At 33.3% G+C, this 72,089-nt stretch overlaps 1 pseudogene; it reads left to right on the forward strand.

Annotated features, from left to right (window-relative positions):
* The first annotated feature begins 36,322 nt into the window (after positions 1 to 36,322).
* Positions 36,323 to 36,463, forward strand: LOC145264906 (U2 spliceosomal RNA; annotated as a pseudogene).
* Positions 36,464 to 72,089: the final 35,626 nt, after the last annotated feature.

A 72,089-nucleotide genomic window follows, 5' to 3' on the forward strand; every position in this document is an offset into this window, starting at 1 on the left:
GTCCTGCATTCGTATATTTTATTCTAGAGTCATGATTTCAAAAGTGAAAAAAAGTATTTGAGTGCCAGCAGCTAAAAATAAAAACCGAAAATGTAGCACTGAAAGCTGGTAACGTTACCACTGTAAACATGGCGCGCATATGAATTGATAACAAATTAAAAATTAAAAACAAATATTAATGCACAAAATGTATAAATGTTTATCCAATGTTCACTCGTTTCTGACCCCTTACACACTATTTTTACCGACTAAAGACTCATAAAAGAACGGTTCGTAAAAAATCCAATCATTAGAGACTCTGAGACTTATAGTTTTAGAGGAAATGGAGGTTGAAAACATGGAGACAAACAGAAATACAGATACATAGCCTTTAATATATGATATTTACAATATATGTAGCATCTTAATATATAAAAGGCTATATGTATGTCTGTTCGTCCGTCTTTTTATTTGTTTATCTGTCTATCTCCCTATTTTTTTTAACTCTATCTCTCTGAAACTAAAAGTTGAAACACGGCGCTTGGGACTTCAACTAATTGGATTTTTATGGCATGATTTCATGGGCATTTACCCGGTTAAATAGTTTTCGAGGGACCAAAAATGAAAAAAACAAAATTGAAAAAAATCGTTATACATTTTGAACAATCATTTTAATTTATTTAAAATTTTTAATCAGTTCATACGCATGTCATGTTGGTACAGTGATATCCTCACAAGCTTCAAGTGGTACCGTTTTCTGTTTAGTATCGATTCCAGCTGATGGCACCCAAATACTTTGCTTTTTTATTTTTGAAACCACGACTCTATTGGAATATATACCGTATCTGGTCAAATTAAAATATTATATTTAAGCGTGTTTTACGACCTGGAAAATGTTCCCCTCACACACACACACACACACACACACACACACACACACACACACATATATATATATATATATATATATATATATACATACGAGGTGCTTTCAATAAGTTTCAAAACTAATCGTATGGAACTTTTAATGATAGTACATAAATGAAACTCTAGTCTCGTTCGAGAAAATCTTCTCCGACTGCAATGCACGCTGTATCGTTCCAACAATTTCTTAAATGCCTCATGGAAGTCTTCTTGTTTTCGCGTCTTAATAACCTTCGTCACAGCCTCCTTCCTAAACTGTTTCATAACGACAAATTCTAATGTTTTCCTTGAGTCAGGGACTAAACAAAAGTTACAGGGAACAAAATTTTAACTACACGAAAGTTGAGGAACTGTCTTGATGCCAATATTGGTCAATTTGTCCTATGCCGAAGATGGAGTTGTGGACTGGTGCATTGTCCAGGTCGAAATGCCACTGACTCGTTTTGAAGAGTGCTGGCCTTTTACGACTGAATCTTTTCCTGAACTAATTTAAAGCCTCAACATAGTATTCTTTGTTGACTGTCTGTCCAGTGAGAACTCACTGCATGTACATCATTTTTTTTATACACAGTGATCACCACTTATCAAGGCCCGGAAGCCACTCAGCGATAAGGGTTATTGCAAGTACATTACGTTAGTGTGGAGATTTGATGAAGTGTTTAATTAAGGGGGCGGTTCCTTAGGAATTTGTTACCATTGGACTTGAAGACATCCAAGTTGTAGTCCGGAGGGAAGCAGGCAGACGGAACAGAGTTCCACAGGCGTGCAGTTCTAAGAAAGAAGCTTTGTTCATGGAATCCGCGTTTTTATTTAGGCACAGATATAGAGTGAGGGAAAATTTTAACAGTGTATTCAGTTAGACGGGTGTTTTTCGTGAAAGATTGGCGAGGGGGGACCAGAGATTGAAGTTCAGACGAGCACTTGCCATGAAAATAACGATAAAACAAGGATAGGCTCGCAACGTCTCTTCTGTGGGAGAGAGGTTGCAGGGTAGAGAAAAGGGCATTCCCCACTAAGCCACGACGTCTATTTTGTACTCTGTCAAGGCATGATAGGCTGTTTTTGGCCGCTCCATGGAAACACTATTCCATCCTTGGACGTAGTTGGCTTTTATATAGATAGAGAATTGCATCAGTAGTGAGATATCTTCTGGAGCAGTAGAAGGATCCTACCATCTTTCCAGCGACCTTGGCAACAGACTTGATGTACGTGTTCCATTTCAGATCAGGAGTAAAGGTCAAACCCAGAAGCTTGTAAAAACACGAGGCCTCACCCAGACGAGAGCCATCCATCACAATTGATGCCAGATGGGGATCAGAGCGTTGATGATGTAAAGATAGGAGTTTGGTTTTGGATGCATTAAAGGTAACCAGACACGTCTTCCCCCACTGAACCACGCGCTCGAGACCAGAGGAGAGAGAATTAATCAGAGAGAACTTTGTCATTTACAGCCTTTGATGTGTTGCCGTAGATGGTCGTGTCATCAGCATAGATGTCAACGAATGATTTAAGTATGTGTTTAGGGAGGTCATTGATGTAGATCAGGAAGAGAGTTGGGCCCAGGATTGACCCCTGAGGGACTCCAGCATTTATATTGCAGGCCTCCGATTTTTGTCCATCTACCACTACTCTTATGAGCCTATCGGAGAGAAATGATTTAATGATTGAGAAAACATTTCCAGTTATACCGCAGCTGGAAATCTTGTTAAGTAGGCCCTTATGCCAGACCTTGTCGAAGGCCTTTGATATGTAAAGAGCAATTGCCCTAGAAAGGAAGCCTTTGTCAAGAGATTCACTAATCCTGTGGGATATACCCGTCAGCACATCAGCAGTATATCTTGCAGAGCGGAAACCATATTGTGTGTCACTAAGAAGGTTATTCCTGCTGAGGTGGTTGACTATTTCTCTATTTTATATGGATTCCAGGAACTTACTCATAACACACAGGAGACTTATTGGTCTGTACTGAGAGGGAGATGACTTATCAGCTGAATTCTTAAATACAGGGCAAACTGATGAGGTCTTCCAGGGAGTCGGAAAGCACTTCTCCTTAAGGCAGCGCTTAAATAGTTTCGTAAGTATGGGAGCAAGTTCTGGTTGAAGCTTTTTTAACACTATAATTGGGATTCCATCAGGGCCAGTTGCTTTACTGGAATCTCGGTTCTTGATTAGCTTGGCGACCTCATGCACGGATATTTGTATGTTACCTAGCGTGTTCTGTGTTATAGGAGGAAATGTGGGGAGTTGATGGCCTTCGTCGCATAGGGTAGAATTAGCTGCAAAGTTCTTTGCAAATAGTTTGGCCTTGTCTGACGCTGACGAGATGACCTCTGGTCCATTGATAATGGTTGGGATAGAACGCACACTTCTGTTCAGGATCCTATTTGTTATTTGCCAAAACTGGTGGGATCCAAGCCGCTGATCAGCTACCTTGGATTTAACAGACTGGGCATATAGCTCTCTTGCATTTTTTATTACTCTTTTACAGTGGTTGCTGGCAGACCTGAAAGCAGCTGAAGTCTCAGTGCATCTATTACGTTGGTAGCCATGGAAAAATGATTTCTGTGCGCGATAGCAGCAGCACATTCTGGGGAGAACCATGGCTGGCTGTTAAGTATTTGTTGGAATTTTTTAGATGGTATGAATTGGTCTATGCCTACAATTTTCCATTCGGTCAGATCTCATACTATAGAAGACACTTCCTTTTTAAACATGGAGAGCAGAGGTAAATCAGATATGAATGTACGGAAGCTATCCCAGTCAGCCATAGAGTATCGGTATACAGTACGGTGGAGGGGTACGTCTGGGGGCTTATTACATTTCGTTTTTAGCTTAACTGATACGACGGAGTGGTCGGAGGATCCTAGAGGAGAATGAACGGAACATGAACATAGCTCAGGGGAAGTTGAGAGAAAAAGGTCTAGGAGGCTTGCATATTGACCGGGTGTATCGGGCACACGGGTGGGTTCGCGAACAATCTGAGTGAGGTCATAAGCAATGGCAAAATCATGACAAAACCTTCCCTCATCATCTGTCTTATTTGAATGGGTCAACCATTCCACGTTATGGACGTTGAAGTCACCACAGATATGGATGTTAGCCGAGGGATGTGAAGACAGCATGTTGTCTATTTTCTCAGATATGCTCTTAAAGATAGTAACTCCGCTGTTGTGGGGCCTATAGAGGGCAAATATAAATGCAGTAGTGTTAGCAAATGCAACCCTGAATCACATATAGGGTAAATTAGGAGCTTCTCTAGGGATATCCCTGCCACATGGGAAGCCATCCTTAATGTAGGCACATATTCCATGCCCATGGCGATCTTGGGTGTCAGATTTAGCTGTTAAATTGGCGTATCCATTAATCATGAACTCATCTAGGGAAGTCGTCTGCCCTATTCCAGTTTCACTTAGAAATAATATGTCCGGTTTAGTCTCCTGTAATTGGGTTTCAACCTCTGGAAGATTGGAATGTAGACCCCTGATATTGGAGAAGGAGACCTGGTAGTAGGGGTCTACGTTGGAAGATGGGGTTCTAGGTTTAATCGAGTTTTTATTCTGGAGATATTTCATGTTGAGGTTTTGGGATTTGTGGAATAAGTCGGCATACTTGGTAAGAGCAATACAGAGAGGGAAAGTAAGAGAGAAAAAGACAGGAATTTTTTTTTTGTAGCACACGAAAAGGTAAAGCCGTAACAATTACCCACTAGTATGGCATCGAGAGGCCCCACCAGAGACTACTTCATGGTCCAGATCCACTCACCAAATGGCAATACAGCAGTCCCAGTACTTTGCGCCTGCTGATAGGACAGCCTCCTTAGGGGTTAATCCAAGGTTCGGGTCCCTGACTATCAGGCGGATAGCGTCAGGCAGACAAAACGTTTACCTCCAGCACCCTTACTAGTGACATGGCCACAAGGACAGACAGAGACAGAAAAATTTCCGACATCTCAGACTACTTGTCACTAAGTACTACCCACCTTTAAGCAGCTTTTCTTCACCCTTTGTCAGAAAAATCACTCATTGAATGAGAACTGAATGACAAAATAGGAGAAGCGAGAGTTACTGGAGCTGCCGATAACACATCCACTGTATTATCTTGTCTCCCTTAAAAAAAGATGGGGAGGAATGGAATGGGGACAAGTGACTTATTTATATCTAAGTAGTAAGTCCGGTGCAAAGTTAACAATTCAGGACACTTTTGATGATAATCTCCGCTCCCATATTAATGGGTGGAATTTGTCGTTATCTATCGAGTTTGAATCATTAGAGTTTCATCTTATAATTAATTAAAATCCAATAATTAACTATTATCAATTTGTAAAGTCCGCTTAATATTAATTCACATTCGAGTTTAAATAATTATTCAAGGTTTTACTTTAGGAGGTTCGTTTTCATGAGTAACTGTTTCTTTACACTGTATTATATTTCGAATGTACTTGAACATAAGGCTAACTATATTAGATTGTTTGATTTGGCAGCAAGAAGCAAGTATTTTCAATACAGGAAAGCTTGCAGTAATAGTATATATTAAGTATACTACTTAAATAAAGTCCTAAGTTTATCTACTCTATTAGAGAACTTTGGTTGTCAAATAAAGAGATTATCATTTTGGAGTGGAGTTGCTCTGTCTGGTGTTCTTGGGTCTGGGAGAGCCAACATGCTTCCACTTGAAACCAGCTTTCGGTCTTTATAGCAGTAAATCCAGCTTTCATCGCAGATCACCAGAGCATCAACAACTGTGGGATCCGAACTGATAAGCTCGATGCATCTCTCTGCTGTCAGAACAACGTCTTTCTGATCTCATGAACAAATCTTCGCGCAAATCTTCCTGATCTGCATCCTTGCGAATAATTAATAATTGTGTGTACAGTTTATGGCACTGACATTAAACTGTGCACTTATTATCTCCATACACTCACGAACACCCTTAATCAAAAACTTCTTTATTGGACCAATCAACTCAAGTGAACCGACTTTCTTACTCTTCCCACATCTCTCATGATCCCTAACAGATTCCTTGCTTTCCTTATATTTCCTATGCTAACCAAAAAAACTAATGCTCAATTCATGTAAAATCGTCCAAAAGCAGTCTGAAGCATTTCATACGTTTCTGTTGCATTTTGCTAAGTTGAAAACATTTTTATTGCATATCTTTCTTCTAAAGTTAGCTCACATCTAAATTGCGTATTTGAAATTCACTAGCTGTAACAACCAGGCTTTAGTCGGGTGCATTCCATTTCTTGCTAAAGTTGTTCATTTGAGATTTAAATTATAAAAATTGGTCAATCGTTTTATAAGATGTACAACAATAAGCTGCTAAATTTTTAAGTGTCTACTACAATTTTAAACGCTTTTACAAAAATATCTAGAAATTTATTTAAGGCACGTCTTTGTTTATATATATATATATATATATATATATATATATATATATATAATGCGTTTATCATTGTTATTGTTTATAAATGAATCAAGTTCATTCAGACTATATATATATATATATATATATATATATATATATTTGTATACATATATATGCCTTACACATGTTTCCTTAAACAGCAGGGGTCATTTCTGCTTGCTTTTCTTGCAATCCATTTTTTCCTTTTGGCGAGCCAATGTTCTAATGTTCTGTGTGAGTGTAAAAAATAATTTACCATTTCGACATTCATGAATCGTCTGCAGGCGAGTGATTAATTATTAATTGCGTTTAATGAATTTATTAAAAAGTCGATTAAAATTATTTAAAGAAATACCTTGCATACCATGATACCCCTAAAACGAATATAGGATCACATTAATTAAACACAGCGCCATTTTAGCCGCAAAATAATGATCTGCACCTTTAATTCATTCATTGAATCCGAACTCGTGCGCATGAACAAACTGCCTCTCAATTAGGATCAATATGAGGGGGGAAGGTACGCTTAAGTGCTATTAATGAATTAAACGATCCTAATCGACTTTTTAATAAATTTAATGAACGCAATGTTTAATGCAATACACACCTGAAGACGACTCAAAAAAGTCAAAAACGTTAGCGACTATGGCGAATTTATGTTACACTCGAACAGAACGGTCGAACATTCCCCGCCAAAAGAAAAAAATGGATTGCAAAACAAACAGAAATTATTCCTGCTGTTCAATGAAGCACCCATAAAAGAAAAATGCTGCTCAAATATACTAATATATATATATATAATGTTGACTTTTTGTCGCATTTATGTATATATATTTATTCATATAAAATAAAAATGTTCATATTTCCTTCTTTAATTGATTGTTGAATATAGGTTGCAGAGTCAAATGGTTGTTTTCAACTGAGTTTGAATCCTAGCACTAGCAATAAGTACTATTGTCCTGCGCTGAAGATGCGTAAGCATGAAGCACTCCTGTCTGTAAGTAAAACAATATTTAAAATAAAAGTATATTACAACAGCACCATTGCCAGGACCTTTAAAAATGCAAATCCACGCAGTTTAATGTTTGAGGTCACAGTTCAACGAAGTTTCCGACCAGGGTTTTGATCTTTGGTGGGATTTCAAGCAAGGTCCACATCATACCATCTTCACTTTCGAAGTCAGCTTTAAAATCAACACGAAGTGACTCTGATGTGATGAAGAAAGTGGTGATCCTCTTGTTCAATCAGGTGGCTTTTGTAGACCATAAGAATGGAAGCAGGACTCGGCGCCGGCCGCCAGTCCGAACAGACCCAAGCTGGGATTCAGAAGGAGTGCTTCAACTTAGTACTATTCTCTCAGTGGAGTCCCTGCTCCCCCAACCATGAAACTGCTGGAGTATATCATTTGATCATGCGTCGAGTACATCACATGTCCCACAACACCAAAGCCAACCTGATTGCCGCCATCCGCTCAATATTCGCCGAGCTCCTGTAGGCGCTTGTGAAAAGACATGCAACCAGTTCCGGACACGTATCAGTCCGTAGTTATGGTTAAAGGTGGCTCTACTACATTATCATATTACTTGAATTGATTTCGTCAATAAAAGTTTTAAAATAAAGCTGTAATGTAGGTTTCTTAGGGCGACAAATTTATAGTTTGTGATTTTTATACAAAGGAGTCACCACTTATCAAGGCTAGGATGCCACTCAAGGATAAGAGTTAATGAATGTACGGCAACCAATGAGACAATATTGTAGTAACTGTTAGTAGTGGAAATTTTAGTACAATGGCTTGTTTAAGGAGACGGTTTATCAAGGACTTTTCACGTTGGACTTGACGACGATCATATTGTAGTCAGCTGGAAAGCAGGGAAACGGACTAGGGATTTACTGACGTACAGTTCTAAGAAAGAATCTGTAATCATGGTATCTACGTTTAGGTTTAGGCACAGATAAATGGTGTGGGAAAATGTCGATAGTGATTTCAGCTAGATGAGTGTTTTTCCAGAAAGTTTGGCAATGGAAGGACTAAAACTTGTAGCTCAGACAAGCAACTGATAACGCAGAGACAGGCTCACAACGTCTTGTCTGTGGGAAAGGGGTTACAATGAAAGGAAAATTGCATCCCCTACTAGGCTACGGATTCTATTTTGAAATCTGTCAAGACAGGATATGTGCTTCTATAAGCTGTTATGCAGGTGTGAAGACAGTAGTCCACCCTTGGACGTACTTAACTTTTATACAGGAAGAGAATTGCATTAGCATTGAGATATCTACTGGAGTGGTAGAACGATACCACCATTTATCCAGCGACCTTGGCAACAGATTTGATGTACGTGTTCCATTTCAGACCAGGAGCTTGTCAAAGCTTGTCAAAGCTTGTCAAAACATTGTGCCTCCACAAAACGAGGGCCATTCACTTCAATTGATGCTAGACGGAGATCAGAGCATTGATGACGTAAAGATAGAAGCTTAATTTTGGATGCATGAATTTAACTAGTAACCTATGAATTATTTTAGGATACAGTTTGGGAGATCATTGATGTAGATCAGGAAGAGAATTTGGTCCAGGGTGCACCCCGAGGGTCTCCAGCATTAATACTGTGAGCTTTTGCTTTCTTCACATAAACCACTAGAAGACATTTCCAGATATACCGTAGCTGGAGATTTTGTAGAGCAGACCTTTATGCCATACCCTATCAAAGGCATTTGATATATCAGGAGAAATTGCCCTAGAAAGAAAACCTCACTGGAGACATTTACTTATCCTATGATATTTAACTGTTAGCACATCTGCTGTAGATCTAGCATATTGCATGCCACTTAGAAGATTTTTTTTATGCTGAGGTGGTAGATTACTTCTCTATTGAACACAGATTCCAGCAACTTCCTCAGGATTAACAGAAGACTTATTTGTCTGTATTGAGAGGGAAATGACCGACCAACTGATTTTTTTTTAATATGGAGAATGCTGAACAGCTTTTCCAGGGTGTTGGGAAACATTTCTCCTTAAGACCGCGCTTAAAAAGCTTTGTAACCGAAACAACTGAGTGGTAGAAAGATCCCAGTGGAAACAGAACGGATGGTGAACATAGCACAGGGTTAGTTGTAAGAAATACGTTTAGGAGACTTGCATACTGATCGTCAATGCCGGGCTCCCGGTAAGGTTTGTGAACAATCTGATTAAGGTAAAAAGTAGTGTGAAATCGTGACAGAACCTCCTCTCATCATCTACTACGTTTGCGCGGGTTAACCATTCCATATTGTGAACATTGAAGTGTCCACTATGTGAATGTTAGCCGGAGAATTTGAAGACAGGAAGTGCGTAATTCTATCAGATATCTCTTAAAATAGTAAATCCTCTATTGTGAAAGCGATAGAGGGCAAATATAAAAGCCGTGGTGTGAACAAACGCAACCTGGAAGCACATATAGGTTAAATTACGGCCTCACCTGAGGATGTTCATACCACATGGAAAGTCATCTCAAATATAGGCACATATTCCATGGCCATAGCGATTTTGGGGGGTCAAATGTTGATACTAAGTTAGAGTATACTTTAATCAGGAAGTCATCTAAACCCTTACCACTCGTTATACCATTAGGTTCTGATTTCGAATCTCGCTAGATTCAGCCGCTCAGATGAGTCGTAGATGACGAACACGTGTCAGTGGATAATTGTATTTAAAAAATAATATATACGTCGCTCCCCATGTGGGGTACCAAATTGGTTAAAGGGAAAATTATTCCCAACTCGCATTTAGGTAAATATGCACTTTCGTAAATAATTGAATTCATTCAAGACGTAACGCGAAAACAAATAACACACACACACACACAGAAAGAGAAAGAGACTAGGAGAGAAGGACTTCAAGATCATTTGCCGAAACGTTTGTATGATAACATCCAAGATAAGAACAGCAGTGTGAATAATACACATAATACTTATCTGAAAGTTGTCAAGCGATGCGAATGTACAATGCAAATAATAAGGTCTAATTAGTATAATAATGTCCAAACATATTGGGATAAGATGGTAAGAAACTCTCACCATTGTTTGGCCTTTACATTAATAAAGACTTACATTGTTTTCACGAATAACTGATCGTATTCTTGTTTTGATAGCAAAAATAGAAAAATATTTACAGACAACACATGTGATATAGAATACAAACGTGAGAGTAACAATATATAACAAGATTAAAATCACATCGAATAACCTAATTTGATTATGAACCCAAGCCGATACACGAATATCCATCAGAATTCTCACAGTAAAATTTTTACAGGAAGAATATAGCGAATCTGGTAGAATCTTGTAGAAGAGAAAATAAAATTATTTCTTTGTCGTTGTATTGATTTATCTGCGGAGGAATTATATCTAAAAGTCAGTAAGTAACTTTGGTTTCAACATCAAACGGCCGCCAGCTTTTTGAAACGAGAGAGAAACGTTTTACCTCGGGAACTGTCGGGAAAGATTATCGGGTAAAATTAAAGAAAAAAGACAAGAATATTTTCTTTAGATGCGCCAAGTCCTTCTGCGTTCATAGATTAGAATACTATTTCAAACTTGAGCGTGAAAGGCAAACGAAGTGCTATTTCAGATTTAAGGGACAGACATAAAATGCACTATAAGACATTTAAGTGTAGCTGATCGATGTTTTACAAGTGACAACTGTAGTAAATTATATGATTTTAAAAAGCTCTAATAAACACAAGAGAAATATCAATTTGTACGATTCGCAAAAAAAAAAATCTAAACAAACCTAAGTGATTTACTGTTTCTTTACTCTCTTATCTTTCAGATATAATGTATAGGCACGTCACTCTTTGATGGGTGCAACGCCTCATTGCAATGAGCAGGCAACATACCGTGAAAGTTTCATAGATAGGCATCTAAACACAGGGCTAGGCGACACACAAGCACCGCTCATTTAACTCACATGTACACAGATACATAAGCACGTTCATTCTCTTACTGAAACTGATATATTAACATGTGCACATTCATTGATATGTATGTTTAATTCACACACGCTGCACAAACAGAAATGAACATGTCTAATCTATCTCTTTTTAACGCACAGGACACTAACTGAAACCAGTGAATTTATTTCCTACTTACACAAAAATTAACTTAAACTTTTTGATAAGAACATTCTTGGATTATCTAAACTCCGATTTTTTTACCAACACTTTAGATTATATTGTATAAAATTTTCATTAAAATAAATTATTTTGTATGCATAGACTTGGCCATACTTTTTAATACTGTGTGTCAGTCTAAATCGCGAGACTATTAAACATGTAAACACGGTGAGATGATTGATGGTAATTGATCCGCTCAACATTTTTCAGTTGTTATTTCAAAGAGAGGTGTAAGAAGAGATAGTCCATACCACATTGTTCAATCTTAGTTACTTTTACTACAACCAATTGTATTGTAATAAAGTACAGAAAGTTTAACAACATACTTTGCATGAAGATAATACGATGGTGGTGCAATGTGAATCGCAAACAGAGGCTTTGTTCTGATGATCTAAAAGAAAATATTAAATCTAGACAATATAGGAAAATAAACACAGAAAAAGTTTCCCACAATAAGTTAAAAACTAGCACGTTAAGTTTACAGGGGAGACCAATGAAAACATGGAAGCACGTAATAAAATGGTTTTGCGAGAAAGAACTGGTTAGAAGTAGGTTACTTTGGAAATCAATATTTTAAACCTCTCAAATGCATACGGACTCTGACAGTCCATTAACTTTCCAGGCTATTGCAGAGTATCTTTGGCAAATATATCCCTGCGGCGCCCACCTCTTTCAAGGCTTCATAGCGCATACAGTACCTGGTCTTATCAATTGGCCACTGATGTTAGTACATCATTTAACTTCGAGGATCTAAAGTAGACCAACGCGTCAACGTTATTATGCCGTGCATTTATGTCAGCATGTAAAACGACTGTTAAAACGATGATGCTGATTCTGATGATGATGCCAGACAGAATAACTGGAAGATAATCTTATTGACTTTATTAGACCTATATTGTATTAAAAGCGTTAAAAAACTGAATTAAACGATGCCACTTGTGCTTCAAATTAAAACTGGTTTACAGACAGAGCCCCTCAAAAACGAATTCAAAACTTAAGTGATGCCAGAGCAAAGTTATTGCGGATAACTAAATTACGCACTGAGTTTTAGATATCATACCTCCGAGATTGGGGAATAGGGTGAAGATGAAAGAAGTTTATATTTCTGTCTATAAAAAAACATTAAATTGTTCCCAGGCATGCAAAATAATCGCATCTACTCAGAAATAGACGAAAATAGAGAAACAAATGTATATATAAACTTTAAAAATTGTTTTATATGATTTTCAAATTTATGTATACGTCATGAAGCGTGTAATTCCACTAGACACATACACTCAATTGAACCTTTTATAAAAATAATGTCTGTATTTGATATTATACTTACTTCGATACACACACATGCATAGATACACACAGACAAATATATAACCTCTATGCATAAATAATTGAGTTATTAACCGAATTAAAATAGTTATCATTGGAATGTTGATTTTTCTATATTATCGGTTTAACATCTTTCAGCTTTATTTACTAATTTCAAATAGAGGTGTATGAATATAAATCGTAACTACTCTTACCACAACCAAAGTGCGGAAGTAGTTCTAACAGTATAGCTCTTGCCATTTACACTGGTCGTTAAAACATTTCCTATTAATGGCTATGAGTAACCATACTGCGAAGAAATCCGGAAACAAATACGTTCTGCACACATAATATAAAATACGTTTTACGTACTTAATATAAAACAAAGCAAACCATATTCTCAGCGATCATATTTTCAGTATAGATATAATAAGTAATTCGATGTTGCTTTAATCTAAAACACTGCACTATTTTTCTCCGCACATATAAAGGACACGTATTGTGCGGTTTTGATTCCCTTATGAAAATGTTAAATTGTTATGTTGACTGGGTTTGAATCCCTTGACCAACAGTAATTTTCACTTCCTACATTCCCGATTGCGTAATCATGTCATACTGGTGTATGCAAGTATAAAACTAATAGTTAATATAAAAAAAAAATTATAGCCATGAAATCCAATTAAGAAATTAAAAGAGATGCCAGGTTCTGAAATTAAGAAGAAAGCAGCAAATTTTAGCACAAATGAAAAATTCCGAGGTGAGTATTGTTGAATACTCCTTCTAACTGCTGAGATTTGAAGGCCTGCTGACATAGCATTCATGGCTGTTTTATTTTTGTCCATTCATGTGTTAATTGCAGGCATAAAAGAATGCATATGTCTATTAAAGTACCCACCTTTTTATTACTACACTAAAATAGGTGAAAATCTTAGCATCCAAATCATTTCACTTGGAGACGATGCTCTGCTAGGAAGCCCCAATCCTGTGTCGCTTGAATAGACAAAGATAAGTACATCTATCTGTTCCGTATTATATGTAACCTGAGTAAATATAAACTAATTTCTTTTATTTCTTTGCTTTGTATATCTTCAATTTCAGATACTTATTAATTATTAATATTTTACTTAGTTTTTTTTACATAGGCATCACCATATTATCAAGGCCAAGAGGCTACTCAAGGATAAGGGTTAAAGAGTGTACAGTAGAAATTGGACAATATAGTAATCATTAGTAATGAAAATTTGGTTATTTTAAAACAAATTAATTACTAAAACAGACTAGTTTTCTCATCATTTTTCATACTTCATAACATACACGACTTCTCGTTAGTGTTAGAGGGGAAATTTTTCTCTAATTTTAATCATATATTTTTAGAATTAGAGTTAAACTTTATTTAAGTATGATACTTAATATCATTTATGATGGGCGTAGAAATACCTTGTGTAGAAACCAGGCGCATAGTTATCCCTTTCGGAGTGATGGCCTGTAAAACTTCTCAGATCATCCATATAAGAGAAAAAAACTTTGATATTAAAACTGTGGGAGGGAGGACTCCTCAATCATAGACGATACCATTCCTAAAGCTGATGACTCGAACAAATTCTCCGGTTTGCAAACCTAAATTTCTGAAGGAGTAGATAGGCTTGCTTATTGCCTTCGTTCACATTCCTTCTTTGTCTATTAGCCAGGCGAAGAGGTGCAAAAACAGGGACCCACCGGAACCAATCTGTACTTGGCTTTGTTTCCTAACCAGGACACTGAACGCCGTTTCCCTATGCCCAACTTCTTTCTCTTTCTCGCAAACTGAGCAAATTGGGTTTACTTGCCTGCTGGGTGTGTTTACTCGACTGGTCTTAGCTGGTCTTGTCTTGGAGGTTTAGGGTACCTAGTTGACAGTTTGTCTTGCTGCTGTTTCCGTTTGACAGTACTGGAGCCCTAACTCTTTGGTAGCGTTTACAGCGTCTGCTCTATCATCAACTGTATTATATCAGGATAATTGTAGTGCCATGTCGCAAATTGAAAGGAACTTTGCTGCCATCTTTGACAACTACTCAAACAAAACCAATTCACCTCCTTCCTTAAGGCTTGTCTTCACAAATGACCGTGGGCTTAGAAGTAATCTAGATGATCTAGAATCTTATCTCGCAGTAAATTCCTCGGATATCTTAGCATCAAGTGAAAAATAAAAACTACCCTTATCACTCCCCTCTAACTACCTTAACATGACAGGATATCTCCCTCTCTGCTATAAAGACTCGGATAGATATATGCACGGATTTGGAGTCCATATTCAAAGACCCTCCCCTTAACTAAAGAGAAACGTCTAGAAACAGATGATCAGGCCTTATTTGCTTTCGAATAGCCTCTCATCACTGTGTTAGTTACTTATTCTTTACCGTTTCCTATCAAGTCAGGACTGTTATCTAATCAATCATGTCTCCTTAGATAGTAATGCACAAATTCATGTGTTTGATGACTTTAATGCCCAGCATAAAATTTGCTTCATTTCTCAAGTTGCACAGATTCAGCTGGATGCTTTACTAACAGCTTCTCTATAGCCCATTCCCCCATACATACAGTCTTGTTCCCAATATGTTTCCTGGATAGTGACCACAAGCAATATTCACTCCTAGACATATTCCTTACAACAACTGAATGTTGCAAAGCGGGGATTGAAGCACATGCCCCCGCATAGAAGTATTATAGCAAGTCCCACTCACCCCATGGTTAACTAAAGATTGTGCAGCTGCCATTGCACAAAGACAGTATGCACGCCGCCGGTTCCTACGTCATAAGTCAAGTGCAAATAGTCAAAATTTATAGATGCTAAAAATCATTGTAAGAAAGTAATAACCTCGGCCAAAGGAAGACACACTGACACTAGCAGGGAAATTATAAAATCGCAGAACATAGGAACTCTCGATTTCTGGAAAATGTATAATACTGTAGTGAATAAAGACAATTAGTAATTCGTTCACTCTCCATCAACCAGAAGACCCTTCTAAGTGTCCCTATGTGGACAGAAGCCACAATTGATGATCTTAAAATTACCCGTTCTCATGTCCACGATATTATAAAAAAAAACTTAGACACCTCTAAGGCCTGTGGGTCTGATCTCATCCCTGATATACCGATTAAGAAATGCTCAGCTGAGCTAGCCCTCGTACTTTCCAAATTCTACCACAAATGACTTGCTGAATCCTGCTTCCCTAATAGCTTAAGATGGTATCTGTAGTACTAGTGTACAAGAATTCTAGTGGAAGGACAGACTCTCTCAATTATCGCCTGATCAATCTCCTTTTCCGCTTCGCTAAAATCTTTGAGACGCTAATCAATAACCACCTTGCAAAAGATACTCTTCTTTCCGACAAACAGTACGGATTTAGGCAATGTCGTTTTTACTGTAGATATATTAACAGTCATATCTGAACGCATATGCCATGCACTGGACAAGACGGGTGAAGCCCAGACTGTAGCTCTCTATATATCTGAGGCGATTGACAAAGTCCAGTATGAAGGGCTGCTAAAAGAAATCAAATCATAAGGTATAACTGGACGAATACTAAATATAATTAGATATTTCTTAGACAATAGGACCATCCAGGTTACCGTTAATGGACGTTCATCTAAGCAGCATAACATTAATGCAGAAATGCCTCAGGGGTCGATCCTTGGACCACTATTATTTCTGATATTCATCAATGACCTCCCCGATCATATTGTCCGAGATGGGTAAATTTGCTGATGGTACAACGCTCTATAACATGCATGAGGGAGGAACGGGTGTAAACAAATCCAAGGCTGAATGACCTCTAGACCATAGTGGAATGGGGATGAAAATGGAAGGTAACATTTAATGCTAGTAAGACTAAGCTGCTCTCCTTCAACAACAACAAGAACCCCCCAAACATCGATATCCGTGACAAACACTTCGCTACGTGAGAATTCTTCCTTCAATCTCCTAGGTTTAACATTCACGGGAATTATGAACTGGAACAAATATATTGAGGACATTGCAAGGAAGGTGTGCTCCATCATGCTAGAAAAACGCGCACACCTGAGAATATGCTGTTACTCTCCAAGGCAACCATTCACTCATGCATGGAGTAGTGTTGCCATATCTGAGCTGGTGCATCTACTACTAATCTCTCCCGCTTGGATAGGGTTTAAAAAAGGGTCTGCAATCTAATAGGTCCCACTTTGTCAACTAGACTCTAACCCCCGTCCCATCGCCGCTATGTTGCACCCCTATGCCTGTTTTACAAGTATTTAAATGGAATGTACTCTGATGAACTCATTCCACTTGTACCCCTCCCCTCGACGTACATATCCCCGACAACCCCGCTTAGTAAGAAAATCACACACCTTCACTGGTTAGGTCCCTACATGTCAGAAAGTTTTTACTCAAATAGCTTCTTCTCTAGCACGACTAGACTTTGGAATTATCTTTCTGCTATCTGTTTTCCAAACTGTACTGATATGCAGAAGTCAAAATGCAACGCAAACCAACATCTTAATCATTAACAGGCATGGTCCCAAATAGTATCCCATTACGTCCAAGTGATATAATGCTTGTCTGGGGTGAAGGTGAGTAAAAAAGAAGACATCTAGGAAGAAAGGCGCTTGCTTGTAAAGTCACACTAGACTTGGTTGAATGAGTCCGTATTACTTCCTACACTGATGCAAAAATACTAGCATTTAAGAACAAATGTTAATAATTATTGCAAAATTATATATATATATAATTTTGCAATACTTTATTATTTTGAACATTTTATCTTTAATATATGCTATTTATCAATGCACTTTTATGCATATGATATACACATATACATATATATATATATACATATATATCTGTATATCATATGCATAAAAGTACATTGATAAATAGCATATATTAAAGATAACTTGTTCAAAATACTAGATAGAGCATTAACAAAAAAAGAACAAAAATTATGTTGGAAATAAGAAGTGAATAAATTACAATATATATCCATCAAAAATTAAAATACGGAAACTACTTAACCTATAAATTTTCAAACTTTCCCTATTTTATCTGAAGATAAACATTAGTAAAACGTGCATTACTGGTTAACGTAAGTTTGAAAATTTATTAAAAAAGGTATATAGAAATTGTGAAACAAAAGGCATTTTCAATAGAATAGCAGATGAAATATCAATCAATCCACTAGTTAGCTAATAAGTTAAATAAATAATGAGATGAATAATTTGGAATACAACTTTTAAACATCGGAAAATGTGTAAAATAAAATACTTAAGGAAGTAATAGTTAGTAATATTCACTATAAAGAGTATACACTCCTACTTGTAAAAAGATCAATAAATAAGTAGATAGAAAAGTTGTCAAAAAGAAACAGACTATTTCGTTGTATCACAGTTTTTCAGTACGGGTATATAAGCTAGATTAAAACAATAACGTCGACAAAAAAGGGCGCATTTATAAATTCTCTCAAAACAAGTAAAAACACAATGAAAAACATTGACAAATGTCCGAAGCGCCATTTGTTTACACAATTTGGTACAATAGGATCCCGGTATTACGGGATTGAGATCGTAAGGCAAAATCGCCGTATGGCGGGCGTAAGCAAAATTTTATACAGTATATACTAAAGGTTAATAACAAAATACAATACAGTATAATATGCACATGCATATAATCAAATAACATAATACTGTAAGACGGGGCAAATACCGTAACCAGGGATCGGAAAAATATCGTATCCCACCTGATTAACCGTATCCCGGGGCCATCATATTCCAGTGTTCTACTATACTTTTTTTTTATCATTTAGCAGTATGATCAACCAAAGAAAAGAAGCATATTTTAGTTATTCGCGGATAGACTCTTTGCTGTATTATATCTCCTCAGAGCGGTTTTACACACGCGCACACACACACACATACACGGAAAGGTAAAAGAAGGCTATAGCAAAGGACAAACTGGGTATGAAGCGATTTGTGGTAGACACAAAAGTAGATGAACGAATGAAGGCTTTGTACTAGATTTTATTTCCCTATATCTATTTAATTTAAAAACACATAATTATGATAATAAGAATTATAATGATAATAAGTAAGAATATGTCATGCAATAATATATACAAAATAACACAATTTGAATACCAAACTAATTGGACTTAAAATAATACTTTTCTCTGCTTGCATGCGCAACTAATCTCATTTCCGGTTCCATCTTTACGATATTTTCCAGATTTTACGAAATTTGTTGGCTTCCTCGTAATTGAAAAAGAAATAATCCATATATCTATAAAAGTGAACGTGCCTGTGTGTCTGTGTGTCTGTATTTGTTTGTGTGTGTGTGTGTGTGTCTGTCTGTGTGTCGCTGTACATTTTCCTACGCAATAACTTTGTCAATTTTTAGTTTACAGACTCGAAATTTGATATACAGGGTAATGAGATTTGGGAAAATCGATGGGATTGGTTTTCGGCCAGAAACAATACATGGTAGGGGTCATAATATGGGTCAAAGTTAAAAAAATTGGCCGTTTTTTCTTTTATTGCTCAGCACACACCTCCAAACACCCGGGCAACGCCAGGCTAAAATGCTAGTATTCTCTAAAAATTAAAGACTGCCATCCTTGTTGTGTAAAATGCCGCCAAGACTAAACTGGTTTCATTCAATAATATATATATATATATATATATATATATATATTGTTATATGTATATATATTAAAAAGTTTGACTCATGTCCAGGTAAATTACTTCTAAAATTTCAAGTGCTTAGACCTAAAATTGGCGGATGAGTTTGGTAGAGTCTGCAAAGATAACTCATTTTATTTTAACCATTTAGCAGCCACATTTTCGCCCCAAAACTGATTAAAATGATTGTTGCATGTTTGGATACCCTTTATATAACATTTCAAATTTTTAGACCCAAAATACACTGAATAGTTTGCTAGACACGGCAAAGTCAAATCTTTTGAACTTGACCCCTTGCCCACAAAATTATCGGCCAAATAGCGATTAAAAAGCTTTCCCTATGCCTGAATACACTTTATATAAAATTTCAAATGTTTAGACCCAAGACTGGTTGAGTAATTTAGTAGAGATCGCAGATTTTTTTAATTCGACCCCATTTTTTTAAATTTAACCCACATTTTTACCCATTAACGTTTATTGTTTTGGGTTCATTCCAAATTATAAAGTTTGATCTATGTCCAAGTAACCTACATCAAAAATCGCAAGTGTTTAAACCCAAGACTGGCGGAGGAGTTTGGTAGAGTTTTCAAATGTCAAATCGTTGAATTTTGACTCCTTTGAAAGCAAAACGTCCGGCCAAAAATTGATTAAAAAGATTTTCCCAAATCTCAATACCCCTTATGTCAAATCTCGAGTATGTAAGCTGAAAATTGACAGAGCTATTTTGTAGAGAAATGTACACACACAGATATACAGACAGACAATTTCACTTTTATAGGTATATAGATAGATTACTACAACAAATAGATTAATGAACCTCAAATATAGACGGACGAATAAAAATTATCAGTCCTGAATGTCAACAGAAAAGATACTTGTCAGCAAATATGGCAAAAAATACATACCTTTCGACGGGAACAGAGATAAAAAATATCTATCCACTGAAATGGAGAAAATGTTATATGTTGATGGACACGGAATAAATAAAAAAACAGCAGTTTACGGACATAGTGGACGATAAGGTTGACTTTTCCTTCTCTCTGTCAATGATCATAGCTGAACGCAAATTCCCTGAACAAAGATGCTTTTCTAGAACTGCCTGTCTGTGGAACTCTATGCCACTTATCTGCTTCCCAGCTAACTGCAACATGATTGTCTTTAAGGCCAATATGAAAAAGTTATATCTATCGCGTCCCCTTTAATAGTTCGATTATACCAAATTTCTGTACGGCATAATCACGTTAACACATCGGGTCTCGTTAGATCATGAAGTTAAGCAACGTTGAGCCTGGTTAGTACCAGATGGGTGAGCATTTGGGAATTCTTGGAACTGCATGTGCTTTCCGCTCATTTCGGTTTTGTTTCCACTCGTCCTGAACCCCCACGTTCCACTGGTATTCCACAGTATCAGCTTAGGCGTGGTGTGGTTGTATATTGCACAACTCTTGCCACAAAAATTTCACGCGCATGCACCGTTACAGTGGAGAACCATAATCTGTGTAGACTGAAGGAAGCCTATTTTTATGCAAAATTCCACCAAATTCTATCATGAAGCTAACGTCTTACTGATCATCGTACACTCATAAAACCTTATCATCGAGTGGCCACTGGACCTGATGATTATACCTCAGTAAAAAAAAATAATGTCCTCTCGGTAATTTTAAATTCTATGCACAAAGATTGCGGTGCTGGTGGTCTTGTTAATTGATTATGTCTTAATGTTAAAAAATCAACATTTCTCGCCATAAGTATTTAGCATATCAATCTCATTTGAGTAAATCATGACATTAATTTATTTATTTTCCTGTCTGATTTTACATTTTATATCTTATTTCTGAATATAAGAAAAACATAACAAGACATGATGTCTATCAGAGATGATAAGGTATTGAATGTATGTCTTTTTTAATTTTTATTTCATCTCCAAACTGGCAGACTACACGATATTAAGTAAAGAATACACAAATGAAAAAGTTATGTAATTTTGTTTAAGATTAAGAATTTATTAAAAAGAATGGCAGCGGTCACTTCACAACGGAGAGACTTACATCAAAGTCGCAGGAGATTCAAAAACGTTTTGCCAGTATAAATGAAAAGTTACTTATCTAGTTTACGACCCAATCTCCGTCAACTTTGCGTCACCATTTTCCGAAGAGTTACGAAAGCAACCGGAAGATTCCGAAGTGATTAGTACATCAAGTGTCAGGAAGAAGTTTCATTGAAAGCGTGAAAAAAATATTTTAAGAAAAAAAATTAAAACTGAAAATGACTTTCAACATATTATGTCAACGTAAAATTCTCCCAGATTTTCCGATATGTTTTTATATTTAGAAGGCCATCTTTATATGGAAAAGGCGCAACGTGTTGAATTAATCGCTTAAGCCATGTTCTAGCTTATTATGTAACTTGCTAAAAGATGCTGACATTAATTTGCCAGAGATTGGATCGTAAACTAGATAAGCATCCCCCATATATATATATATATATATATATATATATATATATATATATATATATATATATATATATATATATATTAGTTATCTGGCAGTGCCACATGGGGGACAACCGAAGCAGCAAAATTTAAGCTGGTCTGCAGGACACTATATATACAAATGTAGGCAATTAGGGAATATTTTATTGGTTTGAACATTTTTTTTTTTTAAATATCTTTATATAATTTTACCCATAAAATCGTATCACACTCTTAAAACAACTTGTAAGTTTTCATGTGGTTTTGTCCTATAAAACCAAAGATATGATCATTTTAATATTCAATTTAGCTATATACCACCTTTTTTGTCAATTTTTTAAAGTTTAAATCTCAGCAACTATAGATCAGAATTAAAAAAATAAAGGCTCGTTGGAAAGGTAATTGCCTGAATTGTGTAGTGGGTTATGTAACATTTACTGTAAACATCGCACATTAAGAGGATCATTCTTGATCCAGAGCTTATTTTGGCACTTTTTTACAGCCATAAATTGTTTTAATCATAGTCCGTTGTTTACTCAGTTTTGCATATGAATTACAAAGTATCTGATATTTCCCTAAAACCTCTTGTCTTAATGGAGGGAATACTAAAACTTGCTGCTATGGGTTAGTTTGTTTTGAAATAATAAGAAGGGTAGATTTGATTTCAAGTATTTCTCACATGTTATATCTCCCCTCTTTGTTTTTCATACAAAGTACATTTTACAATGCATAAGGATTATTTGATACTGGAGATATTCATAATTATACTCTATGTCAAAAAATTGAAAGATATAAAATCTGAAAAATATCTGGAATCAAGTCTCCCCTTGCTGTTATTTCAGATCATTTGAAGCCATAGCAGCAGCTTTAATTTTCCCTTCATCAAGGCCAGAAGTTTTGCGTATATATATATATATATATATCTATATATATATATATATATATATGTATATGTATATATATATGTATATGTATATATATATATATATATATATATATATAGAGAGAGAGAGAGAGAGAGAGAGAGACATAGTTGTGTGTTTATACATATCCAAGAGTAAAGTATTTAAACTTAGGATTCGTCCAGGGATTTTCGATAATCTATTAAGATTTATGGACATGTCTGAGAGATTACTGGGATAATCATAGCCTGAGTATAACTGCATAGCTGTCTAAGCTTCTTATCCTGATGCCTTAACAGAAAATTGCAACTCTCCTCGTTTTCTCTTCATATAGAGATTTATTTATTGCAATTTGTTATTTTTTAAATCCTTGGAAAATTAGCATGCGTGCGCCACCTGTTTATTATCGGATTATTTTTTAAAGAGTCCTTGATACAATTCCTGTTAGGTAAGGATAAGCCGCTTAGCCTTCAACTATATTCTCTTCTGGTGAGGATTTTAAACATAATTCTAACTTATCATAGTAAGCAGCAGAGAAAGATGGTCGAAAATTATTTGAATAGATTTTCTCCTATATTTTGTATTGTAAAACCATCTCTTTAAATGTGTTGATATCAAATCATATCATACTCTTGGACCTTGGAAGTTCTGTAGTCTGTGCTTTATTTCTACTTTCATAGAGATTTTTCAGCAGTAAATCATTTTATGTTTTCATTCAATTATTACGTTTCTACTACAGTATATAGTGTCAGATACCGTTCAAAGTTCGGACAATTTTTCTTGTACCAGAGTACTGCTACATTTATTAGGTAAAATTCATTTTAGTAGGTCAGTGAAATAAAAAATGAACGGCATTTGCTTTTTTTAACTTGATTTTATCGACTAACGAGCTTAGAAAAGCATCACCTGTAAAATTCCTAAGGTTCTGATATGAAATATTAATCTAATCCATGTCTAATCTGCTTTCGGGATGTTAAACTAAGACCATCTGAATAATTTTTTAATCCTCGAATTAAGTGAAAATCAAAGAGAGCTAGACAAGGAGAACATGCAGAAATCTGCAAGATCGCACAACCAAATTCTCTTAGATCTCTGTGGGGAGAGGAATATTATCATGATGAAAGAGGATTTATTTTTGTTGATAAATAATGTCGTTTTCATGTCGACATTGGTGAAATTATTGGCGACAAACCTGATTGCTACTTTTATAATGTGTAAAATGATATACATTTACCATGGTTATATATTTAATTAATAACAATATGAATAAAATAAATTACAATTGTTTGAAATATCTCCTTTACAAATCGACAAAAGCCTTTAAATCGATCTGATATATTATGTATTCGAAACTGAAATTCCGATATTTCAGTTCTCTTTTTCCAGAATTTACAGATTGCACAAAGTTCAAGCCCAACGGCAATCGTGTTTTTGCGATTGTGCTATATTCTATCCGTCATCCCATGCAGTTTTATTTTGCGCCTCAGAAGAGTAGAAACATATATTTCCTTAGCCAACATCTAAAGCAAGACTTTTTCAAAACCATTGATTTTCGGACAGTTGTAGCAAAGAGATATTTTCAATTAGCACGATTCTGTCAAAGAGATGTTTCACTAAATTAGATATAGTTATTGAGCAGCACACATATTGCCATCCTAAAACATTCTCTTTTAGTAAAGTGCGTTCTGCTTATTCATTTTATCCATTAATGCATTTTGTAATTTCATAGGGTTAAATATTGATTGAAATAGACGTCGTTTTCGTTTGAAATATTACGGAGTGAAATGTTACATTCATAATAAAAATAATGAATAATAAAGTACACTCAAATGTTACATTCGTAATAAAAATAATGAATAATAAAGTACACACAAACATTTTAGATAACAATACTTTATTCACATTCAAACCGTTTAATTGTTCTAAAACGTTAGAATGTTCAAGAGCCATACGTTAAATGAATGAATGAATGAATTTTTCTTTTCGTAATTATCAATAAATTATCAATCAGTATATTTTTCTTAGCAGAAAATGTTTTTATTCATTTCTATTGACAACCGTTTTCCGGGTACTTTAACAATACAGTATTCTTATGAAAATATTGGTGCGTGTTTTATTATATTTTTTTTCACGAATTCGCAATTCTAACTTTTTATTATGAGTAAAGAAAACGTATTATTATGGTTCTGCATTTTATGCTAATCCCCCCAAATGCGATTATTTATTGTAAAACGATTATATATAAACCACCCCAAAAACTTAGTGGTAAAACAAGATAAAACAACTTAAATCAGTTTTCGATCTAACTTTAACGAAAACTTATCGTTTAATAAGGTCTAAACAGCGTTTTAAGAACATGTAACACATTTTATCTGTTTTAAATCCTGGCCATATTAATGTTCTTGATCAACTTAGAAGAAAATGTGCCTTTGTTAAATCATAAAAGATACGTCTACTTCTTACAACTACAACTAATCTTGGTGATAATAAGAACAATAAGGCGATTAATTATAATTATATAGGCTTACCATTCGGGCATACAATAATTAACTGCCCTAAAAGTTAGAATGACCCAAAATGAGGAATATTTTACATACAATTTTGATTATTTACAGCAAACTTCTACTCTAAATTCTAAAAAAAATATTGTATTCACACATATTCTCTTAAAATGTAGAATCTTATTTTTAGGAGTAGCGTTTACTTTTAAATGGCATATATCCTTTTTAATATGGTAAACGTCTTAATGTTTTCCCTTCGTGTATTCCAGCCAAGATTTTGATAAATTCATTACGAGATTTTCATTGATATTTCGTCTGAAATTTACGCGGTAAGACGGAAGGTCAGGACTGCAACAAAGAAATAAAATAAAACTTGTCTAGCAGTTTAGATTCATTTATATTAAACTGTGACCTCTCTGAGAGGGTTCATCTAGACGTTTATCAAATAGGTGTAAAAATCCCTGTAATTAAGAAATAATTAACCGAACTCTAGAAGTTTTACTTTACTTAGCATAACTCAGCAACCTTAAATAAATTAGCATCGAAATAAATAAATTAGTATCGAAATAAATAAATTAGACTGGGAATTTTATTTCTTACCTACAGTTATTGGTCCTTAATTTTATGTTGCAAACAAATAATCTTCTAATAAATACATGTTTACTTACATTTTTAATGCTAAGAACAAATTACAAGAATCGGTATTGGTATTGGGAAATAGGCACATATTTTTCCGATTCCGATAATCATTCACATTCCCCCAAATTTTTCCGAGTAATCATCTCAACTCACACACACACACACACACACACACACACACACACACACACACACACACACACACACACACACACACACATATATATATATATATATATGTATATATATATATATATAACTATTTCATTTATTCACATAAATTTACTATACGAAAGTATAGATTTATGCGTAAACTTTAAGTATTTACTTCAAAAGTGCTCAATACATAGGTAGAGCTAGTTTGTAATTTATAAAATATATATGGCGATCAAGCTACACTGAATATTCTGCGTTTCATCCAACTATAGGATTCGTCAGGCTTATGCGCATAAGCCTGACGAATCCTATAGTTGGATGAAACGCAGAATATTCAGTGTAGCTTAATCGCCATATATATTTTATAAATTACTATATATATATATATATATATATATATATATATATATATATATATATATATACATATATATATATATATATATATATATATATATATATATAAATTCATCCATCCCCGACGAATGCCTACACTGGTATAATTCCTATAGTTGTCCTTCCAAAATTCCCCAATACAATTAATCACACTTACTCTAGTACCAGGTTTATTTTCCTCTTCCGTTACTGTTTCGCTCTAGAGGCGCAAAACTGTGAAGAAAAGACAGGCGGGCAATCGATGAAGATTTATGATACAAATAAAGGGAGAACAAAATTAATTAAATTTATTTTCTCAGTAGCGTCGTTTCATATATATTTTGGACTAGTTTCTTGTTTTTACTGAAACGCAAAAGTTACTTTCATTCTGCAGATTTTACAGCAAAAATAATTCATTTTTATTTAGGAACACTTACTGGAAATCAGCCTGCAATGTACATCGGTCAAAGTTCGAAAAGAAGAGAATGAATGCTGCAATTTTCATTATAATTATTCAAGTTGTTTAGAAATATAAAAAATCAATAAATATACTTCATACTTTTCTCACACTTATATTGTAAAATTAGGCTGCTCTCTATATTCGCTAAAATATCTGAGTCCATAATTAATCAAGCTTCCGTCCGTTTACCCACAGCTGTTAAACTTTTGTAGAGATTTAGGATAGCCGTTCTACTGCGGATACTCTAACTGTAATCCTTGAATGAATATATCATGCACTGTATAAGGCAGGTGAGACTAGGGAAGTAGCCCCAGATATTTCTAAGTCCTTTGGCAGAGTATGGCACGATGGTAGATCATATGGTATTATTGGACGAATACTTAACATAATAACATCTTTCTTAAATAAGAGAACAATCAAGATTGCCTTCGATGGTCGTGCATCAAAACAATCTAATATGAATTGGGTGTGCCTTAGGGGTCGGTCCATGAACCTTTATTATTCCTGATAATCATAAAGGATCTTCTTCATAAAATAATGAGATAGGTTTCTTTGCTGATTATACCACCCTCTATAACATACACGAGGGGAACATCAATTAATACATATCAAAGGCAATGGCAGAAAACCTAGAGGAAGACCTCCACTCTGTAGTGGGATGAGGATAAAAATGGATGTAAACATTCAAAGCTGCCAAGACTAAGCTTTTTTTTCTTTTAATAATTACAAAAACCACTCAGTAATAGCTATGGCTAATGACGCATTTCCCGAAAGTTCTTTGTTCAAACTCTTCGCCTTTATATTCACAGGGAACATGAGTAGGAACAGATATATCGAGCGTATTCCCAAAACTGTTTTAAAGAAGGTGGGATCTATTTATCACGCTAGAAAATTACTTACGCCTGAGAGTATCCGGGACCTCGAAAAGACTACAATTAGCCCCTGTATGGAGTATTGTTGCCACATTTGGACTTGTGCATCTGCTCCTAGTCTCTCACTCTTAGATAAGATCAAAAATCTGTCAGCAAGGTACCAACCTCTATCCCATCGACGAAATATTGCACCCCTCTACATGTTTTACAAATATTTTAATGGTAGTTGGTCAGACGACCTACAAGCCCTTATACCTTCTCCATGTAAATGCCCCCGGCCAACCAGACAAGCAGCATAATGCCACATCCGCACAATAGACACTCCCTAATGGCAGAAAGCCTTCTATTCTAATATTTTCTGTCCTAGGAATACCAGAGTTTTTTAATTCCCTTCCAGATGTCTGCTTCCCTGCCTGCACTGACATGAGGAAGTTCAAGTGTAATGTAAATTGACATCTTGCTGCTCAACCCGCTACATAAATACATAAAAATTAAAGATAAAACATGGGATTTTAAATATTAAAGAATAAGCCTTAATAAAAAGATCGACTTTTTTAAAACAGTTATGCCAATTTTTCTGATAAAATCCATTGACGCCAAATTTGCTTATATTTGCTCCCTCGATTGCCAAAGTATTCAATCGATATCAAAAGGCATTAATATTAGTAAATGACATCAAATAACATTATTGTTCACAAAATATTAATCTTAGCTAGTTAAACAAGTCCGCCAATTTTTTATCACTTATTCGTAAAATGGAAATAGATATGAGGTCATCACACCTTTCCTTAGAACTGTGATTTTGATCAAATCCTGTCATTTTTTATTCACATGTCCATTTATATCATGTTTATATGGATGAAACGCGTCAGGTCGACGTCATTGAACTAGATCATTATTAATGTCACCCAATGTGATAACAAGATCAATGATTGGCACAAGTTGAAAATTTATCGAACTTTCCTGAGACCTTTCGCTTTGTTGTGTTTGTTAGCAGACAAAGATGAATGTAGACCGAACATATCGTCATTATAGTTAAAAAATATTTTGCTGAATCTAGGGAATTATACTGCTCGGCAAAATCTGTAATTGCGATATCCAAAGACACTACGGTATTGCTTGGATCAGGGACAAGCAGAAAGAATAATTGCTCAGATGGTTTTGACATGTAAAACGGCCCACAACGACACTATTGTGGATTTAGAAGTTGCCGGAAAGCAATTGGGAGGAAGACCGATAATAAGATGGGTAAATACTCTGCACAGGAATGCTCGTAAAACCGGCCTTCACTCGAACCAAATATGTGAGCCATCTTGTGGAAACCTCGGTGTAGCGCATGCTCAAATAAAAAGAGAAAGAAGATATATTATTTGATGATATAATATACATCTTTTTCGTGTAGATTAGTTGATAATTCTTAATAGTGTAAGAAAAACACTCGAGATAATGAAAAAGTAGTCCGGATTATTAAGATAACAGAAATGATCAATCATCTAAAAAATTGAGAAATATAAAACTAGGAGTAAAAAAAGAGAATGAGATTGAGAGAGAACAAAGAGACAGTTTTGATAAACCATGTATGTCATGTATATAAGGTCTAAAAAAAAGTTGTCATTTGAGTCCATTAATATATAGATAGAAACGTCATTGCTTTTGTGTGGATGATAAACACCAAAATCATTGGAGAGTGAGTGATGCTGTCTTAAATCTACGTCACTTCGCTGTGCCTATTTCCAAATAGATCACTTTTGCAGAACGAAAAAAAAAAAAAAGGATCCAGACAGGAAATCTCTATTATCTTAACAATAACAATTGATTTATTGTTGTTTCCTATTTGCAAGTTATTTTTTCTTTTATGAACTATCAAGGCATGCAACTGACATCTCTGTCATAAATCATGCGATAATGTTAACATATTAAAAACAGAACACAATGGGTGTATCTGAACAAAAATGAACTTAAATTCATGAAACATTATAGCACAAAACTTCACCAATTACGCCTGTTCAGCCGAATAGAAATAAACTCCTCGAATCATTTAAAACTATCATTTAAATATTTAATTAGAAATTAAAGATAAAAATTAATGATGTAATCATAAAAACACCATATTTATAGAATTAAAACTTAAAATATTTACACATAGATATTAAATTAGTAAAAAATAAAGTACAGCTATTATATTGTGATTACATTTTAAAATATTGCATATTAAAAACAGAATAAAATGATATATACATTAGCAAATTCAGGACTTGGTTTATCACAAAATATTATACTGGAAGCTTATTTTCTTCATATTATACACACACACACACACACACACACACACACACACACACACACACACACACACATATATATATATATTTAAAGGAGATTAGAACAATAGTCTAAAGAGCAGAGTGTATTTTAATATAATAGTAAAATTACTAATTTAATTAAAATACAGGGGAAAAAGTGCTCGTTGTAATTTAGATATATAATAAGCTCGATAGGTAAATATCCTAGAGCTAATTTAATATTCAGTAATGTGATTGATAATTTAAAATTCAAATTAGAATTAAATTAAAAATCCTTTTCACAAGAAGGAACAACAACAAATCAATGATTTTGTTGTTGTTCATTCTTGTGAAACGGATTTTTAATTTAATTCTAATTTGAATTTTAAATTATCATTCACATTACTTAATATATATATATATATATATATATATATTGTTTTGTTCTATCACGGCTTTTTAGACAAGCAAATGCCTAAATCTAGGATCAAAACTAATCCGCTTAGACGATGCAGCGCTTGTAACCTTTACGTTATTTTAGACTTTTCAGTAAGCAATAGAAATTACAATGATTAAGATTGTAAAAACGCCTTCAATTCCATTTTTTCACACAAAAGCAGTGCATTATATAATTGTGAACGACATATGTTTGCGCATGTAGTATATGAATGGCCGTATATGTCGCTTTTTATAGTGTTTCCAAAAGTGTGGATTCTATGACTATTGTTATGTATATTCTATTTTATATGGAGCGATATACTTTCCAAGGGTGAACTAAGCAAGTGTTTGACTGTCGATGACAGATGCGCAGATAATAAAATCGTGTTATCTGCTAATAGCGAAGGGAAATTACATGTGTTACGTAATAGAGAACGTTCGGACATATTTTTAAAAAGAAATACAAGAAAACGCGAGTATGTGTGTATCAGTGTGTGTGTGTGTACGTATGTGTGTGTGTATGTGAATATTATTGTTTATTATAGAGAAATAAACGAGTTCAAATATTTACGGTGAAGCATCTATCCTAATGTCACGGCAGAACGGCATCCATTTAACCATGTTCTGAACCCTATAAATTTTTAATTATATATATATATATATATATATATATATATATATATATATATATATATATGTGTGTGTGTGTGTGTGTGTGTGAGGTCATTTCATATGCTACTGGTACCATGTAGCCCACTACTACCTGCCTCATGGTTGGATCACCGGCGGCTAAACTGTTTCCCCCACCAGATTTGTTTGGTGAGGAAGGTGGTAAGTCTCCCTGGAGGATTAAAAAGAAGACCTTCCAAAGGGCGAATGAACCCATTTTCGGGGTCAACGGCCATGTGTGTTTGTGTGTATGTATGTGTGTATTGGGGTAGAGAGGGCTCCCGTAAGCCGTGGTGAAGGCAACCTTTCTAGGAGAAGCAAATCTCTGATTTAAAAAAACATAAAGCTGGAGACAAGTACTCGCATTAAGCTGGTCTGTAGTTTAACTTGTTGCTGGCTATCTTGCCCTTGCTTGTTGCTAGATCTCAACATTTTGAACCGAGAGAGAGATTTAGCTGTCGTACAAAGCTAAGACTCTGTAGCATCATCTGTGTATAGGTACTCCCTCAGGCATTTGTCTATAAAAATGGTCATGTGGCGATAGAAAGCTTGTGACGCGTGGAGGCTTGAAATGCTGGAAGCATGTAATAATTGATCTCAATGACCGTCTTCAGTGTCATGCCTGCTTGAACGTGTGAATTCACCGGTAGGACTAAAAAAAAGTCATGTTTGGGCTCATGAATTTAAGTGTCTGAGGGCGTGGCACTCGCCTGACAAGACGTTTCAATCATCATCATCATCAATTATATATATATATATATATATATATATATATATATATATATATATATATATAATTCATTGACAGATGCGCGTTCGGCTTTACAACACAAATAAGAATGGCCGTAGTTTTGCAAGATTTTTAACCACGATAACAATTACTCCAATCTAGCGCCTTTCGTGAGGAGGCTACATTGCTTTGCCGCAATTATCCTTTTTGTCATGGTCGTCGCCTTAGAGATTGTAAACATATATATACACATTAATCTTAATTGTATTTTTCAGGTGATAGAAATTAATGAATAACTTCAATTATTCCGATGTATCATTTACAAAAATTCTAGTAAATTCACCTCCCGTACATTTTGTGTCGTATTTTATTATCTTTATATTATAATGCTGAACGTTTATCAGAGGGAGATTAAGTGCGATATTTTGTATCTTTGTTGTGACTGGATTAATGAATCAACCCTAATTCCCAGGCCCTGTATATAAATAATCTTAACATTACGGTGAATATGTTGATATACTTGAGTTTAAACTTACTTCAAGTTTCATATAACCTTCATGTGTTTTCAATAATCTAGATGAAATTGATTTCCGCTAAACATATAACCTGCCTGGAAAAGTGACTGACGGTTTTGAAGTAAGTTATTATGCTATTGTTGAGTGATTAGGTTGCTTTTAACAAAACGATGAAGACCAATATTATCTATGTGAAAAAAAAAACAACAACAACCATACATCCACAAAACACTAGATTCGATTACGAACAAAGCACAAACAAACAAAGACAAACGAATACAAAAAAGAAATACATTAACTATTGAGGTAATTACTTCTGGCTATAACAAGAAACACTATAAAGCGCACTGTATGTCTTGAGGACACAATTTCGAATAGAATGGAAATCAATGAAACACAAGAACTTTCAAATTTAAAATAGAAATAATTTACGGTTCACATAACAATAAAAAAACAAGAGCAGGTTTAAATAGATTATTGTAATACAAATTACACTTGAAAGTTATCTTCTTTGTGTGAAAACAAGTAATTTAATAAACCAAACTTAATATATATATATATATACATATATATATATATATCAACAATATATATATATATATATATATATATATATATATATATATATATATATATATCACTATTTTGTCTTTTTTATAAAAATTGGATTTATATGTTTGGAGAAAATAGTTAATGTTCGTTATAATATATAAAGCACTATTTAAGAAAATGAGCAGAGAATTCAAGTATTTAATCATGTAAAAATATCGGCATAAGCACAATAATGTCTACTACACTAGGTATGAGATAATTTAAGTATATATAATATGAATTCAAGCTAATTAAAGTGCGAATTATATGAAAAATATGCCCTCCATATATATATATATATATATATATATATATATATATACATATATATACTTTTAAGAGCACACATACAGTTTATATATTCTGTTATTATTTGTTATTACTATTGTTAAGTAGACATACTGTTGAAACTACAGAGTAATGTACAGAAACCAGTGTTTAACCAATCTTTATCTGCCTAGTCAAGCAAAAGCTACGGGTATCTCAGAAATTTCTATAAAGATCTAACCCGAGGCAATAACTGATGGACCCAAATCTTTAGATAGTCCATAAAAATTTAGAGACAAGTGCCAGTAGAACAACGACTATCATAAATCTGGCCCAATATTTTTTATATGAATGCCTCCTAGAATATAGAGAAAGAACACCCCAAGCAAGAGTTCATGAAAAAAGGTGGAATACTCACAAGAAATACACCAAGTGCTTACATAGTAAAAAGTGGGAAGAATGATCCAAACAACAAAATAAATGTTTTCTCGAAGTACTATCATATATGGAACTCTCTGCGAAGAGACGCGCTTATCTATCACTATGAGAAGATTTCCAATGAACATCGATTCATGCTTCGTGACTAATAAGATTGGTGGGCTCATAAACAAAAAAATATAGTTCGAATACAAAACAGGTTAAATTAAATTTAACTAAATTGAAAAATGTAACAATAAAAGGACGACTATATTAAATATATATTAAAACTGAACAATTATTTTACTTGAAAGCAAACAAAAAAATCGATGTATGCTAATGATTGAGTATTCAAATACCACACTTCTTTTACTGGTAGTTTCATAATATGGAAACTGGCATTAATCGATATAATTTAAAATACGCGTTATTAATGAAGCTTTCTTATATCGAGCTGGTAATGATAAAAAAACTAAATACCAAGATGTTATGTAAGCCATAATAAGAAACTGGACTCTTAGAAAGATCTCAATTCACCCAGCAGTCATACCAGCTACCGCCCTCATGAAAAATTATTTCAAATGCTTTTGAGATCCCAAGATGCTGAAAAACCTTCTACTCTAATAGTTTCGCCCTAAGAACTGTTGTAGTTGGAATTCCTTTCCTGTTTCCTGCTTCTATAACTGTACTAAACAGCAGAATTGAGATGTAATGTGAACAGAAATCTCGCTGTTTAACTCCTAGCAGTCCCTTATTAGACATGATCTCAAATAGTAGCCCCCTCACGTTTCAAGCATCAATAGGCCTTGTTTTGCATGAAAAAGTATAAAAGTAAACAAGAAAGCACCTTCTAATCTACCCTGAAATGGACATTCTACATGAATATACTCAGACGAAAGGACAACCATAGGACGTGACATTCTGATAGTGATTTTTTTAGAGCCTCACATCCAGATTGTAGCTCGAACATTTCTTATTATCAAAACTACCCACCCTGGATAACTTTAACGAAGTTGGAGTTCCACACGCAGGATGTAAAACTACTACACTGTAAAAAGGTGAGGTTTTAGAGGTGCCGCTTCTGCTACAAAAGAGCCGCGATCATCTTTACTTGTGAGAAGTTGGTTGGTTGTTTTTATTTTACGGCATATCAACCCTTTTCAGGTTATTTAATGCCGAATCCAAAGATTTTGAAGAATTTTTTTTTAATAGAATATATTTGTTGTTTTCAAGTCGGATTTTATTTAACCCATAGTTGGGACCCTAACAGGTACTACCACTCGGGGTCAGAGCTGGGACCTAACCACTGGATATAGTCTAAGGACCTTACTTGTGAGTAAGAAAGCATAATATGTGATAGATAGGTAGATGGCGGCGGTCACCAATATCAATGTAGTTTCTTTGCATTTATCCGGAAAAAAGACGAATATTTTGCGTTAACTATAGAAATCAATGACAACCAGCGATGAGGTTGTCTTCTCAAGTAATTAACGACTCATTAAGAAACAGGTGACGGGGTAAAGAAGGCGGGCGCTTCAAATTGACTAATTATTAAATTAGTCTCACTCACACGAAGGAAGACACAAAGAGGAAATTGCGGATGTGCATCCGTTTGGCAGCGTCGTAAACAATCGGCGAACGAGACAAGGTGATGTGGGAACGAGATGGTAGTTGTGGTGGTCAAGATACTGTCAACAGCTGCGCCGTACTGCTGTCCGGATAAATTAGACCGGACTTATTCCGATCACGTGATAGAAAAACGTTCAATTAATTTTGTATAGATGGAAAAAATGTGAAGTGAAACAAAATTTGTGTTTAACTATTTCTCGTGTTTATTTTATATTCAAAATCTCAAAAAATCTAAACCGAAATTAAAAAGAATAATACGTTACGGCTCAATAATCTAGTAAGTAAACACTAATGAACACAACATAGAATGGATTCCTTTCAAAGTAGATCTATCGAATATGTTGTAAAAGCTGCTATGAATACATCTCTTCTATTCGTAATAGCGATATAGTGTGTGCCTGTAATCATAATTACCTTGAAAAGATAATCGCGTTCAAAAAATGGCGTCGGTAAGTAATTCTTCTAATGATTTAATGTGCTAAATTCAAATTGCCATAAAATATTATCATATAGATTATTGTGCGTATATCTTGTTAACTATACAGGTTATATAAATAATATTATTTATATGTTTCATGGAATTTGAAAGAGACTATTTATATGAAGAACATTATAGATACAAAAAAACTGAAATATCTGTATGTTACTATAAAAATGGCGTATCATAGAAAAATATATATATACGAAGCACTTACATATGTAAATATTACTATCAATTAATAATAATGATAATATATCATCATCATCATCATCATCATTATTATTATTATTATTATTATTATTATTATTATTATTATTGTTATTATTGTTATTATTATTATTATTACGCTTATCGCTCCGTCCGTTATCATGCTGTGCATCCCTAAAAAAGGAAAGTGGAATATTCCAAATAAACCTTGTCACCCTTGAAAAAAAAAAAAAAAAATGGTTTCGCTGTTGAGGCAAAGCTAATAAAAATGATTTGTCTTTCTTGGCCGTTTGGCTAAGATCAAAGTGTAGTATCTGTTCTTCATGTGCTACATTTCAATTTCTTCTCTGTCAGTGGAAAATAAATCCTTTACGACTAAGACAATTTTTTCTCCACGTTAAAAAACGACCCTGGTGGCTAAATCTGTCTCGTGGGGAGGCATTGTGAATAGGTACTATGTTTAATGTAACAAAGTTTTAATATTAAAAACGTAACTGGAAAAAGTTATTTCTGATTTAATTACAAAATGCCCTGGAAATGTCACTTCTGATTAATTATAAAATGCCCTGGAAAATGTCCATTCTGTTTATTTTTTGTTTACTTGCCTCCCCACAAGGGCGGAATTGGACATGAGGTCGGTTATAAATTTAGGGGGAAACATGCTCCCCAAAAGGGTGTTACATGATAAGGGCTGTCCCCTTTTCATGTAAGTATAAAAATGGAGAATTTATTTTAAAATGAAAATGAAATGGCATAGGCGAAATTCGAACCTCGTAATCTAGTTTAGAAATAGATTACGTGTGAGAATTTAAAAATGTAATACAAAACATTTGTTTAGAATATAGATAAAATATTCAAGAAAAGAATGTGAGCTGTCAAGTTTATTATGAAATTTTAAATTGAAAGAATGCAGCTTATAAGATAATGTTTTTAACATATTGAATATAGGTTAAAATTCCTTTTGTAGAAATAGGAAAAGTTTTGGACACGTATGTCGAGGATACGTGAAAGAATGCACATGTTTTAACATGTGTATGATGTCACGGAAAAATAGAAAGTTCTAGGAATAGAAAAAAACTTGAGTTAGAAGACAGTCAGTGAGAAAACTCGGAGGGAGTCAGACGTCAGGAGCGGGACGTCACTTCAAGAAAAAATGTGAAACTTTGAATTCTTGATGATGGAAACACGGCCGTGTGAAGAATAAACCATTATGTTTTTGTAAAGCTCGTCTTGTGTCTTATGATTCCTACAGAAAGGTAAAGTCCAATTGTATTATGTATTTGTGTTAATATATGTCTTTACATACACGTCTCAACATCATCATGGTTACATAATGTCCGAACTGTCTGAACACTATATCCCTTCACTCCAAGAGTCTTCTTCTTCTTCCATTCTACACAACAAGGAATGAACATTTTCATATATAAGAATCTCTCATAACAGGAACTATCTCTTTAGAATTCTTACAACAACGTCTCTCTCTCTCTCTCTCTCTCTGAGTCTTACAACATCCCTCACTGTAATAAGACTCTTTCTAAGCATCTCCCTTCTAAGCCTTACTCTCTCTCTAAGACTGTGCTTTTAATAAGCGTCTTCCTAAGACTCTCTCATCACTGAAACCCCAATATGCAACAAGGGGCACTCTGGTCAATAACAAAAATAAAAATTGTATTAGTAATGAAAGATTACTTCTCCACTAACCAAGACCAAAAAAGGAGGGCTTTAAGTCACTGGAATGCTGAAACTGATACTACACTCAGAAATTCATGTTGAAGCAATGTTTGCCTAATCCCTAACCGTGTTAATGTTTTTATGTATTACTTTCGAAAAGCTGCTGAAACAGTTACTGATTTAAATATTACTTTATTTCAAGTATATTTTAAGCAGTGGGTTACGGAATATGAAGTCAGTCCCGGAAATTACTCAAACCGTTTACGATTTAAACATTACTTTATTTCATGTATATTTTTAACATTGGGGTGGGGGATATTAAATCAGTCCCGAAAATGGATGAAACCATTTACGCATTACATATTACTTTATTTAATGTATATTTTTAACATTGGGGTGGGAAATATGAAGTCGGTTCCGGAAATGGCTGAAAAAGTTTGCGATTTATACATTACTTTATTTCATGTATATTTTCAACAGTGAGTTGGGGATTATAAGTCAGTTCCAGAAATGGCTGAAACAGTTTACTATTTAGACATTACATTATTTCATGTATATTTTAAGCAGTGGGTTTGGATATAAAGTCGGTCCCGGAAATGGCTGAAACAGTTTACTATTTAGACATTACATTATTTCATGTATATTTTTAGCAGTGGGTTGGGGATATAAAGTCAGTTCCGGAAATGGCTGAAAGAGTTTACGATTAAAACATTACTTTATTAAATGTATACTTTCAACAGTGAGGTGGCGGATATGAAGTCAGTCCCGGTTTTGAATGAGATGTGCAAATATATACTATCAGAAAGCGTTGCCCAGTATCGAATGAGATACGTGGAAAACATATAGTAGCAAAATACCCAGCGTCGCCCGGGATCGAATGAGATAGGTGAATGATATACATTAGCAGAATATGTGGCGTCACCCGGAATTTGATAAGATAGGTGAAACATATATACTATGAGAATACCCATGATTGATTGAGTTGTTTGTAATGAAATAACCAACCCAGGCAATATAACAAAGTTATTATTTGAGTAAGGGGAAGCAACATAGTGAGTTAAAGTTATGAAAATTATTGTCAAAATTAGTCACATATCCAAGAATTATGAAAAATGATGAAATGTGAGTTACTTGATTGGTGTGTTTGTAATGATATAATAAGCCCAGACAATATATCAAATATATTATATAAGTAGGAAGGATAGGCATAATGTGGGTTTTTAATTATTAAAATTATTGTGGAAATTAGTAACATATCCAGGATTATGAACAACCATTAAATGTGAGTTAATTGATTGTGTGCTTATAATAAAATAATCAGACCAGGAAATATATCAAAGTAATTATGTTAGTAAGAGAGGGCGATAAGGATGGTTTAAATTATGACAAATAATTGTCGAAATTAGTAACATATCCAGGATTTATGAAAATTGTAATATGTTATTTAATGCATTAGTGTGTTTGCAATGAAATAATAATCCCAGACAATACATCAAAGTTATTATTTTAGTAAGTGGGGCGATGATGTGGGTTAAAATGATGAAAAATTATTGTCGACTTTAGTAACATATCCAAGAATTATGAAAAATTACAAAATGTGAGTTAATTGATTGGTGTGTTTGAAATGAAATAATCAGCCCAGCAAATGTATCAAAGTTATTATTGTAGGAATTACGAAAAATGATGAAATGTGAGTTGATTGATGTGTGTGTTTCTAATGAAATAATCAGCCTAGACAATATATCAAAGTTATTATTTTAGTAAGGTGTGCGATATGGGGAGTTTAAATTATGAAAAATTGTCAAAATTAGTACCATATCGAATAATTATAAAAATGATGAAATGTGAGTTTATTGATTGTTGTGTTTTTTTATATAAAATAAGCAGCCAATACAATATATCAAATTAAATATTTTAGTAAAGGGAGGGGCGATAATGTGGGATGAAATTATGAATAATTATTGTCGAATATAGTAACATATTCAATAATTATGAAAAATGATAAAATGGGAGTTAATTGATCGGTGTGTTTGTAATCAAATAATCAGCCCAGGAAATATATCAAAGTTATTGTTTTAGTAAGGGGGCGATACAGTTTTAATAAAAAAATAGAATAATATGATTGTGCCTTCATTCATGCTGAACAGAATGCTCACAGCATGCGCAGCAACAATATATTAAATATGAAAAATGCTGCTGTGGAATTTCCACAGGTCCCGCTAGTTATTATTATTATTATTATTATTATTATTATTATTATTGTCATTATTATTATTATTGCAAAAACGAAACAACATGCTTATGTAATGTTCCACATTATGGGTCCCTTACATATCTAAACAACCTCGTCGATGGTTGGCATCAAAGAGAAAATTTTTAAAACTTTGGACGAATCATCCCCTAAGATTTCCCAGAATAAAAACCTAAACCATACAGGACAGGGCCATAAGAAAACACAATGGCCGAACTCTCTGTCTAATTTCAAATCAAGGACACGTCTTCGAGAGGGATCAATACATATGAATAACACTTCAAAGATACAACATGCACGAGTGTGACAAATAACTTGGAAAGTTGAAGCACTTTCTTATGGATATAATCTGGAAATGCAATGTAAAACTTAGTCGTAACATACTAAAATGCAATGTAAAACTTAGTCGTAACATACTAAAATGCAATATAAAAGTTAGTCGTAACATACTAAAGTACAATGCAAAACTAGGCCGTAACATACTAAAATGCAATGTAAAACGTAGTCGTAACATATTAAAATGCAATGTAAAACTTAGTCGAAACATACTAAAATTCAATGTAAAACTTAATTTTAACATACTAAAATGCAATGTAAAACTTTGTCGTAACATACTAAAATGTAATGTAAAACTTCGTCGTAACATACTAAAAGGCAATATAAAACTTAGTCGTAACATACTAAAATGCAATGTAAAACTTAGTCGTAACATACTAAATTCAATATAAAACTTAGTCGTAACATACTAAAATGCAATATAAAACTTAGTCGTAACATACTAAAATGCAATATAAAACTTAGTCGTAACATACTAAAATGAAATGTAAAATTTGTCGTAACATACTAAAAGGCAATGTAAAACTAAGCCGTAACATACTAATATGCAATGTAAAACTTAGTCGTAACATACTAAAATGCAATGTAAAACTTAGTCGTAACATACTAAAATGAAATGTAAAATTTGTCGTAACATACTAAAATGCAATGTAAAACTTAGTCGTGACATACTAAAATATAATGTAAATCTTAGTCGTAACATACTAAAATGCAATGTAAAACTTTGTCGTAACATACTAAAATTCAATGTAAAACTTAGTCGTAACATACCAAAATGCAATATAAAACTTGGTCGTAACATACTAAAATGCAATGCAAAACTTAGTCGTAACATACAAAAATGCAATGAAAAATTTGTCGTAACATACTAAAAGGCAATGTAAAACTAGGTCGTAACATACTAAAATGCAATGTAAAATTTTTCGTAACGTACTGAAATGCAATGTAAAACTAGGCCGTAACATACTAAAATGCAATGTAAAACTTAGTCATAACATATTAAAATACAATATAAAACTTAGTCGTAAAATACTAAAATGCAATGTAAAATATGTCGTAACATACTAAAATGCAATGTAAAACTAGGTCGTAACATACTAAAATGCAATGTAAAACTAGGTCGTAACATACTAAAATGCAATGTAAAACTTAGTCGTAACATACTAAATGCAATGTAAAACTAGGTCGTAACATACCAAAATGCAATGCAATCTTTAAAACTTTTGACAAACCATCCCCTAAGATTTCCCAGAATAAACACCTAAACCATACAGAACAGGGCCATGAGAAAACACAATGGCCGAACTCTCTGTCTAATTTCAAATCAAGGACACGTCTTCGAGCGGGATCAATACATATGAATAACACTTCAAAGATACAACATGCACGAGTGTGACAAATAACTTGGAAAGTGGAAGAACTTTCTTATGGATATAATCTGGAAATGCTATGTAAAACTTAGTCGTAACATACTAAAATGCAATGTAAAACTTAGTCGTAACATACTAAAATGCAATGTAAAACTTAGTCGTAACATACTAAAATGCAATATAAAACTTAGTAGTAACATACTAAAATACAATGCAAAACTAGGCCGTAACATACTAAAATGCAATGTAAAACTTAGTCGAAACATACTAAAATGCAATGTAAAACTTAGTCGTAACATACTAAAATGAAATGTAAAACTTAGTCGTAACATACTAAAGGCAATATAAAACTTAGTCGTAACATACTAAAATACAATGCAAAACTAGGCCGTAACATACTAAAATGCAATGTAAAACTTAGTCGTAACATACTAAAAGGCAATGTAAAACTTAGTCGAAACATACTAAAATGCAATGTAAAACTTAATTTTAACATACTAAACTGCAATGTAAAACTTAGTCGTAGCATACTAAAATGTAATGTAAAACTTCGTTGTAACATACTAAAAGGCAATATAAAACTTAGTCGTAACATACTAAAATGCAATGTAAAACTTAGTCGTAGCATACTAAAATGCAATGTAAAACTTAGTCGTAACATACTAAATTCAATATAAAACTTAGTCGTAACATACTAAAATGCAATATAAAACTTAGTCGTAACATACTAAAATGCAATATAAAACTTAGTCGTAACATACTAAAATGAAATGTAAAATTTGTCGTAACATACTAAAATGCAATGTAAAACTAAGCCGTAACATACTAATATGCAAAGTAAAACTTAGTCGTAACATACTAAAATGCAATGTAAAACTTAGTCGTAACATACTAAAATGCAATGTAAAACTTAGTCGTAACATACTAAAATGCAATGTAAAATTTGTCGTAACATACTAAAATGCAATGTAAAACTTAGTCGTGACATACTAAAATATAATGTAAATCTTAGTCGTAACATACTAAAATGCAATGTAAAACTTTGTCGTAACATACTAAAATTCAATGTAAAACTTAGTCGTAACATACCAAAATGCAATATAGAACTTGGTCGTAACATACTAAAATGCAATGCAAAACTTAGTCGTAACATACAAAAATGCAATGAAAAATTTGTCGTAACATACTAAAATGCAATGTAAAACTAGGTCGTAACATACTAAAATGCAATGTAAATTTTTTCGTAACGTACTGAAATGCAATGTAAAACTAGGCCGTAACATACTAAAATGCAATGTAAAACTAGGTCGTAACATACTAAAATGCAATGTAAAACTAGTTCGGTACATACTAAAATCGATAAATCTTGTCTCAACGACGCAAACAAGAAAACATCGTCGATTCCGTAGATAAGAGCATTGAAAAGCAACAGTCGTAATGCGATGTAGTTTTAAATATTTAAGTATGAGATACATTTGAGCTAATTCTAAATCTCAACAACAAAATTACCAATCATTAATCATTGTGTGTTCTATTTATAGAGAAGAATTCACCTTAATCTTTAATATCGCTAGTATACACATCATGTGTTGCCAGAGATACCAGGTTATGGATGGGCAGCTTTATGCCTGTTTAGTCGCATAATTTCTGGCCGTTTAATTATCTTTAAAATCAGCATACATGCTGTATTCCGTTTTAAATTGAACACTACAAATAACGACGAAAATTCTATTTCAAAGCCGTATGTGACAAATCCAGAAAGGAATTGACGTACAGAACACTTTCTAAATATGCTTGGATGCAAGTACAAAAACAAACGTCAACATCGAATGAGATCAAAGGTCACACGACAAAAACAAACGCTGAAATTAAACTTTATCTTCTGTTATCCGAAACCACCTATGATTGATAACCATTTTCATTCTGACAAATAATGACACTCCTTTGACCCGATCACTTGTGTCAGATAAGTAGGAAGTATGTTTGTAAACAAATTATATTTTGCTATTATTGTCTTATAAATTCCCGCATCTCTAAGCTTTCTTTAGAATTTCACTGACTCCGAACAAAAGGTTTGGTTAACCTTTCTTTCTATTTTAACTGCATCGCTTTCGCGACACAAACTAAATAGATGTTATTGTTAATCTGTTTTTATTATAAAACATTGTGTTATTCAGCGGTTCACCATGATTTGCAATCTAACACAACGCACAATAATTTCTGTATCTAAAATATATTAATCATCTATTACATAAAGGACAGCTGACTGTGTGTATGTGTGTAAATTCAGTTCAATCAGCAAAACTATAATACAAACACACACTAAGTCGGTATTTTCCACACTAGTGATTGCCCGGGATTACATTTTAATATTTAAATGGCGAAAATTTACATCAGAGGGGTGTCTATTTTTTTGCCAATATAAAAAAAAACAACTACCTGATTTTTTTTCGAAGTGTTTTTTTTTCTAAAGATTTACAAAAGAGAAATCTGTTTGTATGTATATGTCTATGAGCAGAGAAAGAGAGACATAGGTGGAGAAGAAAAAGGTGATGTAGAGTCGAAGAAAAGAAAAAGAGGAGAGAAATAAATATATATATTTTTTGTCTTTGGAATCCTTTAAGATGAGGTTTCATAATTTGTGTATTCATTTTTTTTCTTTTTTGCAGACTGTTTGCCTCATCTTCTTGTTGTTTCACGACATTCCGGCCAACTCATTTTCCGGCTTTCCGCAGGTGATTAACCGCAACAGAAGAAGAAAAATTGGTCTTGTAAGTGTATCCGCAGTAATTACTGCTTTCTATAGTTGTTATTACCACATCACGTTTTGGGCAAACTAATCCTCTGGCCTGCTTTGGAAAGGATTGACACCGCTATTTTCAAACACTCCTCACCAGTAACTAAACATTCAACGCCTTTATCCGCTGCGCTAGTTAGTTGGCCAAAACGTGGTGAAGCAACAACTATGACAATTAAAATAGCATTCCACAAGAAATAAAGACGGATGAAAATATGTTACATATTTGCCCTGCTAGTAACTCCTAAAATGTATATTCGATGTTTTATGGTGGAGTGATACTGAAATAGCACGTGTCAAACTTGAGCTTTATCTGATGTTAAGCTTTTAAATTACTGTAATATAAATAATGATGCTGTCCTGAATAAGACAAATAAAATATTATTTTTTATGTCAACGATTAAAAGCGGATATTTTTTTACCTAAAACTCAGTCATGCAGAAACACATGATGTTGAACGCTAAAGTCGTAGAATTTCGTCAGTTGTTTTGAAATATATAGTAATGTACTTGAGAAATAAATGAAGCATCATTAGCGAGTATCATTTCGTGATATTGGTGTGTTCATGGAAACGCTTCTTGATATAAACGAAAATAAAATATATTTTTAAACCAGAAAATGCATCGTGTCACAACCTGATCGCAAAGATCGCAAAACTACATGAATTTCACTTGACTTGCTTCCTAACCCACTCCATTCTCAAGGCATTGTCTTAAATGATTACTGATTGTTTACACACCTTCTAAGAAGAGGGATTTGGTGCTAATCAAAAAATGATGTCGGAAATTAGGATATATCTTGAGGCCAAAGATAACTAGATCTACAAATAAATCATTGGAATAATTGTTGAAATCAGTGTAAACGTCTATATTAATGAGTAAAGTAGAATTTTGACTGAGCATTGTTGATTTATCCGTTACAACTAGAGTTTATTGTGTTGCCTGCAATTATGCTTATAATCACTTTGATTATATATTTCTAAACTATCATATCTAGTCTTTTAGTTCGCTTTATTTCGCCGTTTTGCAGTTTTGTTGTTTTTGGCACAAAATATTACTATTATCATTCCAAGTTTCAACGTCACAAGTGATACTAATATTTCATTAATTGTTTTTAATGTTAATACTCCAGATTCGCCGTCAGGAATAAAATATATGGAAACAGTGAATATTTGCTTATGTTTGAACAAAGAGTTAGTTACAGTATTATGTAATCAGTGATAACAAAGATATGATTTTATTTGTTATGACATCATAGTGTTTATTTCTTTTACCATTATTAGCCGTCGCTCAGAACCCATGGCGCAAGAGATATTCGTGCTAAGTGATGATCAGTTCTAAGTGATAGTCTTCACAACGTTATAGGTATAATCTAAGATATACAAATTGCTTAACACTTGTACCTGATCATGGCTGAGGAAACGAGAACAAGCTACCTTCATTAGGGGTTCTGTTTTTAAGTTCCGTATAAAATTTGGAGTTTGACTAGACGCAGATGGACGTTCGGAGATTACATCGGTCGCAACGTTGTGAGAAGATAACAGAGGAGAAGGAGAGTTATTCGAACAATCCAAATAATCCATATTATAAATCCTTATATAAAAACATCGAGACATAAATGTTGTACTTTGTAATACTCTTAAGCTTATAAAATGCATAGACAAAATTCCTGGCACCATCACAATGTAAGATGTTAAATAAACGTTACTATTTATTCAATGCGTTCCAAACAAATATAGTTACGACATAGCTGTTTTTAGCAATCGAAACTTGCTTGAAGAGGATTAACAGATTAAAATTTTAGAAAAAAGTGAGATTACAATGCAGAAGAAATACAACTTAATAAAAAAAAACATAAAAACCAATCAGAAACGAGGCAAATCTTTCATGGTTAAGCAGACAATAGCAGACAATCGATGCAGAAGAGTAAACATTCAATCTAATTCCGTTTTCTTTTTGTGGTTTGTCAAAATAAATATGTAATTATAAATAATCAATATTATACTTCACGTCATAAATATTAACTACTGGATAAATCGATATTTTCCATGGAAACCAGGCCAAACAATATGCCTTGTTCAACTTCGGTTATTGTATTTAGTATATTGCAGTAATAGGTTCCAGAAAAAAAAGATTACTTTACTCTTTAACTAGACGTGCGTGCAATAGTGGACACAACCGAATAAAAACCAAGAATGATAATTTGGATGGGGAAAATTCTGAAATAAATAACATGTCATATGATACACGTTTTTTAACATTTAAAGTAATTATATGTCTAAGTGCTTTTGTGTATTTTTTTACGTTCTTGCTTTTATTGAGGACGGGCACTAAATCCAACAGTGTATAGGCGTGGAAGTCGTAAAATATATTCTAACCTGATCACTGAAATATGACGTGATGCCTTAAGTCATTGGGAAGCAGAAGTGTGGAGCTGTCAAAATGTAGATAAAAGATTTTTTTACATTTTTTACAGATCTTTAGCTTTTACTAACAGAATTACATGCATGAACGTCTTTCCAATTTTATAAAAGTTAGTCTTACTCCGAATCTCATATATTTAGATATAAAAAAATACATTTCATTTTTAAAATTGTTTACTCCAATCTAAAAACCACGTCTTTTGTTAAAATAAATTCGTTAAGCACATTTACCAGTTTACTAATAAAATTGACGTTATTTCTTATAAACATAAAATACCATTTTGATTTTAAGAAGAAACGTAAGCGTTGTGCAAATATATAAGCATTATGTGTATTCACGTAATAGTGAAAAATATATATTTATATTACCTGAGCTACACAGATGTTTATTTGTGGTATTCAAGGTGTGTTATCGGAAGCTACCGTACCTCTCGCTTCTCTTTATTTGTCACTCAGTCCTCATTTTCTAATGAGTGGTTTTTATGAGAAAGGGTGAGGAAAAAGCTGTATTCGCGGTTGGCAGCATTTTGTGTGAACAACCGCCAGAAGTGTCGGTAATTTTCTATATCTATTCTTGTAGCCATGCCACTAGTAAGGGTTCTGCGGGTAAACCTTTTATCTGGGCTGACGTTATCAACCTGATAGTCAGGGACCCGAACCTTGGATTAACCACTAAGGACTCTGTCCTATCAGCACTGGGCAAAGTACTGGAGCAGCTGTATTGCTATTTGGTTAATGGATTCTGGACTATGCAGTAGCTTCTGGTGGGGCCTCTTGATGCCATATTAATGGCTAATTGTTACGGCTTTGCCTTTTCATGTGCTACAAAAATGTCTTCATTTCTCTCTTACTTTCCCTCTCTGCCCTGCTTCAAGCAAGTCTGTCGACCTAGTCCACAAATACCCAAAAACCCACCATGAAAAGTTTCAATAAAAAATACACGATTAAACCCGGATCCCCAACTTCTAAGGTAGACCCCCACTACCATGTCTCCTTCTCGAACATTAGGGGTCTACGTTCTAACCTTCCAGAGGTTGAAACCCAATTACAGGAGACTAAACCAGACATATAATTTCCAAGCGAAACTGGCATTGGAGAGACTATTTCCCTAGATGAGTTCATAATTAAAGGATACACTAATTTAACTTCCAAATCTGACCCCAAGATCGCCCTGTGCCTCTATAAAAGATGGCTTTCCATGTAGTAGGGACATCTCCATAGAAGATCCTAACTTACCTTATATGTGCTTCCGGGTTGCACTTGCTCAAACTACTGCATTTATATTTGCTCTCTATCGCCCCCACAACAGTGGAGTTACTCTCTTTAAAAAAAAGCATATCTGAGTAAATTGACCACGTCCTATCTGCTTATCGTTCAGCGAATATTCATGTCTGGGGAAACTTCAATGTTCACAATGTGTAATGGTTAACTCACTCAAACAAGACCGATGATGAGGGGAGGTTTAGTTATGATTTCTCTATTGCTTATGACTACACTCAGATTGTTCACGAACCCACCCGTGTGCCCGATACTGAAGGCCAGTATGCAAGTCTCCTAGATCTTTTTCTCACAACTTGCCCTGAACTGTTCAGCTCCCGTTCTGTCTCCCCTTGGATCTTCCGACCACTCTGTTCTATCAGTTAAGATAAAAATGAAATATAATAAGTCCTCAGATGTACTTCTCCATCGTACAGTATATCGATACTCTATGGCTGACAGGGATAGCTTCCGTACATTTATATCAAATCTAAATCTGCGTTACATGTTTTAAAAGTATGTGTCCTCTATAGTATCATACCTGACGGAATGGTTAATTGTAGGTATAGACCGTTTCATACCCTCGAAAATATTTCTGCAAAAACCTAACAGCCATCCGTGGTTCACTCCGGAATGTGCTGCTACCATTGCGCACAGAAATCACTTTTTTCTATTGTTTCCAACGTAAAAGATGTACTGAGACTAAAGCCGTTTTCAGGACTGCCAGCAACCACTGTAAAAAAAGTAAAAAAGAACGCAAGAGAGTTGTATGCTCAGTCCGTCAAGTCCAAAGTAGCTGAGCAGCGGCTTGGTACCCACCAGTTTTGACAAATAGCAAACAAAATCCTGAACAGAAGCGTGTGTTCTATCCCAACTATCATAAAAGGACCTGAGGTAATCTCGTCAGCATCAGACAAAGCCAAACTCTTTGCCAAGAACTTTGCAGCTAATTCAACCCTTTACAACTAAGGCCGCCAACCTCCAATAGTTCTTCCTGGATCAGAAAACACGCTATGTGATATACAAATATATGTACGTGATGTTGCCAAGCTAATCAAAAACCTTGATTCCAGTAAAGCAACCGACCCTGACGGTATTTCAATTATAGTACTCAAAATACTGCAACCAGAATTAGAGCCCATCCTTACAAAACTTAAACGTTGACTTAAGGAGAATTGCTTCCCATCACCCTGACAAATCTCATCAGTATGCCCTGTGTTTAAGAATTCATTTGATCGCTCATCTCCCTCTAGTACAGGCCAATAAGTCTCCTGTGCGTCATGAGTAAGTTGCTGGAATATGTGTTAAATATTAAAGTAATCAACCATCTTAGCAAAAATAACCTTCTTAGTGACACGCAATATGGTTTCCGTTCTGCTAGATCTACAGCAGATGTGCTTACAGTTATATCTCATAGGATTAGCGAACCTCTCGACGGAGGCAACCTTTCTAGGGTAATTGCTCTTGACATATCAAAGGCCTTTGATAAAGTATGACATAAAGGTTTACTTCACAAGATACCCAGCTATGGTATAGCTGGAAATGCCTTCTCAATTATTAAATCATTTCTCTCTGATAGGTTCATAAGAGTAGTGGTTGATGGGCAGAAATCAAAATCTCACCGTATTAATTCTAGTGTCCCTCAGGGGTCCATCTTGGGCCCAATTCTTTTCCTGATCTAGATTAATGATCTTCCAAATCAGATCCTTACATCATTCATAGACATTTATGCTGATAACACTACTATCTGTGGTAGCACGTCTAAGACCGTAAACGACTACATTTTCTCTGATTCTCTCTCTTCTGATCTTGAGCAAGTGGTACAATGGGGAACGAGGTGGCTTCTTACTTTTAATGCATCCAAAACCAAGCTTTTACCTTAAAATCATCAACGTTCTGATCCCCATCTGGCATCAATTGAAATGAATGGCTCTCGTCTTGGGGAGGCCCCATGTTTTGCCAAGCTTCTGGGCTTGATCTTTACTTCTGATCTTAAATGGTACCCATACATTAAATTCGTGGCCAAAGCCGCTGGAAAAATGGTCGGATCCTTTTATCGATCCAGTAGATATCTCACCGCTGATGCAATTCTCTATCTATATAAAAGTGAGCTACGTCCAAGGATGGAATACTGTTGCAACATTTGGACAGGAGCTGCTAGAAATGACTTATCCTGCCTTGATAGAGTTCAAAATAGGCTTCGTAGCCTCGTAAAGCTCCCTTTTCTCTTCCCTACAACGCCTTTCTGACAGAAGTGCTGTTGCGATTTTGTCTCTGCTTTATCGTTATTTTCATGGCAAGTGCTCGGTTGAGCTCCAATTTCTGCCCCCCCCCTCGCCAAACTTTCACAAGAAACACCCATCTAGCAGAAAACACTGTCAATAATTTCCTCCACTTTTTATCTGTGCCTAAACCTAAACGTAGATTCCATGAGCAAAGCTTCTTTATTAAAACTGCACACCTATGTTTTCAAGTGTAACGTAAACAAGTTTTTGATGAACCATTCTATATAAGACAACTAATTTACCGAATTTCTATTACTACTGATTACTATATTGTCCAATTTCTACTGTACACTCTTTAACCCTTATCCTTGAGTGGCCTCTTGGCCTTTATAAATGGTGATGCCTATGTAAAAAAAAAAAAAAAGAATTCACCAGGCTATCCATTAGTCGGACAAATTCATTCAATGGAATGAAACACATGCTATAAGCGTATATTTTATACTACTGCAAAGCTTTGGAGTATTGAGCAGTTATATATATATATATATATATATATATATATATATATATATACATATACATATACATATATATATACTTAATTTTATCACATAAATTAATATATGAAAATATAATTTTATGTGTAAATTGCCAGTATTTACTTCAACATTACTCAATACAGGTACAGGTAGGTAGTAAGTTATAAAAATATATATGACAATTAAGCTACATTGTATATTCGCGTTTCATTCTCGTGAAAATTCGTCAGGTTTACTTCTCGTTATAATTCATCAGGCTTAGGCCTGACGAATTATCAAGAGAAAGAAACGTGGATTTAAACTAAATATTATGATAAATAGAATTGTAGAAGAAATATTATGAATTTCAATCTATGTTAGATTAGATAATTGTCGGTTCGAAAATGTTTTGAGCCTTTAAATTGTCGAATAAAAGACAAATGGAATTTCGCATTAAATTCACGTAAATCATTTAGTAAAATACGTTTCGACATTGTGATTTATTATTATGTATTAAAATAAGTTTCGACATTGTTATTTATTATTATGTATTAAAATAAGTTTCGACATTGTTATTTATTATTATGTATTAAAATAAGTTTCGACATTGTGATTTATTATTATGTATTAAAATAAGTTTCGACATTGTGATTTATTATTATGTATTAAAATAAGTTTCGACATTGTTATTTAATACATAATAAATAACAATACTAAAACCATGTTTTTTTAAAAAATGATAAAATGATGTCATAGCAAGTTACATCGTACATGTAAAACGACAAAGTGAAATCTTGAAAAAATAACTTGAGCTATAGTTTTTATTTGTATCATGCATCTTGTTTATTTTTCTGTACAGTAAATCCCGAGATACGATGGCCCTAGGATACGTTTTTTCAGGTGACGATGTGGAATTCGATGTTTTTCCAGCCCCTGTTTGCGGTATTTGCTTTGCCTTATGGTGTTTTTTTATAATGTCATTTGATTATATGCATTTGTATTATATACTGCACTGTATTTTGTTGCTAATTTTTAACGTCGTATCGCAGGGTTCCTCTGTATAACTTTTATATATACATATTCATTATCTGTACGTCCACGAGGTTTGTTTTCACTTTTTTCCCACACAAACCAGGTTTAAAATAAAAATGTATGTTTTAAGAATAATACAAAATCTTATTCGATTTCAAATACTTTGGGTGACTATGTGAAGAATTATTTATGGATAATGATCTCATCTAAATATATATATGTAAAAGTAAGAATGTGTGACATTTTTCAACCTATGTACTAAAGGAATTTTTTTCTACAGACTTGAAACTTAGTATATATGGTATTCAGACACAGAGAAACTGTTTTGGTCGGTTTTCATCCGAATAAATGGCTGCTAAGTGGTAACAATTCAAAGATTAGTAGTTGAGGGTCATCGGATTTTTATCTGTTTGTCAACTGTTTCACGAGGTTTTAAAACATTTATAAAATATAGTGTCAAGCTGGTCTAATGCGTATCGTACTTGACTTACTGTCTTTAGGTTTTGGTTTCGATTTCAGCTATAGCATTTTTACTTACAATAAGTGGATGGTTTAAAAAACATGATACTCGCTTGCACATGTCTCTCCGTTTTTTGTACTTCATTTTTTTAAAAGAAATTTAACGTTACGTTCAATACCGGGCAACACCATGTACACCTTCTAGTTAAAAATAAAATCACCTTTTTTTCTTGGTTTTTAAAGTATTTGGTCAAATTATTTAAAAAGACCAGTGAAAAGTTATTTTTAATCCATGATAATGAAATAACTTATATGGTTTATGTAGAAAGCGGTTAGTTGTTAATAAGCATATATTATACGGGGTGGAACGATAAGATTGTCGCCCAAAAGAAAACAACACTTGAGCTTTATTTTAAATCTTATTGAAAAAAAATCAATTAAGACAACTTCATTACGTAGTATAACTGACATCTATTCTATATAGCCGCCTTCAGTGTCAATAACCGCCTCGATACGGATTCGGAACTTGGGGCATGCTTTTTCTACAAGCGCCGGCAAAAGCTCAGCGAATACTTGGCGAATACATGACGGATGGCAGTGATCAGGTATTTTTTATGTTGTGGGACGTATGACAAAACGAAGTAATCCAACGGGTTCAAGTAGGGGGGTATGGGGGCAGTAAGAGAAGGGTACAAAGTCGTAGCACTACTTCTGAAGCCAAGCCTGGGTCTCTTTGGACATGTGGTCCGACGCAGAGTCCTATTGCCACACCCAGGGTTTGCTAGCGGTCACCTTATTGTACTAGGGGATCACCACATTCTTCAGCACATCTAGATACACTTAGTGTTTACTTTCAAGCAGACATCGAAGATGCGAGATAGCATGATGTAGCCCTCACTTGACACCACACCAAAGACCATAACCGAAACTTTGTTTTCATCACCCTGGTCACATCCCTATTATTCGTGGCATTATAGCCACACATTTTGAGAGGGTTGCCAATGGTCCCGTTTCCATAACTTGGATCGGCAGAGAGCATGAGTTATAGAGAGGCGTATCTTCGATCTTTCTCGTTTAACATTGTGTCACTTTCAGACATGACAGAATGCTCCTATCGTACTTGAGATTTGTACACAACTGGCCAACTAGTAGATTATCTGCAACAAAGAAAGCAAACCGGTTTTGATCAAACGGAAATAGAAATCATGTTATGTTTTCTATGGCGAGAATTTCATCGTTCCACCATGTAATAAAACAGATCAAAATGTTCTTTGATACTCTAGATACGAGTGAGAAACCCATTTTGTTTACAACCAAACAGGTTGTTTTTTTAACTTTTTGTTACCGCCAATGTATAATATGTTGTTAACAATTAATTGTGTAGTTAGAAAGAATTAAATCGTTGAAATGCAGAAAACTGATCACCAGTATCTTTTTAATAATTGGCAAATAAATCAAGTTTTTCGAAGAAAATGAAAATAATTTATTCTTTAAGAAACGTTATCCGACAGTGGATTGAAAACACAATTAGGAAAACGTTTCAAAATCCAGTTGCCGTCTTGTACAACGTAAATTTGTTTTGAAAATAATTCTGAAACATTTGATGGACGTATGACTTCACTAAATGGATCTGTGAACTGACCTCTTTGTTCTTGCGATTTAACCGCATCAAATTATTTGTGAAGTCTAATATCTACGCTGATAAACCAGACACAACTGACAATTTCGAAGACAACATTCGACACATTATTACCGAAATACTACCTAATTCAATTCGTAAACTCTGTATAAATTCAACCTCTGGATTTCGCAATATAGGCGTAAGCCGCGACGCCACAAGCATGAAATTGTATTGAAATTATGCATGCAAAAATTAATCACTTGAATAAACCACATATTTATACATAAGACATATTTTTCTGTTATTTCTATACGTTTGATGCTTGCCGCTTAAGGATACGCTCTTCATAGTTCAATCTAGCGAGAATCGAAACTAGAACCACAGAGTCTGAAGCACTATCCATTAGTCAATTACGGTTTGTAGTGGAATATATTACTTTATTATAGATGATCCTGAACGCAATGGGTTGGGTTTTTTTTCATAGCATTCAACAAAACCGCGTTAAGCTAAATTTTCTCCTTTTCATCTTTATTAAAACAGTAGCCGCGGTGTCCGGCGTTGCCCGAGTGTTTGGATGTGTGTTTTGAGCAAAAAAATGTTGTAATAGGCAGGCAGGCAGACAGGCAGGCAGGCAGACAGACAGGTAGGCTTGGACCCATGACGAAAAGGCGGAAAAGAAAGTGGAGGTGTGTAAGGATATTGCTGGAGTAAACAACAACAAAAAATAACAAAACAAAAAAGAGTAGTAAGTAGGTTCGAACCCGTAACGCACCAGAGTAAAAAATGTGAAAAAAACAAACGATCTTACCGATGTGCCTACCGTGGTTGCAACGTCGAAATAACGCCTTTTATGCGACGTCGAAGATTGAATGATATGCAAAACATGTAAGCGGAAAAACTACCCAGTTGAGGGTGTAAAATTAATGTCATTAGCCAATTCTTCGATATTTGTCGTCCGAAGGGTCGGGCTTCAAAATGATTTCAATATCGTGAAAATCCATCGCCTCTGTCATAAGTTTTAGGCAGACATACAAACACATACATAATACATTTAAACAGACAGGGCATATTTATATTATAGATAACTACTTCATGTTTTCTCTCGTTAGTATATTAAACCTCTTTCTTTCTCATTTCTGTATTCTTTCCTAATATACTTTGAGAGCGCTACTGAAAATATCTGGTGTTTTTATATCAATTTAGGATAATTCAGAATCTGTTAACTTTATGTGGGACCATACGTTCTATCGGCACATGATAAAATTTATTTACAAAAAGTCGGTAAATCATTCCATCCCACCAGAAAGTATTACATACCTGACGGAAGTCCTCTACTTGTATGAGAGACAAATACCTCATAAGATGAGGTACTGTTGTCACATCTATGGAGTGGCCGCCCAGAGCACACTTACCTGCGTTGACAAAGTACAAAACAGGCTTCTCTCTCCTACAGTCACTTTATCATGGAAGAAATGTTGCTAGTCTATCTCTTTATTTTCATAGTAGATGCTTAGCTGAGTTCTAATATATTAGTTCCCCTGTAAAATTTTTACAACAGAAACTCCTCTATCTATAAACACTCTCAATATATCCTCCTTCCTCTCTCTTTGCGTACCTAAAGCAACGGGGTTTTCATGAGTGGAGGTTCATTCCTACAACTACCTGTAAGTGGAACAAAATACAGCGGGGCTGCTTCATTTTAAGGTCCAATATAAGCAAAATCTTTTAATCCTTTTTCAGGAATAATATTATTCTGCCTAATTTTAAACATCGTGCCAAATCATCACGGTACGGTCTTCCCGTACACCTGACAAACTCATTCACTTTTATCCTCGATTAGCTTCCCGGATAAGATGAGTGGTTACTTTTTTATTAAAATTATCAGCAAATGTGGCTTTAAATGAATTTCCAAATCATGATTCAAACAGAAATTTTTAAGGTGCGAAGATAAAACATATGTTGATGTTTTTTTTTTCGAGGTTCTTTAAAAAAACATTAACGCAATTTTGGAAATTGATTAAACAAGTCAAAGAGATGGAAATTAATTTTCTAAATTCTTTATAGGATGGAAGACCCTATCAGCGCGAGGGAAACCTAAAAAATTGCTATAATGATTACAAAACAACTAAATAAAATAAAGTAAATATTGAACATTTAAACAAAACAAATTCCTGAACATCTCCAAAAACGAAACCAAATAAAATGATTTGAAAACAGATGTTACTACATGTTTAAACGAAAAAATACAATTGAATTTTACATTAATGTTTTTAATGAGAGTTCAAACCATCAAAGAATGTGCAGGTGTTTAATATGCGGGGCATTGTGTTATCTTGTGTTGTATGTATGTTTTACTTTGTTGCTTTTTGTGTACATTCTTGTTTGTACGCAAATATGTTCGTTTACTAGTATAATAACAATCCATGTTGCTCATGTATGCGCATATGTACACCAATATGTGTTTTTTTTTGGTTTCTTATACAGAATATCAAACATCAATGAGTAATTTAATGTCATTGTGCATGTGTATATATCAGTATTGCTTATGTGTCTGTATTATGTTGCGCCCGCCTATTCGAAAAAATGCCAATAAAAAAAATGAAAAACAGTATTTGCAATATTTTATTTTATTTAAGAAGCACAACAGACAGACCATTTGGGAATTAGGCTTTCAATTTATATTTTGAAGTTATGTGCCAAAGTATGGTAACAACCCTAAAATCAATTTTCTACAGGGGAGTCACTGCTTATCAAGGCTCTCAGGTTAGTCGAGGACATTAGTTAATGGATGTACGGTGATGGAAATTGGGTAAAAATTGACTATATAAAGAAACGGGTCAACAAAATTTTTTTACATTGGACTTGAAGACGACCATGTTGTAGTCATCAGGAAAGAAAGCGAACGATACAGAGTTTCACAACAAAAGTTCTAGAAAAGAAGCTTTGTTGATGAAATTTGCCTTTAGATTTGCCATGGGAGGACCATAGATTAAAGCTCTGACGAGCACCTACTATGCAATTAATGATAGAAGACTGTTTTCCAGTGGGAAAGTAGTTTCAATGAGAAATGAAATGCATCACCTAACATATTCATATGACGATGTTGAACTCTGTTAAGGCACGATAGAGCCTCCGAGCAGCTCCTTCCCAAATGTGGCAACAGCAATCTATTGTAGAATGCATTGGTCTATTGTACATGGAAGTAACTGCGTCGGGATTGAGATACTTTCTTTAAAATTGCTAAAAAAAAAGCACCCAGCTTATTTTGGGAAAATCTAAGTGTTATTCATTCAGCATTATTTGTACAGGTATAGATATATAAAAAGAGGTTATTTATGTGATATGTTTATACACTGTATCATGGTAAGTCACATGTTTTGAGAAATTTACAGATCATATAACAAACAATATTAGGTAATTCATGTAATTCTGTACATATAAATCGACATATATTAATCTTTTTGGATTTCAGTAATTATTTTTAAACCAGCCTCATATATATATACTTTGCTTGCAAAATACATATTGTGTTTGAAAATTAGTTCAGCGCGACCTAGCACGAACTTTACATATTCGATTATTTTTGTTAGCACATGCAAGTAGATATATTAGAACACTGGAATTAAATACAGTGGCTATCAGAATTATAACAAAGCTAATATCATTTAGGGTCCAACTGGCGTACAACTATATGTCACATGAACATAATAAAATATTTATTTAAAGGTACGTAATCCTAGTTTATACAATTAAGTAAATAAAATGTAGTTCATGTTTCAAAATTTGTAAGATATGAATTAGTAATTTGTATTATGAGGATTATGCTAATTACTATTCTCATCTCGAGTACTATTTTCATAATAGTAAAATCTGCGAAATTTCCGACCTTTTATGGTGGCTTCCTTTTAACCCGAGAAGCAATATTGAATTTCGAACTCGATGCAATATTAAACCTAATCGAGTTAAATACATCAGTGTCATTAGTTATAAGCCTCGAGTGGACTGTTCGGAAACTGTTCTTCTTAATTTGTTTGTATTTATAAATAAGTCGATTAGACTATCTTCAACGTTATTTGATTTCGAAGCATGTATGACTGAAAATTGAATCAGGTCATTATAAAAATGTAATATCCTAACTACATTGATTTTCAAAATAAGTACTTTTCATCAGATTATAAACAAACGTAAAGACGCGTCAATGGTTAAGATACATTTACAAATATATGCCGGAATATAGAAAATGCTTTTTCAGTTTCTTATATATATATATATATATATATATATATATATATATATATATATATATATATATATATATATATACATACATATATTTATGTAGATTTTTCAATTTATACTCAGAACTTATTCTTTTTTACTAATGTTAATTCTTTTGATGAAAATATTATATATTTTATAATCCGATCGATTAGTGAATATAATTTATTATATCTTATTCACATAATCTTTTCATCCTATTTCTTTAATTATCTTGATATGTCCAAAATTAAAGATTACTCTCAAATTCATTTTGTAATTATGCATATGTATGTACATATATATATATATATATATATATATATATACATATATATATATATATATATATATATATATATATATACAAAGGTAAAGGTAGATATTCTATACTAGCAGTTAGATCTGACGTAGTCTAGAATTGATTAAAGATCAGCGAATGTTCCCACATCCCACACTTTTATTGTCATCGAAATCAGTGAAATCAGCATTGGTTTAATTAAATCGACCCCCTCGCAGGGCATCGACCCCCTCGCAGGGTAAACGGTGAATTCCTCTACATGCCAAGCCTGCAGTAACTTCGTTCACAATACATTGTAGTCTACATTGAACTGTAGATAATCTACTGTTGATTTTATAAATTTGTCTGTAAATAATGGCTTCACTCAAAGTTTAAAATGCGAAATTGTGTTCTAAGCAGAACATTTTATTCTAAACGATCCCCTTTATCAAAGAGACAGCTGTTGATTTTTTGTAATTATATATGCGTAATCAGTTAAGTTAAACGTACATATGTCAACTATCATAAATCAACAGTTCTATAAAAAGAAATATTCATTTCGAACTCGCCTCGATCTCATAAAAATCTACAGTTGATTTCATAAGTTGCCCCTTTTTTCTTGTGCAGTGGTAAAACTTCTCAAATGCACCGGTAATTTTAGATTGTATTTTTGGTAAAACACCGACATCCTTCTAAAATCAAATTTTTTCGATTATCGATTTTCCATACTTATCAGACGCATTCTGATACGTAAGAAGACTCCAAGACATATCAAGTAGTTTCGTGTGAAATTTAAAAAAAAAATTGCTCAAGTGTTTTCGAGTCAATAGGGAACGAACTCATAAACACATACAAAGTTCGTTTTACATAACATCAGATATATATGTATATATATTCTTTATATAAATAAATATATATTATATTTCTTTAATACAGCGAATGTATAATATACACTGTTAAATTAAAACGTTCAGTAAGTCACGCTACAATTACTAAAGTCATTCAGCATTTTTCATTATTATAACTCCTTAAAATTTAGTGAATCAATAAATATAACACTTTCTTTCTCTCTCTCCCCCTCTCTCTCTCAGTATATATATATATATATATATATATATATATATATATATGGAACGTCTGGTTTATTTATTGTTTTACACGGTGGTCACCACTTATCAAGGCTCGGAAGCCACTCAGGGATAAGGGTTATTGCAAGTACAGTACGTTAGTGTGGAGATTTGATGAAGTGTTTACTTAAGGGGGCGGTGCATTAGGAATTTGTTAACGTTGGACTTGAAGACATCCAAGTTGTAGTCAGGTGGGAAGCAGGCAGACGGAACAGAGTTCCAAAGACGTGCAGTTCTAAGAAAGAAGCTTTGTTCATGGAATCCACGTTTTGATTTAAGCACAGATAAAGAGTGGGGGAAATTTTTCACAATGGATTCAGCTAGACGGGTGTTTTTCGTGAAAGATTGACGAGGGGGGACCAGAGATTGGAGTTCAGACGAGCACCTGCCATGGAAATAACGATAAAACAAGGATAGGCTCGCAACGTCTCTTCTGTGGAAGAGAGGTTGCAGGGTAGAGAAAAGGGCATCCCCTACTAAGCCACGAATCTATTTTGTACTCTGTCAAGGCAGGATAGGCTGTTTTTAGCAGCTCCTGCCCAGATATGGCAGCAGTATTCCATCCTTGGACATACTTGTCTTTTATATAGCTAGGTTTATTCAAAATCGATAAACTAGAAATTAACAATCCCGTTTTCTGTGAAATTTTATAACAGTGAATCTTTATCGTCTAACTGTGTTTTTAAATATTAAAAAGTAAATATTACCTAATTAAAAAAAAACAACTTTTATTCGTCGGGGAAAATTTCCGATTTCATCCGAACCGATTAGCGAATATACTTCCGGTTTACCATTTTGAAATGACGAAACATAACGATTCTGACTATAATTCACTTTTTTTTTAATCGGAAAAATAGTAACACAGAAATTATTATTAAATAAAATAAAAATATTTTCAGTAAATGCGGAACTATTTTTACCCATGCACCATGAGTTGAAGACTTCCGATTTACAATATTTCAATATATGTTTAATCGATAAGTACAACAAACATTCCCTATTTTTTTACTTTTAGATTCATTTGTCCATCTTAACTTTTATAACGTTTTGATTGTTAAGTTTATTTTCGAAAAAAAAAATAGCATCCATTTTTTTCTATCGACTTAATTTTCGGTTTTACATGCAAACTTTTCTCCCCCGAAGGCTCGTCTCACGTTCGTATATAACAAAACATTTTTTTTTGTAGATTTCGGTGTGCTAAAACCGAAAGTGAAAACCATTTCTGTCACAAAAAATACTTTACATGATATGATGAATTTATTTTGCCGAAAACTTGGTGATCATTTTCCATGTGAATTTAACTTAAGATGAGCACCCACCTTCTGGCCACCTGATAGAGGGGGCATTTTATTTCGTTTTTATTGCATATAAGTTTTTTTTTTGACAAGTCAGTTTGGTACGCGAGTGCATATTTACCAGCCTTCGTTTATGTTCCCGTGTAGCGTAAACGATGGCTAGGGCTGTGAAATAGAAAATAGTCTCAGAGTCCAGGGTTTATTACCATGCAAAGGAAATCAAACAAAAATAAACACACAAAAAATGCCGCTCTCTTACATGGCCGCAAAGTGGGTGCTCATTCCAAGTTACATTTACATCGCAAAGTAATCACCTACTTTTCGAAAAAATAATTTCTTCATATCATGAAAACTACCTTTTTGCGACGAAAACGGTCTCCAGATTCGTTTTCAGCACACCGAAATAAATCTACAAAGCATTATTTTCTTATATACGAACGTGAGGCAGGCCTTATAGTAAAATAATACTGGATTTTTAGGGGCAGGTTGGCCGTTTAGTTGTATATATATCCTCATACCAGGTAATCACTAAAAGGGACACTTAAAAGTCGTCACTCGTATCGAGCAAAAGTTTGTTTACATGTTTTACAACCTTTAAATGGGTAAAATATAATAAAATGCTTATTGAAAATGTAATCATGTGCTTAACAAATTAAAAAAAATAACTGCAAGATGAAGTTTTGAAATGATTCTATGTCTTTCATTTTATTTAGAATGACAAACATTGATCAAGAAAAATGAAATTTTCGGTTCTTATGTAGTTTTGGTGCCGTGCTGAAATATATCGTTATTATTTGGAAAACAATTCTTACGAAGTAGCCCAGGGTTTTTTCTAACTATCTTACATTTATTAGATATTAAAACAAATATATGTAAACATAGTACGGTTACCATATGCCATCGTATGCACCCGGGAACAATGTCTCCTGTAAAATTAAACCACATTTTGGTGCTTATGTATTTTTGATATCAAGCTATTTTTACATAGTTTTTTTTTTGTAAAATTAAACTTTCACAATATCTTTTTTTTACATTTTTACTATCCTTCCCATGTTACGAATGTCTTACAAAATATTAACACTATTATTTCAGCACAGTAACAAAAATATATAAGTACCCCAAATTTTATTTTTATTACTAAAACTACAAATTGTTAGGTGAATGTACAGTTTATTTCGCATTTTCCGTATCGTGCTGAAATAATAACTTTTTTTTATTTTTTACATTGGCGAGGGAAGGGTGTTTTGTAACTATACTGTGCTTTCAACTAACAATTTATTATTAAATAATAAGATAGCGTGAAATTATAAAAAATGGCAGATTTTCCGTTTAGTTGTACGAATAGCCTTCAACCCGTTATCAAAAACAGGGGCACGTTGAGTCGACACCGGTGTACATATATCGTAAACAGAGAGTTTGTTTATATTTACGTGATTATAGAAAATATAATCATGTGATTAAAATTTAATTACAATTAACGTTGTTTAACAAATAAAACAGAAATAATGAAAGATGAAGTTTTAAAACGATTGAATGTGTTTTATTTTTATACTTTAAAAATATAAGCATTAAACAATATAAATAAAATGTTGGCTTTGTTCCCGAAAAGAAATAATGAAAAATGAAGTTAAATATTGAAATATTGTGGAGACGCATCATCATATGCATCCGAGTACAATATAAAATGTAAAATCAAACCAAAATCTAATTTGTATTGTTCAATGTTTTAAATTCTTAATTATAAAATAAAAATTTTACATTATAAAATAAAACACATTTAATCATTTTAAAACTTCATTTTTCCTTTCTTTTTTATTTGTTAAACAACGTATTATTTGTATTGTTTAATGTTTTAAATGTTTAATTATAAAAAAATAATAAATTATAAAATTAAACACATTTAATCCTTTTATTTGTTAAACAATTTGGTTAATCTAAAATAAATTATACGTAAACACACTTCTTGATATATTCCGGTGACGACCCAACGTGTCCCTTTTTTTGAAAACAGGGTTGTATGCTATTTGTACAAATAAACAGCAAATATGCCAAAAGAAATATTGTGACATTATACGTCAGTCGATTGTTGGGGTTTTGCTTTTTTTACCATAAATTGTTAGGTTAAAACTTTCTTTTTCCCAGAAAACTTTTAACAGTGAAAATACACTTTTTTTTACAAGTAGATTTTTATAAAAAATATGTATGATTTTCCTTCATTAAAGGCATTTTTAGGTGACATACAGATACGTTTCTACACAAAAAAAAACATTATTTTCTTTAGCCATTCTTACCATGGGAGGGGATGGTGTTTGGTAACTATTCTGTACTTTCAACTAACAATTTATTGCAAAAACAAACAAAAAGTCTTAGCGTGGGCAGAACTGTGGTATTTATTCCAAAAGCCATTTTTAATATGGCGTCATTCATATAGGGATCTTGCCATTACACTAAATTGAGCCACAGCAACGCGTGACAGGGTACATCTAGTATATATATATATATATATATATAAATATATATATATATAAATATATATATATAGTAATTTATAAAATATATATGTATATTTTACTTTACTCTCTTTTCTTATTTCCATATTTGATAATGTGGAATATTTCGATGATTCAGAGCAATGCTCCTATCTTGAGGACTACACACACACACACACACACACATACACACACACACACACACACACATATATATATGTATATATATATATATATATATATATAGAAAGAGAGAGATAGAGAAAGAGAGAGAGAAAGACAGACGGACAGACAGACAGACGGACAGGCAGACAGACAGACAGATAGAGAGACAAAGAGACAGAGAGAAACCGAGAGAGAAGAAGAAAATCGCGAGAAAGGGAGAGAGCAATAGAAATGTGCATTTTAAAATTATACTAAATATTATAATAGGCACACCGTTTAACTGATTTGATTCTGTTTTCTACTTTGATTTATTATCCAAACATACGGAACAATGCTTTTTAATATAAGATCCCGCTCCTTTTCCATGAGAAATTTGTTTTTTTTTCATTTCTGAAATAAATAATTTTTAATAATATGGTTTGCCTTGTAGAATTATTTTTATAATGTAATAAACATGGTAATTTAATATGACAGTATGCTGAAGCTTATCACATATTAATTTCTTTCTTCATTTTGTAGTTTTGGTTTTATTCGTTGCAATAAGTTAAGATGCTAATGCGATTTATGAGCGTAAAACCGTCGAGACGACAGTTGCCATGTTGTAGTTGCATCGGCCTTGTCATGCAATTGGTTGAAATATAGAAATAATAATGCGTTTTCAGTTGACATAAAAAGGAATATTTAATTGTACGAAGGGAAGGCGATATTTCTCTGAATGCAATTAACCAAATGTCATAGAGAAAAATGAACGCCTGTCAAAGCAGAGAAAAAATCACGCAACACCTTTAGAATCTGTTTCAATTACTTCTTGATTTCCGTTAGTGGATGATGTCTTTTTTCAATTAAATATTATGCCGTATTAATGAGAAATGATCCCTTTTTTATTTTTGCATTTAATTTTGTGAGTTTGAAAAGCAGTAGCTTTGTCATATAATTACAAGTTGAATTTTAATTCTATATTTCATTTAATTTATTTTAATTGCGTTTTACAGTATGTATCTTTCAATTTACTCCATTTACTTATTTCCATATTTAATAATGTGGAATATTTGGATGATTCAGAGCAGTGTTCTTATCTTGAGTTATATACTTACAACTTTCAGTTTAATGTAAAATCCGATCGTTTTTTCAGGTATCTTTTGTCGAATTTGAAAATGTTTCTGTAGAACTCGGGAATCTACACAAAAATTTGCATGGGAACTTTTATTTACTCCAGAGGGGAAGCTTACCATCGTTCTGTTATACATGACCAGTAAAAGCCTTCACTAATTTTCAAGATAATTCTTAGTATAGTCAGTATTGAGAAATGAACTTCCAACCTCCAAAACAGACACATAGAACATAATTTCATCTAATAATTAATCTGTTACGCCAAGTCCTTGCCTGAAAAATCAAAATATTATCTATTCGTATATAACCAGCTTTCTTTGTGCTATAATGTGGTTATCTCTACTATTATATAAAAGGAAATATGTGTGTCTGTGTGTATGTGAGTTCGTTCTCTGTGGTGTCGAAACCGGCTAGGCCTATTTTTATGAAATTTCACATGAAGGTATTTTATATGTCTGGCAGTGTTCTTAGATTGGTGCTCTATCGAAGTATCTTCGATAAGTATCGATAATCGAAAAAATCCGATGTAAGAAGGAACGTGCGATTAAACAAGAGTTTACACCTTACACAGCCTAACTTTGTAAAATCATTTAAATGTGTAATGCATTCATGTAATAATTACATTAGAGAGAGGAGACAAATAGCATATGGAAACCGTGTGAGATAAGTAGCAGCAATGAGAGAAACAAGAGTGGAAAGGTAGAGAGGGATATCTTTGTAAATGAGAGGAAGCTAGACAGAATAGAGATATATTACAAGCTATTGTTATTGTATGCAATCTGCTACCTTCGTTATCGTTGTAAATCAGAATAATCGACGAATGTAAAAGTTAATAAATTGCATATTTCACTTCAGAAATCTATGGTAGTCTAGTATATATATATATACATATATATACATATATATATATACATATATATAATTTTAACTAATTCTTAATTTCGTAGTTGTAAAAATAACATTCGTTCAGTAATTCTGTGAGATTTTAACAAATGTACTTTGTTCGAGCTTGCTTCTGCTCTCCGTGTTTTCCTTTTTTAAATTTTGTATGGCCTGTGTTTATTTCTCTAAATTGCTAACTTCTTCTTTGTAATATGCATTTTCCAAAGGTTTCCGCGGATCTACTTTTAATTCATATATTAACATATTTCCTCGATATTTTAATTAACTATGGTTTCATTTATTTTCTTCATAAATGAAATAATCAAAGTATGAATAACAACTATACGTGAGAGACTTAAAAAAAAGGTTCGATTAGGTGAGATAATGTCCGCCTTTGTTCCCCCAAATAGTAGGGATTTAGTTTTTATAAAACTATTTTTAATTTTAATGCATTTTATTTTAAACTTAATTATTATATTCACGTTTCGTTGACGAAAGGAAAACACACATGTTTAATAATATATATATATATATATATATATATATATATAAATAAGTTATTTTTTTTATTTTTGTCTACTTAAAATACACCCCGTTTTAATTTTTCTGATTATTTTTCCTCTCAGTTTTTCTGTATTTCTTTCTACTATGCACCTTTTATTTCTTCTCTCCTTTTTATCCGTCTTTTGTCAAATAAATACTTTGAAGAAAATTCTTTTATCTTTTAATGGATGTCTTTTTCTTTTTAAGTTTTATTCTTTATATTTTATATGTAGTCTTCTGTTTATTTAGTTTATTATTTTCTTGCTTAGATTACATTTTAATTTCTTTCTTTCATCTGTCTTTCCTTCTATATTTTAGTATATATATATATATTTTAAAAATTTTCTATCTTTATTTTGTCTTGTTTTCTCCCTATCGTTATATGCATATTTTGTCTGTTATTTGTATCACTTTTCAATCGCATTTCCCTCTTTTATTCAGTTGCCCGCTTTATCTCTTCAATCTTTTTTTTTCTTTTTCGAATATCATGTGAGCCTTCTTTCTGGGCATTTCTTTAGCTGTCATTTTTTTATTTCTTTCATTTCGTCTCTATTTTCTTTTCGTCCTTCTTTTAATCAACGTAATTCTATTTTAATCTTTTTCATGAAGTTCTTATTTTCATATTCTTTTGTATAATTCCTTTTTCTTTTTTATTCAAATTTCTCACAAAAAAACTATCGATCGTTTGTCAATTTAACTTTAAGCATTTTTAAGTCTTTTTACTAATCGATTTCAGCATTTCATTTCTGAATCACCCGATAAATTCCTGTCATTCACCTTTATCAGATTTGATTTCGTCTACTGTCACGTAATCGAATTCCATTTGATTCTTTTGGTGGCTTTGTTCGATAGTTGAGAACAGTTATCAAAGTTAAATTTATCAAGCACAGCCTGACAACCATCCAAATTATGCTACCTGTGTCTCCTGTCGCTTTATTATTCTATCCACATATCTAAATAATCTTAAACTTTATTGTCAATATCGCAAATGCTTTTGAGAATCACATAAATGGACTTATGAAAAACTAGTTATCAACTTTTCTTAATAGAAATGTAATCGCGAATTTGAATGCTACATAAAACAATGTAAAAGGCGATATCTGGATCTTTAAAAATAATTCCAGCACCATGTATTCCGTCATGTCTTTCTGATATATTGTTAGTATTGTGCGCTTACCGAACCGTTGTTTACTCTATATGTGTATCACAGAGCATCTTACTTAACAGCTTCAAAATTAAGAACGAAAGCTATCCTTACTTTAATTAATCAAAAACCGTACACAGTGACAAGCAATGATCTAAACAGCAGCTCTCTTTAATTTAAAATAGTTCTTATATTACAGTAAAAAAACAATCGACATCGTAATAATTATATGGGCCTACCTGACCCAACGTTATGGTTCCTGTATTATGTTGTGCAAACCATTTTACTCGGGAATTTTTTACTACATGCAATCGACAGAAAACTACTCCAAATAGATAAGGTATAATGATTCTTGGTTGTAATATGATAATCCGGGTATATTCCAATGCATTTACGTGTGGTGTTCTGAAAACTGTAATGATATTTAAACGTTTATTAATTAATTATCCATTAATATTATAAAATAATAGTTTTATAACACGTACAAAACCAGACAAAAGTAGTAAAACAAATATAATATATCAATCAAGAAATAGTTTTAACTTTTTTAGTTTAATTGATTTAATATTGAGCGAAATCGTGATGCATAAAACCACAATTTTAATGATTCATAAATGTGAGGCAGTTTTATTCATAACGTCTTGTGTTGGAAATACATTGTCAAGAAATATGTCAAGGTCAAATTTTCCACTAAGAATTAGATTATTGTTTTACTATAGTAATAAATGTCTCGGAAAAGATCGCCAAATTACATTTAAAATAATGCGATTTAGGTCAGTTTAAGAATAGACTTGATGTTAAAATGTAATGTTTAAAAATATTTACAACAAAATATAAGGTCTATCGGATAAACTGTTAAAACCATTTGATTTATGTAATTTATATTATATTTTCTGTAAGATTTTAGTAAGGCAAAATTACCATGGAGTTAGGGTTAATACATACGACAAACCATAAAACATAAAACAAACAAGATTAATAGCCCTAGGTTTCGTACGTACTTCCTGATAGTAATGATGGCCTGATATTCCATTGATGGTAAACATGAAGGAGGGAATCAACAAAATGTAAATATAATTTAAGGTACCTTAAATATCATAGAAGTACGTAGATACGTAGAATTTATCAATGCAACAAAGCAACAAACAACCCGGGGATAGGCTATGATACATTTTAGGCTATTTGTAAGATATTATTACAAGAGAAACTCCACACAAGCAAACAAGACCACGATGCCTGCATTTCATGAATAATCTATAGGACATCGTCTGACTTCCATGGAAAAAAAACAAAGATTGCATACACAGCTAAACAAATTCTGATACCAGTTATTATAGGGGTCACAGGGCTTATCAAGAAAAACCTGAAGTCCTACCTAACTAATATTCCTGGTGAACCAAGTACAAAATAGATCCAGACAATTACACTTAAGAGAACAACGAGGATACTAAAATGAGCTCTCAGTTGGTTTCAATAAAAAGTCGGGCAATGTTGGCAGCTGGTGTTGCTGTTCCATACTCAGCGTTACAATCTTCAAAGGAAGAAAATTAAAAAAACGTGAGGGTTCTTTTCCAAGATGAAACTAATGAATAATAAGAGAAGGCAAGTGACATAACAGAACAAAAATAGCTTACATGTGAATTCTCAGCTCGATGTCTGCTATAAAATAAACACGACATAAAACACTGACCATATGATCGAAGAAGTTACTCAGAAGAGATCAGTAGTTGAAAACTAAAGAAAATATGAACGTAAAAGTGGAACGAAACACCGATCATAAGAGATTACGAATGGGAAAAAATAAAGTTAGAAACGTATAAAGTTAACCAATGCGAAGCCGGAGTCATACGTCGATTGGAAGATCGTGAACGCTTGAATACTGAACAGGTTTAGTATTACTAATATTCCAGGGAATGCGTTGCTTTAATCAGCGAGAACGCAGTAGGAAAATGTAGATTCGAAAAAACTACATTGATTAAAAATATTGATAGGAGCGTTGCTCAAGAAAATGAGAGACTTTCCCTTATACTCGTTCTTCATCCAAATTCGAAGTTTATAAAAATGACACTATTTTCTCCACATAAGTCACTTTTTACTCTATTGAAATGGGTCCCACCGTTGGCTAATAATATACAACCGAAACTTTACGCCATTTCGTAATCGTTGAGGAATACAGATTTGTTTTCAAAATAACCGATGTCACAATTTAGTACAAAATAACTAAAGGTCAAATCAATTAGAAGGTGACAGCTAGCACTGAAAACATGCCAGTGTGTGAGACCGGTGAGTAAACTTTTGTTCTTCCTCTCTTTCTCTTTTTGATATATCTTTGTTTTTAATCGTCAGGAGAATCAATAAGAGTTATTAAAATATGCGTTTTTTTTAAATACATTAAAATATTATTTTATGTGCATATTTTGCACTTTTTTTATAAAGTCTTCACTTGTAAGCTTAAACAGTTAATCTTCTTTAAATCTATCTAAAAAATTATCCGTCGATAATTAATGATTATTTCTCCTTAAATCGATGCGATTATTGTTGATCTATATGCAACTTTGGATCAAGACAACAGCTAACTGTTGCTCGTAATGAGTATGTGACTATTGACCAGACAGACCCAATAGTACCGCAGAACCAAGTAGAGAGTTCTAAAAATCTAAGGAGACGTGTTGTCTCTTAAATCAGAAAATATTATCTCTTTTTACCAGTAAGCAATCACTTGTAATGACTGGTGTGAGAAATTCTCATTTGTAAGATATTAGTCCGTTTTATTTTTATTGTCATCGAAAATCCGATCATATTTTCACGCAAGCACATGTTTCTAGTAAAACACGTGTGACAAAGCGACCAGAAATTAAGTTAATTATATTATATTGTCATAGGAGTCGTCTATTAAATTAAATAATAGCGATACAAAGTATTTTTTTTCGGGTGAGCAAATCATTATGCTCCTATTTTACTCAATGGACTTTATATAATTGCTAATTGGAAGATATGCGTTTTATAAATTGTATAAAAACATAATCGACCATGCACCTATGCATATAAGGAGCGAGAGAAACAGTTATCCACACACGTGCCTTTTCGCAGTACCGCAGCTCTTTAACGTGACCCAAGCTGCGATAGACATTCGAGCGTCTAGACGACAGTAACTGCTTCTAAAAAGCTAGTAATCACCAGACACTTGCCGAAAATGAGCGAAATCTCAATTCGTGAAAGAGAAGTTTACGTATCACATAGAATGAAAGGCATACTGACTACAATATCATCGCTTTCGTTCAGTATTGAAGCGTAACTGCGCGTGTAATTGTAAAGCAAGTGTTTCGCATCTCCAACCACAACTTTTCATAGAACAAAAAAGAAAAAATAGATAAACCAAGATTACTATGGGACTTTCTTGCAAAGATTCAACCTTGAAATGAGAACTACAATACGGGCAATTTAAAAATTAAAAAAAAAAGCTCATTAAGCAGGAACACTCCGTGCTATTCAACAATACTTGTTGGAATGAAAACATGTTGCCTAAATACACAATATATATATATATATATATATATATATATATATAATTTTATACATCTGCGGATAATTTTATGCAATTTTTTTAGAATTTACTTCGACTGCTCTCTACGTAAACAGAACTAGGTAATTCAGTTTTGAAAGTATTTATAGCAATAACACTACACAGATTTTCCACCTTTCACCTTTGTTTCATTGCTTGATGAATCTATCAAGACAATGAACCGCGGAAAATTTGTGAAGCTTAATTGCCATATATATTTTCAAAACTTACTATATATATGTTAATCTCTCCTTCGATCTCTTCATATATATATATATATATGTATATATATATATATATATATGTGTGTGTATATATATATAAATACAAACTTAAACAGAGAATATTCAGACCTGTAATATTACAAAGAGGGTTACATAAATGAGTTTTGGTGTGAGTAGAAATACAAACTGAAATAGGGAGAAGGAGAGTTTTAAAATATAATTTTAAAAAGATAAGATGCAAGTTAGAAAAGCATTTCATCCAAAGCATGAAAATTGTTTTTACTATAGGCTTTAAAAATAAAGGTACAATATTCAATTTGCAATTTATTTATCTTCGAAGTGCATTTTATAAATTTCACAAAGTAAGGTACAAAAATTTAATTTAAATTGAATAAAAAATTACCTTGGATTTATTTTATGTAATTTACATTCTGCTGCACTTAAAAAAAGATAATTGAAAAATTTATTTCTATATCATTAATTGCTAGATGAAAGATAATGTTTTTAAATTGCAACAAAATGTAAATTACATAAAATAAATCCAAGGTAATTTTTTGATTAAATTTAAATTAAATTTTTATACCTTACTTTCGAAAATTTATAAAAGTGCACTTTGAAGATAAATAAATTTCCAATTTAATCTTGTACCTTTGTTTTTAAAGCCTATAGTAAAAACATTTTGTTTACCACTTTTCATGCTTTGGATTAAATGCTTTTCTAACTTGTATCTTATCTTTTTAAAATTATATTTTAAAACTCTCCTTCTCCCTATTTCAGTTTGTATTTCTCATCACACCACAGTTCATTTTTGCAACCACCTCTTTGTATTTTTACAGGTCTGAATATTCTCTGTTTCAGCTTGTATTTCTCCTCACACCATAACTCATTTTTGCAACCCCTTTCTTTGTAATACAGGTCTGAATAATTAGAAAATCTGAATTTTTTTTACAAAAACTTTTTAAATAACTTTTTGGGGTTAAATTTTTTAAACTTCTTTCAGAAT

This window comes from Euprymna scolopes, chromosome 3 (genome assembly GCF_053919585.1).
Source record: "Euprymna scolopes isolate OS-2025 chromosome 3, ASM5391958v1, whole genome shotgun sequence".
In the NCBI taxonomy this organism is placed as follows: domain Eukaryota; kingdom Metazoa; phylum Mollusca; class Cephalopoda; order Sepiida; family Sepiolidae; genus Euprymna; species Euprymna scolopes.